Source organism: Lepisosteus platostomus, chromosome 1 (assembly GCF_059453375.1).
Source record: "Lepisosteus platostomus isolate fLepPlt1 chromosome 1, fLepPlt1.hap1, whole genome shotgun sequence".
Taxonomy (NCBI): domain Eukaryota; kingdom Metazoa; phylum Chordata; class Actinopteri; order Semionotiformes; family Lepisosteidae; genus Lepisosteus; species Lepisosteus platostomus.
In genome coordinates, this window is record NC_142611.1 from 36,250,146 (window position 1) to 36,322,234 (window position 72,089).

A 72,089-nucleotide genomic window follows, 5' to 3' on the forward strand; every position below is an offset into this window, starting at 1 on the left:
AATCAGCGTGCATGAATAGCTTCTCTGTGGCTGCACCACAGAGATGAACAGAGAGATGGGGCCTCATTTGGGAAAGCTCAGAACACTTAATTCTTTCTTATTAATAAGCCTCGCCGCTACACACCATCTGACACCCCTCTGATTGGAGAAAAAAAACAACTTGCTGATCTGTTCAACATAGCAGGAAGAAAACAGCATATGCTGCTTCTATTAGAAACACGTATTTTAAAAGTTTAATTAGGAAGTAAAAACCTTACAGCGTACACAGATTTCTAAACTGATCAGGAGGAAGAAAAATCACCCATGTTTTGCGCATAAAAAGTGGTTATTAACTATCGAAACCTGTTTTATTTTGCCTGGAAATCTACCTGAATGCCGAACTACAGTAACTAAAGAGACACAATTGAACTAGTGTTGATAATAAGACAGAGACAGTCCCCGTTACCCCCATTTTGATTTAAATCGCAAACGCGTGTTTAATTAAATTGGAGTTTAGTTGATACTGTTTAAACTTTTAATTATTTTAAATTGTATTACAGCATTGTACACATGCTTAAAAGAGAAGAGAGAAAACGCAAGCCTTCTTCAGGTGTTTATGTCCATATCTTTGCAAGGGAATCAGTGCGAATTGTAATATTAATTAAATGACAGCGGGCACTTTCCACCCCCTCTGACAGCAGGAACTCCTATTCTTAGCTCAGCAGCTCATTACAATATAGGGTGTTCAAACCGTTTTTTTTTACACAGTGACATAGCGTCGTTTTGTGAATCTGTTTTTCCGTGTTTACAAAGAAAGTGGAATACAGTGATACTATCTGCTATATAGATACATATTTTTTAGATATTTAGACCCTTAAATTAATATCATTATTAATAATAATGATAATAATGATAATCGGCCAGTGAAAGCTCTGTTGCCCTTCACATGAATGCCTGAAACAGATCCCAGGATTTTACACTATATTCCCCATTATAAAACGGATAATTCCGGTCCTGAAGTCTGATTGCCCGACATACATTTGAAGTTTTAAGTGTGAAAAGGCAGTTTTTAAAACATAGATTTGTTTAACAGTTTTATCCTTTCTATGTTGTTTTTAGAAACAACCACACATATTTCCTTAAGTATGTATAGTTACATACACAAATATACATACAGTACATACAATAAGCCCTCCTGTTTTTAAAACTTTGCTTTAACTGATTTCAGATTTAACAGACTTTGTATTTAACAGACAAAATCTGCTACAAGGGAATGTGTAAAATCAGAAATACCGGACTTCCACTATATTAATGGACAAGTAAAGTGCAAAAATAATAAAACAATAAAACATTTAAACATTGTTAAACATTTTTTATACAAAATACCTTTAAATAAGTCTAAAAAGCATGAATAACAAAGATGCTCTGTAGTGAAGGCCAAAAGGTAAAGGGTTATCATGGGTGTTGTTTCTGTTTTGTATGCTTTAGAGCTCTTTAAAAACAATGATTATAAAAAATACACTAAAATGCTAACAATATGTAAAAACATAGCTCTGTAAAATGCATAAATAATAAAACAGGGTAAAAATAAATATTACATAGGATTAAAATTCAACAATATCAATAATGCCAAATAGGGGTAGGTTAACCAGCGGTACAACTACGGGGCATTGGCGTCAGCCCTCCAGAGGCATTTTGGCAGGAGAGGGGCAAGGTTATCTCACCGTCCTGGGAGTCAGCTCTGGCATGCTCGCCCCGACACCCGCGTCTCCGACAGGCCCAGGCTACGCCCACCGCTGCCACCTCCGCATCCCGCTCCGGTCAACCCACACACCCCAGACACCTCCCGCCCCGCCCACCGCGAGACTGATTCATTCTCCCTGCCCCACCAACTCTCGCCAGTCCAAGTCAAGGCAACCACCCACCTGCTGCAACCAGTCCAACCCCAGGATGCAGTCCTCACGGACTGGGGTAAGGTAGTAAGGGTTTTTCACCCTCGCAGCCCCAAAGTGCACGGTGAGCCCCCTGGGGGCCCGGCAGGACACCAGGCCGCAGCAGGGTGATGGTCGAACCGGTGTCAACGAGGGCCTGGCAGAGCTGTCCTTGGTGAGGCAGGGAAGGAATAAGCCAACTCTTCCCACAGCAGGTGGAGTGAAGCGCTCCTTCTGGCTTTCCGGAGCTCTACTTATTATTTTACAGAGAATGCACCTGACAAGCTGGACAGTATGCTTCTCAAAGCGTTTTACAGGATAACAACAACAATAACAACAACAATTTACAAGTTCTGGGAGGAAAAATATGATCAATAATAATAATCAACTTTATTTTATATAGCGCCTTTAAAGGTGGCTTCTCAAACTGCTTTACAGGATAACAACTGATGAAACAACAGTGGCTGGGGGTTGAAAATACCTGTGAAACCGGTTTGTTCACAAACAATGTACTGTAGACACAGAGACTCAGTAGCAATAGAAATTACTGTAACAATAGCAAAATAGCAATAATATGGACACACAATTGACTTTAAAAAAAAAAAACTTTTTTTTGACAGCTGTTTTTTGTTGACAGCTTGACACAAGTTTATCAGTGAAAAGACCATGGGCATTCTTCCTCCCCCTACATTCTAAGAGTAGAATAGAATGTATTATTAGCACAATTTATTACAGTGCTTAATTTAATATTATTGATTACTAATAGTTTATGCTAACACCTAGCTTTCTTAACGCAAGAAGTTCTACTGTACTGTACTTAAGTATTACTACTGTAAGCAAATAAAAGGGTTTTTTTGGGGGGGGGGGTCTTTCTCTGGAAGACTCACCCCCTTTTGCTTTGAAAATACCTGTGAAACCGGTTTAATTCGTCACAGCCAGCACTCCCGCAGAGAGTATACTGTAAATGAGTCGCTTAAGCCGTGATGCCACTGAGGCAAGTCATGTGACACACACTGAAACAGCAATACAGACATTACAGTAATATGGTCGGTAGGTCAACCACATGTAAGACTTTGGTGCTTAAAATGTTTAAGGAGAAATGTAGTATTGGTGTGTATTTTTTCTATAAAATACCAATACAAACATACAGTTTACATAATATGTTTATGTTCCTAAATTAATATCGTTTATGACCTTTATGACCTTCGTTATGCTCCTCTGCGTTTTATGCTTAGCTATTAAAATTTCCCTTTAGTGGTAAAATTCCATATAAATATTCAATACTAAGCAGATTAAAATGTGCACAGTAAAGAGATTAAATGATTAAATCTTTTCACTAACGACCAATACACCACATTATCTTCCGTGTCGCATTAACATTGGAATGTTTTTTTACAAGTGTCAAAAGAAGCGATACACAACCTGTCTCCTCTATAACTCTTCAGTTTACAGAGAAATTCCGCCAGAGCCTCACAACATTGTCCAATAATACTCTTCTTGTGTTTAATTTTTAGTTAAGCAGGATTTGAGCTACAGACCATAACAGACCAAAAAACAGAATCCACCTGCGATTTGGGTGTTAACAAAAGAAAGTGTTTACAAAGAAAGTGAAATACAGTAATACTACCAGCTATATAGATTCATAGATTTAGGTATTTAGATCCTTAAATTAATATCATTATTAATTTATTTAGATACATGATTACATATTATATTCTTTATCATAAAACACATAATTCCGGTCCTGGAATCTGACTGGCTGACACCCTTCTGAAACGTTACCATAATCTCTGGTATACGGACACCCCAGAAATTTCTGGGGTGTCATCCTGAAACCAGTGAAGCAGCAATACTTATTAATAAGGCAGAATTAAATGTTGCTGTGCTTTCCTAAATGAGGCCACATCTAACTAACTCATGCAGTTTCTGATTTAAAGCATTTTCTCTCCGATAAGGAGCAGCTCCCAAATGGGGATTCGCCCAGCCTTGCTTGGCTATCATGATCAATGGCCATTCCTGGGGCCTATCCGTCTATAAGATTCTTGGAAACATCTGGATTGCAGTCCTAGATGTCAGAGGTCATTGTAACTCATCTCTTAACCAACCTGATTGATTAACCAATCAGGAACCTGCAGGGCATTGTAAACCCACATGGGTCTCAAATGCCAGCTAAACTTTCGACCAGTCATCACCTGTCTGGTTTAAAAGACAGTTCAGTTCAGAATTTCGCTCCTCCAGCCATTTCCATGCACCCTCAGAGACAATCACGTAATGGTCAGTGTTGTCTGTATAGGGACTGGAACCTTGTTTCACCAAAGTGTTGGTCCGGGGAATGTCCATATGTAAAGCACTAGCCAACGCCAACGTGGACCTTTCGCTTGATCACCGAAGTATACGTTTGGACACTTGTCGACAATCTGAAAGGAAAGGAAGTTTTATATGGCCAGCAGCCATATCACCCTGCAACTCACAACTGGCAGCCCACTGAAGCTAAGCAGGTGTGAGCCTGGTCAGTACCTGGATGGGAGACCTCCTAGGACAAACTAAGGTTGCTGCTGGAAGAGGTGTTAGTGGGGCCAGCAGGGGGCACTCACCCTGTGGTCCATGTGGGTCCTAATGCCCCAGTATAGTGATGGGGACACTATACTGTAAATAAGCGCCGTCCTTCGGATGAGATGTAAAACCGAAGTCCTGACTCTCAGTGGTCATTAAAAATCCCAGGGCGTTTCTCGAAAAGAGTAGGGGTGTTACCCCGGCGTCCTGGCCAAATTTCCTATTGGCCCCTACCAATCATGGCCTCCTAATAATCCCCATCTATGAATTGGCTTAATTACTCTGCTCTCCTCCCCACTAATAGCTGATGTGTGGTGAGTGTTCTGGCGCATTATGGCTGCCGTCGCATCATCCAGGTGGATGCTGCACATTGGTGGTGGTGGAGGGGAGTCCCCATTACCTGTAAAGCGCTTTGAGTGGAATGTCCAGAAAAGCGCTATATAAGTGTAAGCAATTATTAATTATTATTATTATTATTATTCAGCGGTAGTGCTACATCGGAAGCAAACCAAGTTTTTTCCCCCTAAAGATTGACTTGCTCGGACAGAAATTTCTCCCACTTTTCCTTCGTTTGACACCGAGTTGCACTGTGATTGGAGCCAGAACCCACCGTAGGACAACTATCAATTGCTGCAGCGATTGGATGCAGCCTGCCAGCTGACCTTTGGTGTCCGTGCCGGGAAATACGAATCCATATCTGGATAAGTAAACCCAATGTTCTATATTGCATCTTGAGAATTCAATTGTTACCTCAACACAAGTTTATATCAATTTATTTCATGTGAGTAATGTATTTACTTTTGAGTAGCTAATGTAGAATTCATATTCATGAGACTGATTAACGATAGTTGAGCCGAATGGTATACTGAAGTATATTCTCTGTTTTGTGTCACTTTGTGTTTTGCATCTTTTTGTGATTATATACCTTGCATTTTGATAACCCTCACAGTAAGATCTGCCATATGTATCCAGGTAGACTGTTATATGTTTTATACAATTTATGTATTAATGAATGTATCTCATGTATTGAATCCATGTGTGTGCGTTGCTGATCGATTGATTTTCTAATAGCCATTAAAGAATCACCTTGTGGTTACTGTTACAATTAATAAATTGTCCCAGTAAATTCACAAAACACCTACACCAGAATCTGTCCAGGTAACAAGATTACAAGATTATACTTATTAAAATGTACAAGGTAACTTATTACACAAGTCAATCCATCCATTTTCTAGCCATTTTATCCAAGACAGGATCATGCCAGAGCTGGAGCCTATCCCAGCAAACATGTTACACACTGCACACAATACCTGGCAATCGCTGGACCCACACAAACACAATCATGCAAAACTTCAGGGCCCAGGGCCCAGGAGCCAATTAACTTAAAAGTATGTCTTTGGAGTTTAAGAGGAAACAGAGCACCAAATCCAAACACACCCAAAAACAGAGTGAACATGAAACTCCATACAGGTAGCAGCTCAGGAATTGAACCAAGGGGCCAAGTGCTGAAAGGCAACAAGATTAACCACTGAACCACTACATTCCATCTGCAAGTCCCTGTTTTAAGAAACATGGTTTTCCAATGTGGTATTTTGTGGTATTTAACCAAATAAGGGTAACAAAGAAATGACCATTAATCATTTTATTTTACAGAATTCTTGGCAGGATCCTTTTTTGCCTTTTAATTCAATTTTAATTTGATATAGTGCCTTCACAAGATGTAGTCATAGACCACGTTCACAATTATTTAAACAAATATATATTTTTACAGTAAAATAAATCAAATTGAAATATGCATAATTTAAACTGATTTGTCTTGATGTCAAGCAGAATGATATATCTTCCGTGTCTGCACAAGATAGGGCTCTGGTAGTCACATTTTTGTAAATAGTTGTATATAGTAGAACACAATTTATGTACAGATGCAGCCATTCAAAATGCGCGGGCGATACTGCATTATTTTCCAGTGCGCTCTACGCAGTCTACCACGAGTTACCATTAAATACCACTAGTTTTGGTAAATTCTCCTATAATACCGCAAGCAAAATAATAGTATACGGAATTTCCGCAAGGTGGAGCTAATAAAGCTCAACCTCTCATGTTTGAGCTGTCGCCATCAAAGTCTTTAACGAAGATATTACTAATAGTATTAATAATGAATGATCTTGGACAAGCTTTAAGTGTAAACTCAACATATTGCCCTGGTCCACATTCTTTTTTTCATTGACCGTCTTTGTAAGAGTAACACCACAGCATTTCGCAATCACGCATTTGTTTCCAATCATGCAAAGTACAGTAATTTTTGAGAATCGATTCACCATGCCTTTCACATGCTCATAAAAGAGATTGATTTAGGAACATAAACATATTACCGTATGCAAACTGTACTGTATACAGTATGTATATGTATATTTAATGTCTTAACTGTGCCCGTTTAAGTATTGAATATTTATATGGAATTTTACCACTGAAGGGAAATCTTAGTGCCTGAGCATAAAAAGAATAGGAGCATACTGTAACGCGTGTGAAGGCCATAAACAATATTAATTTTGGAACTTAAACATACAGTATATGGCTGGTCTCGGTAAGAAAACATACACACCAGTATTCCATTTATCCCTAAACATTTTAAGCATCGAAGTCTTTAACTAATGTGATACCGGAGTCAACAAGCATACTTTTAGAATTTGATTAAAAGGGAATATAATATGGAATCGCTTATCTAAAGAAATTAATGACGATATAATTATATTCATGTTGCAAAAAAACTGCAACGAACATAAAAACTCCCTTGCTTTTAACAGAGCGTTCCATAATTTCTAACTACGAAAATTATTTAAACTGCGACACTTATCATTCAACCAGAGCTCGAAATATCACAAGGATCCTCTAGAGCACAGCAAAAGAATTGCGTATCTAAAGAAATTAATAAGATATAATTATATTCGTGTACTGCGACAGGGCTGTGTAGGGCTGTTTCACCTCTCTCTTCATGTGACTCTATTCAATAGCCATTTAGGAAAGAAGGGATGAGAAGAGTGACAAACTAGTATACAGTACTTTAGATCTTTTTTTTCTGAACCGGGGAAAATCTGATCATGTTTCTCTATAACAATAATAAAAACATTATTTTACATATCACCTTCATGTGATATCACCTTAAGGACAGCACATACAAGGGTTAATTGCACAATGGGCCGCGCAAAGAATTTAACATAGTCTTCTTTAGGTGTGAGGGTAGGAGTGGATCGCAGCAGGCATAATCGGCAAATTAGGAAAACAAAGAACAGGACAGGCGAGACGTTTATCCAGAGAGCGAGTGATCAGAAAAAGGAACAGCTGTTATGCCCAGGTTTTACGCTCTCTCTCTGCTGAATGAATAAAAGCATTTTATTAAAAACGCGTTTACGTTTGTCTGGGTATTTACTTTGTAATCTGTGGTTTAATCTTTCCACTTGTATGTCATCGGAAAATACAAGAAGTTTCTGCTTTCTGTAAGAATGGTATCAAAAAGTAATCTAAGTGGTGAGAAAGCTGTGCTCCCCAAAGCACTTTACAGGATAAAAACGATAACAGCAATAGTGGCTGGGCAAACGATTTTTTTAAAGAAATACAAAATGAGATATAATGATGTGTTCCGGCTAAGACATTAATGAGTACAACCCTCCTCTCTGCGGGAGTGCTGGCTGTGATGAATTAAACCGGTTTCACAGGTATTTTCAAAGTAGAAGGGGGCGAGATTTCCAGCGAAAGACACCTCCCCCTCCAAAACCAAGGTAGTACAGTACTTACTAGTTAAGAAAGCTAGGCTCCTCAATGAAATCGCTTTTTACATTGTAGAGGTTTGATGGGTTTACTGAGACAATTATTAATTGTAGCAGTAATCACGAGGTTGTTCGTTGGGGCTTTTAGAAAATCAATAGTCAGAACAACTAACAACGCACACACACGGGTTCAATACACGAGATACATTTATTAATATAAACTGTGCACCAAACATATACTAGTCTGCCTGGATACGAGCGGCAGACCTTACTGTGAGGGTTATCAATATACAAGGTATATAATCTCTAAGAGATGCAAACACAAAGAGATACACAACAGAGAATATAAGTCAATATATACTGTTCGGTTACCAAATCGCTAATCAGTGTTATTACCCACTGTTACTCTAAACTCGGAAGTAAATACATTACTCATGAATTAAATTGATAACAACTTGTTTTGAGGAACAATTGAATTCTCGAGACGCAATGTAGAACATGGGGTTTACTTATCCACTGTGTATGGATTTGGAATTTCCCGGCACGAACACCAAACCAGCTGACAGGCTCTGTTGCAGCCTCTGTTCCAGCGGCTGTCCAATGGGCGTTGTCCCGGTGTCCTCTGGCTACCGGCCAACCAGTCGAGCTGCAGCTCGGAGTAGGACGGGCGGAAGAATCTGACTGCGGCGCGCAGGGCAGTCGATGCTCCGAGGGGATCTACCAGCAGTCCGGCTGGCTAGTAGAAAGTCTCTATGCACAGAGTGTGACCGTGAGTCCTCACAAGTCACTCTTTTGGCTGGGAAGAAGCTGGTTCGTTTCCGGTCCAGCGCTGCTTCTGAATAAGCTATTCAGGTTGTCGACGAGGGTCCAACTGTAGGCTGCCGTTGATCAAGCGAGGCATTCATGTTGGTAGAATTCTGAGTACGTATGGGATCCTCGGCCTCGCGCTTAGAACAAAGTCCAAGTCCCTTTGCAGACAACAGCAGTTGTCACGTGATTGTCTCTTAGGATGCGCGAAAATGGCCAAGGAGAGATATGAGTCACTTACTCTTGACACTTAGGAATGCAGTCCAGATGTCCATCTGGCACTCCCTAGACAGATAGGTGCCAATGGATGACCATTGATCATGATAGCCAGGCTTAGCTAAGTGCATCCCCGTCTGGGAGCTGTCCCTTATCGAGAGAAAACATCTTAAATCAGCCTGCATGAATACTTTCTCTGTGGCTGCACCACAGAGATGGAGGGTGAGATGGGGCCTCATTTAGGAAAGCATACCAACGCTTAATTCTGTCTTATTAACAAACATTGCCGCTACAACATGCTAATGCGTTGGTGTAACAGTCCGGGCATGATAAGCTTCTAATGTCAACTCGACTCGATTGGAAGACAATGAACATATTCTAGCCCTAAATGAATTCATAGCAAACATGGTTTACATAAAATACATTTTTCCGAGAAAATTTATAATAATACGATCTAAATTGAAATCTGAGCCTAAATAAAAAGAAAAAGCATTTTCAGAGAGCAATTTTGCTGTGTTTATGTAGAATAAGTGATTAGGTTTATGAGCAATCTAATTACTTATTCGTTTAAAATGCTATATAAAATAAAGTTTATTATTAATTTGCTGGACAGAGCGGTGAACATTATTATGCATAAGACAAAGATAACAATCCTGATCAGTTTAGAAATCTGTGTAAGCTGTAAGGTTTTTACTTCTTAAACTTTTAAAATACATGTTTCGAATAGAAAGAAATCCTCTTCCTGGTACAGTACTATATGTATAGCAAACCAGCACGTCTTATTTCTCCAATCAGAGGGATGTCAGATGGTGTCAGCCAATCACCATTCTGAAGCCCTACCATAATCTCTGGTATAGGGAGACCCCAGAATTCTGTCCCATAGTTTAAATAGATGATAGATACTTCTATTTATAAAGTAAATCATTTTCATTTTAGGAAATTCTTAAACGCTCGGTTAAAAGCAAAGGAGATTGTCTGTTATAGTGGAGATAAAAACAAGAGTTTGCTGTGGCGTTATTGGAAACCCAAATTTAACAAAAAATCGCTGGCATTATATCCTAGAAGACACAGACCGGCGCCAGACTGGGAGAATGCCCGTAGCGTAAAATAAAATGCATGATGAACTAGGGATTGGACAGTTTCCAACTGCTTGTACAATTGATGGAAATGTTCAAATAAATGTGCAAAAGAAATAAACAAAATAATAATTTATTTCTTTATCATATTGGCTAGCTAATGTCCTCTCTTTGCTAGTTAGTGGCTGTGTTTCTGCGTTGGGTAGCAACAGGTGACTGTTCTCAGGCGGAAGATGTAAACAGCTTAATTTTCGTGTTAAATAATTTTTTTTAATTAAAATTCATTCTATACAGCAATCGCATATTTGGGTACCGTTTCATACAACTTTCATGCTTAAAATGTTTAGGGAGAAATGGAAGACTGATAATGGAATGGAATGGAATGAGTGATAAGTGTCGCAGTTTAAATAATTTTCGTAGTTAGAAATTATGAAATGCTCTGTTAAAAGCAAGAGAGTTTTTATGTCCGTTGCAGTAAAAGAAAATGCCTGACAAAGTAGGGCTTGGACAGATTCCAAGTGCATTTTTGCAATTTACATTGCATTGTCCAATGTGCTGCTGTAATACAGTTTAAAATACAGTAAGTCTAAACTGTATCAGCTTTATTTATGGGTTGCAATTTAGAAAAAGTCAAAAACCACACTCAAAATGCAATTTAGAGCTTTCTGGCAAGAGGAGACACTCAAATTAATAATGTAACATGCCACTGTTTGTGCGTGAACAAAGTTATACTGCTATTTTCCTTAGATACGTGATTAAAAATAAATAAATTTTTTGAATCCCCGGCGGAACACATTCCATAAGAATCAACGCTTTTATATATGGCCTTTAAAGGTGGCTTCTCAAAACGCTTTACAGGATAAAAACAACAATAACAGCAACAACAACAATATTGTATTTCATTGCACTTTGAAAACCAAGTAATAACTTAACTATATGTGCAAACGTTTTATGATATGTCGCTGTTGTGAATGTCTGTGGAGTGTATCTTATTTGCATGTCTATCCCTCAATTCAATTCAATTCAAGGTGCTTTATTAGCATGACAGATGGGTACAATCGGTGTTGGGTATTTACTTTGCTTTGAGATTCCACTTTTAAAGGTGATATATAAAATCAAGGCTTTAACTTGCTTTAACTCCACAATGTATTTAAAAAATAAAAACGATTACAATCTAATCTTTCCACGTTTGATCCCAAGATCTCAAGAAAAATAAATCTAAACGGGGAGAAAGCTATGCTGAAAGTTTATTAAGATACTTAGAAGACAAAGATATCAATTTATGTTGCATTTGTCTGATTGTGAATAAAAAACATATATTTAAACACGTGTTTACAATTGAAATCAAAACGCGACTCAAATCAATATAAATGTTTATTTTGTAACGCATAGGTGACTATTCATTGTTATTAAAATGACTTAAATTCGATCATGTTGTGATATTTAGAAATATAAATTTGTTTGGTGCGAGTGAGGTTTTATTTAATCTCTGACCAAGGGAAATGTTTAATTTTTTCAAAGAAATGTTTGTTAAAAAAAAAGGTCATGGTTCCACAGTGGGATTCGATCACAGACCGTGTGACATGGTAGTCAGGAACCTAACCCACAGCGCCACCGGCAAGGTCACATGTAGAGTGCTGAAAAAGCACTACAGAAACATTATCAACAGACAATGTACAGCGTGTACTATTCTTGTGTTGCGGTACATGAATATAATTATATCGTTATTAATTTCTTTAGATACGCGATTCCATATTATATTCCCTTTTAATCAAATTCTAAAAGTATGCTTGTTGACTCCGGTATCACGTTAGTTCAAGACTTCGATGCTTAAAATGTTTAGGGAGAAATGGAATACTGGTGTGTATGTTTTCTTTAAAATACCGAGACCAGCCATATACTGTATGTTTAAGTTCCAAAATTAATATCATTTGTGGCCTTCACACGCGTTGCAGTATGCTCCCATTCTTTTTATGCTCAGGCACTAAGATTTCCCTTCAGTGGTAAAATTCCATATAAATATTCAATACTTAAACGGGCACAGTAAAGACGTTTACTGTAAATCTTTCTACGACAGACCAACAGACCACGAGTGCCCCTGTCAGTCAACCAAGCACGTACCGCGGTACTGTGCGTCATCGTGCGTCACAATGCGCGACGCCGTAGCCAATTACCTCCGGTACGTGTGTGTACCGCGCACTTTGAATGGCTGCATCTGTAGATTAGTATGTCTTATTAAGATGCCTGCTGGTTATTACTGATTTATCACGCTATGTAAAAGACACTAAGAACTAACACTTATTATTTCCTGACTACAGGCATTTATGAAGGGATGAGAAGTAGCTTTAAGAGAAAGACACATTTTAATGAGAAAAATCATGGTTAAAATGAGATACAACTGGGCTAATTGACTAATTGATATCCAGCAGCAGTGAGATTCTAAATGAGAAGAAAAGAAAGGATAGGCCTTGTGTGGAATTGGCCACTTGACTAACGGAAGGTGTATAATAACAGCGAGGAGGAAAGTGGTTTCAGTTTATTTCTAGGCATCAACATGGTAGGAAAAAAGAGTGACGGTTCCATAGGTAGGTCTCATTAGCATTGGACTGAGCTGGTATACAGGTCTGTGGGACTCAGTGAGCAATGGTTCTTGAGAAAATATATCTTAGGCTGTTCTAAGGGACATTGTAAGTGCTGAACAGATATGCTGCATGATAATTAGGAAGGGGAATGTTTCACCAACTGTCATGAGTGTCTAATGAAGGTGAGGGAAGGAGTGAATCAGGTAGAATACTCCAATGGCTAATTAGATTAGTGAATGATGATTAGTGATGGTATGGACTCAATGAAAGATATGAGTGAGTAAAACCCTGGGAAAACAAGAAATATAAGATGGTGTGAATTTTCCCAACAGATGAGCTCAACAAAAGAGTTAGGTAGCAGGAGTGGTTTTATCCACGAGAAAAAAAAAGAAATTAAGGTGGTGTGTTAGCATAGTTGTTTAACTTATTGAAAGTGCTGTTGTTGTCACAGATATTTAATTATTAATCTTTAAAATGTGTTTGCTAAATAAGCTGGTGTCAAGACTTGATAATTGATTGGTATCTCTTATTTTATGATTATACCCCCTTATCACAATAAGCATATTTAGAAGTTTCTTATAAAGCATGAATATTTACTACTTGTAAGTTGAAACTTCAAGAAAATATACAGTACTGTAGCGGCAATGCTTGTTAATAAGACAGAATTAAGTGTTATTGTGCTTTCCCAAATGAGGCCCCATCTCTCTCTTCATCTCTGTGGTGCAGCCACAGAGAAACTATTCATGCAGGCTGATTTAAAGATGTTTTCTTTTGATAAGGGGCAGCTCCCAAAGGGGGATGCACTTAGCTAAGCCTGGCTATCATGATCAATGGTCATCCATTGGCGCCTATCTGTCTAGGGAGTGCCAGATGGACATCTGGACTGCATTCCTAAGTGTCAGGAGTAAGTGACTCATATCTCACCTTGATCAACCAATCAGGGACTGGTAGGGCCGAGTAACCCACGTGGAACTCTGATGCCCAGGAAACTTTCAGCCAATGAACGAGCTGAACTTCCTCCAGGTAAAAACAGGCAACACAGGAGAACTATTCGAAGGACTATTCCAGTAGGATTTTTCTAAGGAGAATTCTAAAGGACAATTCCAGGGCAGGACGGCCCAGGAGCAGAAAGGCTCCCAAGGGCAGGACATTCTTGCAGCACGCCTCCTGACCATCCTGAGACTCAGCCCGGACAACCACAGAACGGCCAGTGTGTTCGAGTGCCAGAATTTTTCTCTGTTCTAAGAGTCTAGAGCGGAGATTGCCAGAGTGTAACCCAAGGATCCACCCGAGGTTAGCATCAGCAGCAAGCCTCGTGAACAGGTCGGAACTGTGGACAGCTGAATCAGTATTCAGAACTAGCGCTTCATCAGGAACGAACCGGTCTTCTTACTGACCTGCTGGGACCCACAGTTATCTTTTCTCCTCTGCACAAACTGTGCTAGTTAAAGCCAACACTAACTAGCCGGTCAGTGAGCATCAGCAGCCAGCAGAAGATCTGAATCCCCAGAGGTTGGATGAGTATTCAACTTCAATGCATTACAGCTCGAGAATTCAATTGTTATCCCAACCAGTTGATATTAATTTAATTCCTAAGAGTTATGTACTTGTTTTGAGTATCCAATGTAGAAGTTATAACCAAGTGCATTTACAAAACGGTCTAAATGAATGATATACTGAACGTATGTCCTCTTGATATATGTAACTCTTCGTAACTGACTGAATATATATCTTTTGTATTCTGATAGACCTCACGATAAGATCTGTTAGGTTTACATGCATATTCTATGTATTAATAAATGTATCCTCGTGTATTAGTACCTGTGTGTGTGCGTTTTTTGAGTTATATCGCATGGTTGGATTCTAAAGCCATTAAAAGAATAATTTTGTGATTTACTGCTACAATTAATAATTGTCCCAGTAAATGCCCAAACCCTACAGAACTGGTGCCTCGTGAGAGCACACTACAGTACTTCAACTGACAACTGGTTAATGGATACTAAACAGTATACAAAAAGTAAAAGCTCAAATTTGGGTGATTAATGGAGTACCAGATCTATATTCTGTCTAATCATCATTTTATCAATTTAAATGTTCACATTTAGTAAAAGTCAAAATATTACAGCTAATACCAAGTTGGGAAGTTTAAGACATTTTATTACTACAAAATGTATTTGATTATAATTTTGTCCTATTGAATTTCACCCGCAGTGCAAATACTTTTGCAAGACACTGTACCAGTAACAGCTATTTAATGTAGATAAATGCAGCAGATTTGTTTGTTTATTTGTTTGAGATGAGGAAATGCTCATCTTAAAGATTTTGGAGTAAAAGACAGTTATTTATGCAAAAATCTACTGAACATTTACATTGTTGACATCAACATCTTTTAGACAGAGGAAAACAATAAAACGAGTGCTAGGATTTATAGTTAACTTTTAATTTTAAGGAATACTCTACTAAAATTGTACAATGCAATTAGACTTCTCATTCAGAATACTGTGTACATCTGTGGTTGCCATGTTGCAAAAAATCTGTTTTGAGCTGCAATCAGTCCAGGTCACCAGGAGAAGTGTGATCAGATGCATTCTTGGGCTTAAAGAAATATCATACACTGACAGTGCAAAACAAGATATTTTTAGTCTCGAACTGAGGTGCCACAAGGGGACCCGATCCAAGTGTTTAAATTCTCAAAAGCTTTTACATATTTTCATATTTAATAATGAAATATGAACAAGTAGACATTATGGGGCAGTGCAATAAAAACTGAGTACCTTTTATCACAAGGGTTGTGTGAGTCTGAAACAAGCCAACTGACTATGTTTTTGAAGCTGGTATGCTGGCTGTTTTCAGTTAACAGCTGGATGAGACCTTTAAATACATAAATTCCAGCAACTAAACAGTAGATGGACTCTATCTGTGTGTAATGATTCTTATATTTTGTGGTTCAATTCATACAAAAGTTGTCATCCCATGAATTTACAGTTTGGATAAACTAAAATTTTAATGATCAATCAATATGTTGCACCAAAATGTTTTTAGCAATTAATCCATACACACTATCATAAAATATCTTATTCCTGGCAAAAGCAATGGCAACTTGGTACTTCTCCCAGAATTTTGAGCATAATGTGAAATATACCCAGAATGGACCATTAGCCCACCAGGGGCACACACAAGACATGGACAATTACAAGACTTAATCTTACCTTCAAAATCTTCATAAATTAAAATGTATTTTAAAAATCTTAATTTCCTATTCTGTATTCAATGACATGCTTCATAAAAGTAAAAGAAATGATGGCTAGAGAGAGGGGTTAGTTTGAGTTGAGTTTAGGTCAGGTTATGTTATATATTATTTCTGTTTTTACATTATATGTAAACATTCTCTCACTCCCTTTTTGTTTACAGTACATATTTAAAATGATTCACTGTTTCACTGTTTTTCTAATTCTATTCAAATAATTAATGCTTAAAAACAATTTAAAATTCACATAACATACATTTACATTTATACAGATGCAGCCATTCAAAATGGGTGAGGTATTTCGCGGCATACCGCGGTGGGCGTGTCAAACTATCACGCAGTATCACGCAGTATCACGTGTGTCACCTGTGTCACGTGACTAACTATCCGGCGTCGCCTTGTAAAACCGCCAGGGGGAGCTTAACCTCTCATGTACAGCATTTGAGCCTTTAATTTTGAACTGTGTATTACAGCATGTTAATCATCAGTCATTAAAATGTTGGTATATATTATGAAAGCAAGATTGCTCAGTTGGACAAAAGTACACAACCTACCTTCATCAGAAATATTTATGCATCAAAGCCTTTACTGAAGATATTACTAATAGTATTGATAATGGATGACTTTGGACAAGCTGTATACTCAAAGTATAATTTCTTTAGCACATTTGTACAAGCACTTGGAATCTGTCCAAGCCATACTTTGTCAGGCATTTTGTTTTACTTCAACAGGGCATTAAAACTTCCTTGCTTTTAACAGGGCGTTTCATAATTTCTAGCTACGAAAATGATTTAAAATGCGACACCTATCATTCAACTAGAGCTTAAAATATCACAAGGAAAAATACACACCGGTATTCCATTTCTCCCTAAACATTGTAAGCTTCGAAGTCTTTAACTAACGTGATACCGGAGTCAACCAGCATACTTTTAGAATTTGATTAAAAGGGAATATAATATGGAATCGCGTATCTAAAGAATTTAATAACGGTATGATTATATCCCTGTACTGCGGCAGGGCTGTGTAAGGCTGTTTCGCCTGCCTGATCATGCGAGCTGTCTTGTAGCCTACTGGTCTAGGTGCGTGACTACCAGCTGGCAGGTTGTGTGTTTGAATCCAGCTGGTGCTGGACTTTTCATTTTTATTTATTTATTTTTTAATCGCGTAACATAAACATATTACCGTATGCAAACTGTACTGTATACAGTATGTATATGTATATTTAATGTCTTAACTGTGCCCGTTTAATTGAATTTAAAAAAAATATTTAACACGAACATTAAGCTGTTTACATGTTCCGCCTGAGAACAGTCACCCGTTGCTACCCAACGCAGAATGGTGATTGGCTGACACCATCTGACACCCCTCTGATTGGAGAAAAAAGACGTGCTGGTGTGCTATACCAGGAAGAGGATTTCTTTCAATTCTAAACGTGTATTTTAAAAGTTTAAGAAGTAAAAACCTTACAGCGTACACAGATTTCTAAACTGATCAGGATCGTTATCTTTGTCTCATGCATAATAATGTTCACCGCTCTGTCCAGCAAATTAATAATAAACTTTATTTTATATAGCTTTTTAAACGAATAAGTAATTAGATTGCTCATAAACCTAATCACTTGCTTTTTCTTTTTATTTATGCTCAGATTTCAACTATAGATCGTATTATTAATAACCATAATAACAACCAACCAACAAAAACAACCATATAAACATAATGGTGGTGCTGGACCTTCCAGTTTTATTTATTTATTTTTTAATCGCGTAACATAAACATATTACCGTATGCAAACTGTACTGTATACAATATGTATATGTATATTTAATGTCTTAACTGTGCCCGTTTAAGTATTGAATATTCATATCTAATTTTACCACTGAAGGGAAATCTTAACATAAACATACAGTATATGGCTGGTCTCGGTACTTTAAAGAAAAAAATACGCACCAGTATTCCATTTCTCCCTAAACATTGTAAGCTTCGAATGAAACCACTAAATAAAGACATAAATATAGAAATCTTAAGATTTGTTTTATTTAATGTTGGTAGCAGGATGAACTGTCAGAGTGTATATTTTGTCGCAAAGTTGCTACAAGATGTTAACAGTGAAAAAGGTATTTAGAAATGAGTTATTTCAAGATGAAAAAGAAAACATACACGAAACATGGTTTCATTACGACCAGAATCGGTCTTGAGATATTTTTAACTTGATTTACAGTATTTGAGAGGTATGTCTTAACACCGATACTACAGTGCTTAAGTACTGCTCACGTATATGTGTCTAGGTTTATATTATGCATTTCATACGGTCAAATTACTTTTGAACAACTAATAAGAAGCGCCAAACGGTATGCGTTTTAGTTTCGTTTTGTGCTGGAACCCGTGGATTGATTAGAGATATCAAGTACATACAAGTCATTTTTTAAATGTTGTAGTTCGTCTTGAAAAAATGTTACGAGTACATCATCTATCAACAATTACACAGGTTCTGTTTCCATATTGCGGATTTTGGTTAGGTACAGTATTATCAAATCCAGTGGCGCTGTGTGTTACTTTACTGAGTCCCAATCTGTGATTGAAACCTGTAAAACCGGTTTAATTCGTCACAGCCAGCACTCTTCAGGTGTGAGGGTCTTCTGCTCAGAATGAAACGCTAAAATGTTTGTGTATATTCTAATGGTAGTGGGGGCAGGGTGTGTGGGAACAGGTTTGTTCTTCACACCTGAAACATTTTCTCTGAAAGGATTTTCTTCGAAGTTTAACCGATCTTGTTACAGCATGTTACAGTTTACTATTATTAACCATATTAATTTTAAGTGCTTAATGTAAAATCTTGTAAAAATATATTTTCATTGTTCAAATATATATTAATATACATTAAGTCTGACTATCATATAATAAGTTAAATACAAAACTAAAGAAAAAATAGGGTTAAATATAATTCAAAATATTTTGCTAACAATGTTAACTGTTTATGAATAATAAAATGTATTAACTAAGGAGTAGGTTGGCACAGTTGTTAGTATGTTTTTTGTTTTGTTTCTTTTTCATAAATACAACAGTAGTACCTGATGTCTCAGTGGCTTTCAAAATTAAATTATGCATGCAAACCTGTGAACTAGAAAGATAACTAAGATTTTAATACTAATTAAATGACCGCGGGCACTTCCCACCCCCCTACATTCTCAGAGTAGAACAGACTAACCTTCTAATGAAAGACGGTCCACCCCCCACGGACAGGAAAAGTGCCCACAGGCACTTAAACTTAATATGGTCAGTAACGGTAAACAGTAACATGGTAAGAAGGAGCACATACAAACGTTTTCGAAATAACCACATGTAAGACTCTGATCCTAAAAATGTTTAGGGAGAAAGTGGAATACTGGTGTGCTTCCAGAAGAATCAGTATGGCTCAGAGATTAAATAAAACTTCACAGACATTAACGAAGAGCATAACGCGTGTACTGTATACACTGCAAGTACAACCCAACTCTCTGCAGGAGTGCTGGCTGTGACGAATTGAACCGGTTTCACGGGTATTTTCAAAGTAGGAGGCGAGATTTCCAGCGAAAGACACCCCCCCTCAAAAACCCAGTAAATACAGTACTTACTAGTTAAAGGCTAGGCTCCCGACTACGGCGAAAGGAACCCTTCTTTCATTAGAAGACAATGAACATATTTTAGCCCTGAATGAATTAATAGCAAACATGGTTTACATAAAAGACATTTTTCCAAGAAAGTTTAGCCTTTGTCACTAATGAAACCACTAAATAAAGACATAAATAGAAAAATCTTAAGATTTTTAAAATACATGACTTTGCTAAAATTTATTTGAAAATAAAAACAATTACAACCGCCAGGGGAGAGAGAGAACAGGGGAGGGATGTTTGTTTTGCATAAGGGGCGGGGCTATGGAAAGTAGGTATGTTTGGGAATGTGTAGTTACATGTTCTGGCTGTTTGTGAATTATCGTTGTTGAGTATGGAGTGTTGAGGTATTGATTTTGTGTAATGCTTTATGTTGAAAATTGAGGTGGATTTTGTTTATGATAAACAGGATAAACTGGGATGGGAGGAAGGTTTGGTTTTGCATAAGGGGCGGGATTATGATAATTGGAGGACTTTGCGAGTGTAAAATGGTTTGATTATTTGATTTTGTATTGTGGTTGTTATCTATGTTTTTGGTTGGTATTATGTTGATATGGTTGTTTTTGTTGGTTGGTTGTTATTATGGTTATTAATAATACGATCTATAGTTGAAATCTGAGCATAAATAAAAAGAAAAAGCAAGTGATTAGGTTTATGAGCAATCTAATTACTTATTCGTTTAAAAAGCTATATAAAATAAAGTTTATTATTAATTTGCTGGACAGAGCGGTGAACATTATTATGCATGAGACAAAGATAACGATCCTGATCAGTTTAGAAATCTGTGTACTCTGTAAGGTTTTTACTTCTTAAACTTTTAAAATACACGTTTAGAATTGAAAGAAATCCTCTTCCTGGTATAGCACACCAGCACGTCTTTTTTCTCCAATCAGAGGGGTGTCAGATGGTGTCAGGCAATCACCATTCTGCGTTGGGTAGCAACGGGTGACTGTTCTCAGGCGGAACATGTAAACAGCTTAATGTTCGTGTTAAATATTTTTTTTAAATTCAATTAAACGGGCACAGTTAAGACATTAAATATACATATACATACTGTATACAGTACAGTTTGCATACGGTAATATGTTTATGTTACGCGATTAAAAAATAAATAAATAAAAATGAAAAGTCCAGCACCAGCTGGATTCGAACACACAACCTGCCAGCTGGTAGTCACGCACCTAGACCAGTAGGCTACAAGACAGCTCGCATGATCAGGCAGGCGAAACAGCCTTACACAGTCCTGCCACAGTACAGGGATATAATCATACCGTTATTAAATTCTTTAGATACGCGATTCCATATTATATTCCCTTTTAATCAAATTCTAAAAGTATGCTTGTTGACTCCGGTATCACGTTAGTTAAAGACTTCGAAGCTTACAATGTTTAGGGAGAAATGGAATACTGGTGCGTATTTTTTTCTTTAAAGTACCAAGACCAGCCATATACTGTATGTTTACGTTCCAAAATTAATATCGTTTATGGCCTTCACACGCGTTACAGTATGCTCCTATTCTTTTTATGCTCAGCTACTAAGATTTCCCTTCAGTGGTAAAATTCAATATCTACAACGGGCACAGTAAAGACGTTTACAGTACAGTAAGTCTTTCTACGACAGACCAACGGACCACGAGTGCCCCTGTCGGTCAACCAATCACGTACCGCGGTATCGCGTGTCATCTTACCTGCGGTATCTGTACTGCGGTGTCTTTACCGCGCACTTTGAATGGCTGCATCTGTATACATTTCCAAATTTGTGGAACACTTTCACCACTAGTTGTTAAAAAATATCTAGATTTTCACCTAGTTATGTAACAATCTTTTCTTTTTTCTATGTTTTTAAAATTTTTCTAAACATTCAAAAACTAGAACAAAACAACCTCCCTCCCCTCATCTCCAAACACAATAGTAACCTATACCTAAAAAGTAGGAAAAAAAAAATTAACAAATACAATTGCTGACTCCCATCATGCATCATGGCACCATGGATAAGAGCTTTGGAAAGTTCCAGAAATAAAAATGTCTAAAAACATACAAAAAATAAATCCAAGGGATAGCACCAGAAGATATAATGCCTTGTATTTTTGGAGTGTGATATCACCCAGCCCCACTACAGCAGTGCAGGTGAACTAAACTGGTCTCATTCATTAGTGCTCTGTTAGTGACAGTTTACGCCTTTGAAATAATCTTCTGAGCTGCTTTTCCTCCCTTGATATAGTGCCTTATTTTTTGTGTAATCATGTGACTGCTAAAAGGAACTTTACTATTAGTGACACATTGTATTTTATTAATAATAATTAATAATTGCTTACACTTATATAGCGCTTTTCTGGACACTCCACTCAAAGCGCTTTACAGGTAATGGGGACTCCCCTCCACCACCACCAATGTGCAGCATCCACCTGGATGATGCGATGGCAGCCATAGTGCGCCAGAACGCTCACCACACATCAGCTATCAGTGGGGAGGAGAGCAGAGTAATGTAGCCAATTCATAGAAGGGGATTATTAGGAGGCCATGATTGGTAAGGGCCAATTGGAAATTTGTCCAGGACACCGGGGTTACACCCCTACTCTTTTCGAGAAGCGCCCTGGGATTTTTAATGACCACAGAGAGTCAGGACCTCGGTTTTACGTCTCACCTCATACGTCTCATCCGAAGGACGGCGCCTGTTTACAGTATAGTGTCCCCATCACTATACTGGGGTATTAGGACCCACATGGACCACAGGGTGAGTGCCCCCTGCTGGCCCCACTAACACCTCTTCTAGCAGCAACCTTAGTTTTTCCCAGGAGGTCTCCCATCCAGGTACTGACCAGGCTCACACCTGCTTAGCTTCAGTGGGTTGCCAGTTGTGAGTTGCAGGGTGATATGGCTACTGTTTAGTTATTGTAACTAATTACTAAATGTGTGGATAACAATTTGCATATTCAGTGTCCAGGGGGTGGTTTGGGGTGGATTTTTTACATTTGAATAACATAAATGCTTTTCTTTCTTAGTATAATTAAATCCTCTTGTAACTTGTATCCTCTTATAAACTCGTATTTAATTTTAATGCTGTGCTTTTCATTACTAAAAATATTTTTAAATTGTTACTTAGAGTATCGCAAATGCAAGTGATCTCCATTATCCTCTAGACACAATCATTAAGTTTGTTAATAAATCAACAATTTAATGAACTACTGCTATTTGCAAGACTTCATACACATTCCATAGATTTTTTTAATGGAAACAACAACAAATTATTTTTATAAGACTAAATATCTAGCAAATCAGAACTTAGTTGCTCCAAAGTGCATCCATAATTTATCAATGCTCCAGCAATTCTTAAGCAGTGTAGTGTTTGAATTGTCATTATTAATAAACATATGTTTAACCAAGTGTGGCTGGATTTTTAACCTTTTCTTCAAAGCCCTGCCAAAGAACAAATAATTCACGTGCCCCTAACTATACCTACTGGTCTGGTATAATAAGGCAGAAATCACTTACATCCCAGAAAGTTGGTAGTTATGATTAATTATTTTAGTTATTGATTAAACCGCTTGCAATTCGTGATCTTTTGCCATTTTTGTAACCCCTCCCCCCTCCCTGTAACAATTTGTGTTATTACAGGATTTTCTGGTTTAAATAGTTTTGTGTAAGAAGAGTAATGATTTATAGAGATACATTTTATATTTGTGCAACATTTCCTCTACTTTTACAATGGAATTAACAGAGAATGATCAAACTATGATTATGCAGATGTTTAGAACCTTTCAGCAAGATCTAGTAAAACAAATGGATAACAGTGGGAATAACAGTGGGATAACTTTAACAACTGAAATAAAAAGTAGCATGTAAAAGCTAGAAACTGAAATAAAAGTAATCACGAAGAACTATGGAATAAATTATATAGTTGGTGTTTAAGTTTGGAAGAGGTAGATGTAAAGACTGTGAGATCAGTGGAAAGATTGGTAGCTTTAATGGAGGAAATAGGTGTTTTAGTGTCCTCTGAACCTACAGCAGAGGCAGTTAGTGAAATCATAGAGGTGTGTGAATTCAGAGTTGGTCAGATAAGCAGAGCAGATGCAGGGTAGAGTGAGAAGTTCACAAAACGGGAGATAACTGTTTTGTCTGTGGATAACACTGTAGAAACACAGTGCCTGGTCTGTGCTAGTGTTCAGAATGCAGGAATAGAACAGTCCTCAGTAAATACACACTGTATACCGTAAAAACAAACTGCATACAGTGACCCACTGGGACTGAGACTATCACGCAGCCACCAGTTGCAAAGCAACAGCATTCTGCCATTGAAGCAAAAACACCTGAGAGTGATTCTCAGCTTTCCTGCACCAACACCTGGTTTTCACGAAGTCCCAGAAGAGAAAGATTTCCTTTCTAGAGCTAGCAATACTGACAGTGCTGGTGTCAGTAACCTGAACTTGACTTGAAGCACTGTGAGAGGCCTGTGTTATCACCAGACCAGAGCTCATCTGACACCTAGGCTACACCAGAGGACTGGATGAATTGCGAAACACTTCAAGAGTAGGGCAGCAGCTCTGAAAACTGTGCTGGCAATTTAATGATCGTCTGTGACAGTGGCGCACAGTTTTCTTTGCCAAAGAGTGCTAATGTCATGCCTCTCCAAGAACTTTCATCTGCCTACACCATAAACTATTTGTTCACCCCATTCATCTGTCTGTACCAGCAACACAGAAAGCAGGGTCATTCAACCTCTCCAGACAAGGATTGCCAGGTTACAAGGTGCCAGGACTTCAACCCTAAATCATCACTTCAAAGCAGCAGGAGCACAAAGTCTGAATCTGTGTTGTCTTCAGACAACATCAATCACACTGACATTTCTTCCAATCCCAAAAGCAAGTTTCAACAGCAGCACTCTGAAGATCTTATTTCAATTAGGGAAATGTTTTATAATGAGTAATGGACACCTCTGTTTGTCTTTGTTGAGTCAAAAAAGCTGTTGTTTAGCAAACATTTTTGATCTATCATTGAACAGAGTTTTTGAGCAACAAACACTTGTTGGATTAATCAGCGCTCAGAAGCAGAGGCTGAAATCTGTGTGTAAATAGGCATGACTTTCACTGTTCCTTGCAGTTTTGTTGGGTCCACTTGGGGAACCTCTATGCAAAAGTTTTACATTTGTGTTTTGCAAAGACCATAGGACGTCAGACACAAAGTGATTGTCCTAATGTTGTCAATTGGACATCTTCTTGATGTTCTATAATTAAGGGTAATAAAGTTGAAAAAACACTTTAAGCTCTGTCAGTAAGTGTTTCTAAGGGTTTAGATAAAATGTACAGTGCCTTGCGAAAGTATTCGGCCCCCTTGAACTTTTCAACCTTTTGCCACATTTCAGGCTTCAAACATAAAGATATAAATTTTTTATTTTATGTGAAGAATCACCAACAAGTGGGACACAATTGTGAAGTGGAACGAAATCTATTGGATTTTTGAAACTTTTTTAACTAATAAAAAAATGAAAAGTGGGGCGTGCAAAATTATTCGGCCCCCTTGCGTTAATACTTTGTAGAGCCACCTTTTGCTGCGATTACAGCTGCAAGTCGCTTGGGGTATGTCTCTATCAGTTTTGCACATCGAGAGACTGAAATTCTTGCCCATTCTTCCTTGCAAAACAGCTCGAGCTCAGTGAGGTTGGATGGAGAGCGTTTGTGAACAGCAGTTTTCAGCTCTTTCCACAGATTCTCGATTGGATTCAGGTCTGGACTTTGACTTGGCCATTCAAACACCTGGATACGTTTATTTGTGAACCATTCCTTTGTAGATTTTGCTGTATGTTTGGGATCATTGTCTTGTTGGAAGATAAATCTCCGTCCCAGTTTCAGGTCTTTTACAGACTCCAACAGGTTTTCATCCAGAATGGTCCTGTATTTGGCTGCATCCATCTTCCCCTCAATTTTAACCATCTTCCCTGTCCCTGCTGAAGAAAAGCAGGCCCAAACCATGATGCTGCCACCACCATGTTTGACAGTGGGGATGGTGTGTTGAGGGTGATGAGCTGTGTTGCTTTTACGCCAAACATATCGTTTTGCATTGTGGCCAAAAAGTTCGATTTTGGTTTCATCTGACCAGAGCACCTTCTTCCACATGTTTGGGGTGTCTCCCAGGTGGCTTGTGGCAAACTTTAGACGAGACTTTTTATGGATATCTTTGAGAAATGGCTTTCTTCTTGCCACTCTTCCATAAAGGCCAGATTTGTGCAGTGTAAGACTGATTGTTGTCCTATGGACAGACTCTCCCACCTCAGCTGTAGTTCTCTGCAGTTCATCCAGAGTGATCATGGGCCTCTTGGCTGCATCTCTGATCAGTCTTCTCCTTGTCTGAGCTGAAAGTTTAGAGGGACGGCCAGGTCTTGGTAGATTTGCAGTGGTCTGATACTCCTTCCATTTCAAGATGATCGCTTGCACAGTGCTCCTTGGGATGTTTGAAGCTTGGGAAATCTTTTTGTATCCAAATCCGGCTTTAAACTTCTCCACAACAGTATTACGGACCTGCCTGGTGTGTTCCTTGGTCTTCATGATGCTCTCTGCGCTTTCAACAGAACCTTGAGACTATCACAGAGCAGGTGCATTTATACAGAGACTTGATTACACACAGGTGGATTCTATTTATCACCATCAGTCATTTAGGACAACATTGGATCATTCAGAGATCCTCGCTGAACTTCTGGAGTGAGTTTGCTGCACTGAAAGTAAAGGGGCCGAATAATTTTGCACGCCCCACTTTTCATTTTTTTATTAGTTAAAAAAGTTTCAAAAATCCAATAGATTTCGTTCCACTTCACAATTGTGTCCCACTTGTTGGTGATTCTTCACATAAAATAAAAAATTTATATCTTTATGTTTGAAGCCTGAAATGTGGCAAAAGGTTGAAAAGTTCAAGGGGGCCGAATACTTTCGCAAGGCACTGTATATCAACTGACTGTATAAACATTTCCAAAGCAGAGCAGATGTTTGCTGGGATGTAGGGGTTCTAGAGTCTGTGATCAAAGCACATCATAAAGTTTACCTTGATTTACTTTAGATAATTAAGTTGTGGGTAAATGATTAAATGTCAATCAGCAGTCAGGAAACACACTACATAATATCAGATCCAGAGGTAAGAAGGGGGAAGAAGTGGTAGAGAAGAGTAAGAAGGTAAGACCATAAGAGAGAGGAGTCAGGATGAGTTGGGGCTTGAAGACTGTGCCAGGTGAGAGCACCTACTTCCTGATCATCCGGTAGATTTAAAGAAGTAGTAATACATATTATATGAAGCTCTGTTTTACTAACATCAAACACACCACAGGTTGCACTTATCAGTCAATCAGTGAAGCACAAATTTTTACATGGCAAAACACACCACAATATTCTGTAGTTTGCTTACTACTAACAAGTTTTGATGGGGATTCTAGATGTCTGCATGTGTATATTATGGAAGTATTTTTATCATTAAAATAAAAATACTTCCATGGAGACCTTTATTTGTCCAAAGTAATGTAAAAAGGCCTTGGTGTAGCAAACATTTTTGTCCTGTTAGCAAGGCCTGGATAAAATGTAATATTTCTGAAAGAAAACAGAATGCTCATTTCTCTAAATTTTAAACATCTATTTAAAGGAAGCCCCACAGTAACACAAGTAAAAATTTAAATATGAGCAAGTGCCATTTTTTATTAAAAATTTGGTTTGTTTTAGACCATAACATAATAATATATTTTAATGGTAGATAATACTGTAGAAAAATATAAGATTCCATTTGGGATGTTTTTTTTTATTTTTGCCTTCTTACAGATTTACAGACTAAGACAGAATTTAAAACGTTAATAATGACTCTCTTTCACCTTTTTACAGCTGTCAGAGTTTCCATATTCCCACAGAAAAATGAAGCATTCTTTCAAAGGCATTAGAGTAACAATTGAGATTCAGTAGAAGGCTTAGGATCACTGCTAACATTGGAAAGAATATAAGAATTGTGACAGCCGGAAAGCAATTTTTCATACTAAAATTTCATGACTGAAATTGTAGCATAACCTGTTGACTTGAATCTATAAAAGCAGGTGTGAGCTGGTAGATTTTATGATATGTTTTTTTTTCTCCACTAATTTACAATCCATCAAGATACAATTCTATTACTTGGTATTGTTACAAATGGGGGGTTACAAAAGTGGTGAAAATCAGGAATTGACTGAGCGGTTTAGTCAATAAGAAACATAAATATTCTTAACCACTAACTTGTAAATGATTTCTCCAGAATACACCCAAACGGTTGGTATAATTAGAGGCATGTGTATTATTTATTCTCTGGCACAGCTTTGGTGAAAGGAGTAATAATCCAGGCACACTTGGTTAAAAAACATTTATTACATTTCACTACACACAACAAAACATACAATACCTAAGTTAGTCTATGTACACAGTTTACAAACATTTACAAACAAGGCGTTCCAGAGGCCTAATGCGCTAATCATTCAGAAAACCCCCCAGACTTCTACTTAGTATTACACTCATAAATAATGTCTACAGAGGCCAAATAAGAGATAAGCTGCCTTCTAAATAAATGTAATACAACCTTCAGTTAAATCTTTCTCTTACTGCAAACCGAGGTGCCAAACAAATGGTAGCCTATCTTCCTATCCTAAAAATGAAAGAGCAGGAAAAAAACGCCTCTAACTGGGATATCTTTTACCCAGGAAACTAAGGTTTGAGAAAAACACAGAATAACATGTTCTCTCTGGCAAGGTTCAAATACCTAGCTCCCGTCAGCAATCCTGCACTCTTCTCTGAAGATCTCCAGGCATCAGATTTGAAAATGTTCCTCAATTTGGATGATCACAAAGTAGGTGCTCTCACCTGGCGTAAGCCAGTTCCAACTCTTCTGGGCTCCACTCTCTTCTGTCTCCCTTTTCTCTTCTTATGTGTGTACAGATTGTGTTGTTGTACTGCTCATCAACAATTAACCCACAACTTAATTAGCTAGGTATACCATGGTACATTTTACAATTGTTTCTGATCAGGGGACCCCCCACATCTCAGCAAACATCCCCCCGACTTTGAAGCTAGAATTGTTTACTCTGCCAGGTGTTACAAACTTTATCTAAACTCTAAGAGACATTTCCTAGTCACCTGCAGTATACCATGCATAGATAGGTCACATCAGGTCCAGCCTCAACATTTTGATGGGGTTTAGATCTGGAATATGACTAGTCCATTGTAATACAGATTTTCTTCTTAAGCAGCCATTTTTATAGACCTGCTTGTATGTTTTGGATCATTGCCTTGTTATAAGACTCACTTTTGGTTCAGTTTCAAGTTATGAACATTTGGGCTGCTATTCTCCTTCTTAGAATCTTCTGACTCAATGCAGAATTCATGTTTGTGTCAATGATGGTAAGCTGTCCAGTTCTTGATGCAGCAAAGCATCCACAAATATTCAGGCTCTCACCACCATACATGATGGTTGGAGTACTGTAAAATTGGAAAAAATGGAAATGTTTTCAGAAAGAAATGTTTTTTTTTTCCTTGCTATCCTTCCATGAACATCATCTTATTCAGTCATTTTCTGATAGTTGCATCATGAACAGTCATGGTAAAAATGAACCAAGATGACTGTGGCCTGCAGTTTCTCAGAACTCTGGGGTTCTTTGTAAATTCCTTGTTGTTTTTTTCTCAGTTTGTCCTTGGATACATCATTTTGGTAGGACAACAATTCCTGCATAGTGTGTCTGTGATCTTGAACTTTCTAGATATGTGACAGTGGATAGGTGGAGCCTCAAATCCTTAGAAATGGTTCTGTAACACTTACCCAACTCATAAACATCCTCCTTTTCAGCATCTTTTTCTGAGTCCCTAAGAAATTTCTTTAGATAGTGGCATGTATAGTGGTTAAATTTGGTGACAACCACATTTCCACTCTTTATACAGGAAGGGGCTTTCTAAACTCATCCTGATCATCCTAGTTATAAAATTATTTTAATTATTCCCTTAACTGAGCTAATCAAATGAGGGGTTACCTTACTTCTTCACATCCTCTGTGCTTCACTCATTGTCAATTCATACTTGTTCATTTCATGTTCAATTGGTCATTTTGTTTCAAGAAACATGATATTGGCTGCAATAAATGCTGTTGTATATTTACATAAAATCTGGTTTAGATTTAAGAAGACTATCATATTAAAACTGTGAACAGCACTGTATACATATTTTAAACGTTAGAATGTTTTGAAGTTTGGGACCCGTTGTATTTCTTTTCTTCTCACTTCCGTATTGTATATACGTCATTCGGGGGGGAGTAAAAAGCAGTTCTACTGGTTAGTCCAACAATCTCCAGGATGCTTGGAGTAAGGGAATTTAAAGATGCTCTTAAACAGAATTGCAAGTAAGGCTTTTATGTAAATATATACTTTTAAGAACTAATCATTAAAAGCACTATGTATATGTATTTAATAATTCAAATCTAAAATAACAAAGCAACATTAAAAAGACAACTACAAACATTTCTGATTAGTGATGTTATGAAACAATATATTCTTATCTCCCTTTGATCCCCCTACTTCCCCTTCCCCCCTTTGAGGATGAGGAGGCTGGGACCACAGAGTGAGAAGTGACAAAGGTGTGGTGATGAAATGTGTAAAAAGAGTAATATAGTGAGAAAGTCAGTGACACAGCAAATGCTGAAGGATGTTTTATACTTAGTCTGACCATGAAGTTCATAAGCATGAATTTACATTGTTGTTACAGAAAGAATAAGGTTCTGGATCCCAAGATGAAGTAAAACAGATGAGTTTATTGCATGCAAGGAACAATAAAGCCGAAGTCTTGTTTCCCGCAAGAAACAACAAAACCGAAGTATTGTTCGATGTGCCGGTACAAACTTTTAGGTTATATAGTCCTTCCTTGCTGCTTCGGACGTCATTCGGTGTTATGGTAAGGGAGGGGGGGGGGCTCATGGTATTTGGCCAGTTAAGAGGCCCTGGCCAAATGGTCAGTTTAAGGTTATAATAATAATAATAATAAACTTTATTTTATATAGCGCCTTTAAAGGTGGCTTCTCAAAGCGCTTTACAGGATGACAATAACAATAAATAAGAAGACTACAACAATAAATAAGAAAATTTCAGACAGGACACAATTATAATTACAACAATACAACAATAACAATAGAGGAGACCGTGGAAGATGGTATTAAGAAGAGCAGAGGGGTGAAGAATGGAACCAGTTAAGTAAAGGCTTTTCTGAAAAGGAGGGTTTTGAGTCTGGATTTGAAGGAGTTTAGAGAAGGTGACTCTCTAATATCCTTGGGCAAAGAGTTCCAGAGCTTGGGGGCATAGCAGGAGAAGGCCCTGTCGTCCATACAATGTAGACGGGCTTGGGGGACAGTAAGGAGGGCAGAATTTGAAGAGCGGAGGTTGCGAGGTGGGGAGTAGGGCGATAAAAGTTCAGACAGGTATTGAGGTGCCAAGCCATGTAAAGCCTTGTAGGTGAGCATGAGGATTTTAAAGTCTACGCGGAATTTGACCGGAAGCCAGTGCAAGGACTCCAGGATAGGAGTAATGTGAACACTTGCACTAGACCTGGTCAGGATTCTGGCTGCTGAATTTTGGACATACTGCAGCTTGTTCAGAGTATATTTAGATACCCCAGGGAGCAGAGCATTGCAGTAGTCAATTCGAGAGAATACAAATATGTTGATCAGCTTTTCAGCCATAGTTAATGATAGCATAGGGCGTAGTCTTGCGATATTTCTAAGGTGAAAAAAAAGATGTTTTGACAGTATGCTGTACATGTGGGTCGAATGTTAAGCCAGAATCGAATATAACCCCAAGGTTTTTCAATTTTGATTGGAGCTCAAGTACAGAGCCATCTACAGACAGGGTTACAGGACTGGCTTTACGAAGTTGATGGGGGGTACCAATAAGCATGACTTCAGTCTTGTCACAGTTAAGATGAAGGAAGTTTTGAGTCATCCAAATTTTTATGTCAGAGATGCAATTAGATAGAATAGAGACAGCCACATCAGTGTCGGGTTTGGTATGGATGTATATTTGAGTATCGTCAGCGTAAAAATGAAAGCTGAGGCCATGTGATCTTAAAAGCTGACCAAGTGGGAACATGTAAATGCTGAAGAGCAAGGGGCCCAGTATTGAGCCCTGAGGGACACCAGACTTGACAAGACCAATTTCAGACCTGTACCCATTGAGAGAGACAAAGTGACAGCGATCAGTGAGGTAAGACTTAAGCCATTTGAGGGCAGTCTCGAGACGAGAAAGCAAGATGTTATGGTCAACAGTGTCAAAGGCAGCACTGAGATCAAGAAGGATGAGTATGGAAAGAGAACCAGAATCAGAAGCTATTAGGAGATCGTTGGTGACTTTGACTAGGGCGGTTTCTGTGCTGTGAAGTTGACGGAAGCCAAATTGGAGGGGTTCGAAAAGGTTGTTTGTCATGAGGTGGTTATGTAACTGAAGTGTGACAGCACGTTCTAGAATTTTAGAGAGAAAGGGTAAGTTGGAGATGGGGCGAAAGTTGTTAAGATTGTCGAGAGCCATGTTAGGCTTCTTTGGCACTGGGGTAATAGCAGCAGTTTTGAGGACCGTTGGTACAATGCCGGTGCTCAAGGATTCATGTATTATATTGAGGACAATGGGACAGAGAGAAGAGAAACAGGACTGGAATAAAGTGGTGGGAATGGGATCTAAAATAGATGTGGTGGGTTTCATGCGCGTAACTAGTTTGTTTAGGGATGCTGAGTCAAGAAGAGAGAAGCTGGAGAGACGGGAACCAGAGAAGTTGGATGAGGAGGGAGGAGGTGTGGAAATTATATCCGTAGTGGAGAGAATGTGATGCCGGATGTTGTCAATCTTAGAACTAAAGTAATCTAAGAATGTGTTGCAAAGTTGTGATGAGGCAGGTAATGTGGTGGGGCAGTTTGGCTTGAGCAGTCTGTTGATGGTGGAGAAAAGATGTCTGGGATTGTTTTGGTGATTTTCAATGATGTGAGAGAAGTAGGTGGATCTAGCAGACTCTATAGTAACCTTATAATCAGATAAGTAATCTCTCCAGGCCTGATAATGTACATTTAGGCCGGAAAGACGCCACCTACGCTCAAGTTTGCGAGAGGCTGCCTTCATGAAACGCAGATGGTCATTGTACCAGGGGGCAGGGCGAGAGAAGGAGATGGTTCGAGTTTTTAAAGGAGCAAAGGTGTCGAGGGTAGATAAAAGAGCATTGTCAAGTAACTGTATTTTGTCCTCTAGAGGGTCAGAGGAAGAGAAACAGGATAAGGAGGACAGAACAGAATTTGCAAACCTTGGGTGATCAATTGATCGCCAGTTGCGGAAATTTACAGAGCGTGAGGGGGAAGTGTTAGAAACAGGTAATTCCAGATTGAAGAGAATGGCTAAGTGGTCAGAGAGGCCTAGATCAAGGGGGGAGCAGTGGGAGACAAAGGAGTCATTTGCAATAATTAGATCTAAGGTGTGTCCTTTGTTATGTGTAGGGGTACAAACAAACTGAGCAAGGTCAAAGCATCCCAAAAGAGAAAGGAAGTCTTTAGCCAGACTGGAAGAGGTTGAATCAATGTGTATATTAAAGTCCCCTAGAATAAGGATCCTTTTAAATTTAAGGGATAAGAATGAGAGAAAATCACCAAACTCACCTAAGAAGACTCCACTGGGTTTGGGTGGTCTGTAAACTGTGGCAATAATAGTAGATTGGAGGATAGAAACATTTAAAACAAGACACTCAAAAGAAGAGGGAGGAGGTATAGCTATAGGACTTAGACTGTAAAAAAGGTTGTAAATAACAATGATGCCCCCGCCTCTGCCTGAAAGACGCAGAAGGTCAAAGAAACCATATCCAGGAGGAACTAGTTGGTTGAACAAGAGTCCATCGTTTTGTTTGTGCCATGTTTCGGTTAAGCACAGAAGGTCCAGTTGTTTTTCTTTGATAATGTCACATAAAAGACGAGCCTTGCTGTTAATGGAGCGGGTGTTGAGTAGCGCTGATCTGGCCAGTCTCGGGGATGCGGGGGGAAGCGGAGTGCGGTCCAGGTGCGGTAGTGAGAGGAGATTTTTTAGATCGGCGCCGGTACGTGATGGACTTACAGACGTGCGCCGAAAGGCAGGGATAGAGACTCCGCAGGCAGACGAATGAAAAGAACGGCTTCCTGTGCTGCGATGGATGTAGCGAGTCGGTCGTAAAATCCCAGTAAAACGGTAGTAATCGAATGTGTCTTTGACCAGGAAGTAGCTTTGTTTTAGTTGAAGAAGTTGCAGTGCAGTGTACCTCAGAGACATGATTGATGAAACGAGACGGGAAGGAAATCCAGAGAAGGCGGTAGCAAGAGGTGAAGGTCTTCAGTTGAGTAAGTTCACAATGCAGTGGAAGTCGCATTTGTGAATTTGTAACGTGAAGCGGATGAAAATAGATAAATTAGAAATCAGTGTAATCGAGGAGAAAAAGGGAAAAAAAAACATAAATAAGTAGATAGAAATGAAAAACTGGTGAGAGGAGCGGCAGCCAAATGCGCCAGCGTTCCCTCTCGACCGGAACCGGTCATGTTATGCCCCCAGGGGGTTCCTTGCTCGCATCTAGAATCCTTATCAGTTAACCCCCTTTCCTGCCATAAACCCCTGTTGCTTAGAAGTCTAATTTTCAGGCAGAACTGACTTAAGTTATTAACCCTTTTTACATCTTGTCTCTTACTTCATTCCCCCCTAATAAAATATGGCATACGTCAGGACTGCCTATTTTTACACATACAATGTCAGGGCAGATCTTTCCTTTTTAGATGTACAGATGCAGCCATTCAAAGTGTGCGGTACAGACACGTACCGCAGGTAAGATGACATGGGGTAACGCGGTGCGTGATTGGTTGACCGACAGGGGCACTCGTGGTCAGTTGGTCTGTCGTAGAAAGACTTACTGTAAAAGTCTTTACTGTGCCCGTTGTAGATATTGAATTTTACCACTGAAGGGAAATCTTAGTAGCTGAGCATAAAAAGAATAGGAGCATACTGTAACGCGTGTGAAGGCCATAAACGATATTAATTTTGGAACGTAAACATACAGTATATAGCTGGTCTTGGTACTTTAAAGAAAAAAATACACACCAGTATTCCATTTCTCCCTAAACATTGTAAGCTTCGAAGTCTTTAACTAACGTGATACCGGAGTCAACAAGCATACTTTTAGAATTTGATTAAAAGGGAATATAATATGGAATCGCGTATCTCAAGAATTTAATAACGGTATGATTATATCCATGTACTGTGGCAGGGCTGTGTAGGGCTGTTTCGCCTGCCTGTTCATGCGAGCTGTCTTGTAGCCTACTGGTCTAGGTGCGTGACTACCAGCTGGCAGGTTGTGTGTTCAAATCCAGCTGGTGCTGGACTTTTCATTTTTATTTATTTATTTTTTAATCGCGTAACATAAACATATTACCGTATGCAAACTGTACTGTATACAGTATGTATATGTATATTTAATGTCTTAACTGTGCCCGTTTAATTGAATTTAAAAAAATTATTTAACACGAACATTAAGCTGTTTACATCTTCCGCTTGAGAACAGTCACCCGTTGCTACCCAACGCAGAATGGTGATTGGCTGACACTATCTGACACCCCTCTGATTGGAGAAAAAAGACGTGCTGGTTTGCTATACATACTGTACCAGGAAGAGGATTTCTTTCTATTCAAAACGTGTATTTTAAAAGTTTAAGAAGTAAAAACCTTACAGCGTACACAGATTTCTAAACTGATCAGGATCGTTATCTTTGTCTTATGCATAATAATGTTCACCGCTCTGTCCAGCAAATTAATAATAAACTTTATTTTATATAGCGTTTTAAACGAATAAGTAATTAGATTGCTCATAAACCTAATCACTTGGTTTTTCTTTTTATTTAGGCTCAGATTTCAACTATAGATCGTATTATTAATAACCGTAATAACAACCAACCAACAAAAACAACCATATAAACATAATGGTGGTGCTGGACCTTCCAGTTTTATTTATTTATTTTTTAATCGCGTAACATAAACATATTACCGTATGCAAACTGTACTGTATACAATATGTATATGTATATTTAATGTCTTAACTGTGCCCGTTTAAGTATTGAATATTCATATCTAATTTTACCACTGAAGGGAAATCTTAACATAAACATACAGTATATGGCTGGTCTCGGTACTTTAAAGAAAAAAATACACACCGGTATTCCATTTCTCCCTAAACATTGTAAGCTTCGAAGTCTTTAACTAACGTGATACCGGAGTCAACAAGCATACTTTTAGAATTTGATTAAAAGGGAATATAATATGGAATCGCGTATCTCAAGAAATTAATAACGATATAATTATATTCATGTTGCAAAAGAACTGCAACGGACATAAAAACTCCCTTGCATGGTTTCATTACGACCAGAATCGGTCTTGAGATATTTTTAACTTGATTTACAGTATTTGAGAGGTATGTCTTAACACCGATACTACAGTGCTTAAGTACTGCTCACGTATATGTTTCTAGGTTTATATTATGCATTTCATATGGTCAAATTACTTTTGAGCAACTAATAAGAAGCGCGAAACGGTATGCGTTTTACTTTCGTTTTGTGCTGGGACCCGTGGATTGATTAGAGATATCAAGTACATACAAGTCATTTTTTTAATGTTGTAGTTCGTCTTGAAAAAATGTTACGAGTACATCATCTATCAACAATTACACAGGTTCTGTTTCCATATTGCGGATTTTTGTTACGTAATATTATTTTCTAGATTTCACGTTGTGAATATGATGGGATGTCTGATGGGATGTTTCTAAAAATCCATCCTCTGTAAAACGTCTTCTCTAGTTGTCCTGCATATGTATTCGCTAATGAAGCTGTGTGTTCTGAGCCTGGATCTCTACATTTCTGTATGAACCAGCTTAGAGGGCTAAAGACAGCTTGTGTTTAAATTGAGTGTAAGGCAATTTATGCTTTTAAAGTCATGGTCAGCTTTTATTTTTGTACTGTGCTGTAAACTTGTTCTGTGCCAAGTCACATTATTTTATAGCGTTTTTATAGCGTTATCAAATACGGTGTTACTGTAGTTTACTGAGTCCCATGTCACATGGTCTGTGATTGAAACCTGTAAAACCGGTTTAATTCGTCACAGCCAGCACTCTTCAGGTGTGAGGGTCTTCTGCTCAGAATGAAACGCTAAAATGTTTGTGTATATTCTAATGGTAGTGGGGGCGGGGTGTGTGGGAACAGGCTTGGTTGAAATTGCATTGGAGATCTATGTTCTTCACACCTGAAACATTTTCTCTGAAAGCATTTTCTTCGCAGTTTAACCGATCTTGTTACAGCATGTTACAGTTTACTATTATTAACCATATTAATTTTAAGTGCTTAATGTAAAATCTTGGAAAAATATATTTTCATTGTTCAAATATACATTAAGTCTGACTATCATATAATAAGTTAAATACAAAACTAAAGAAAAAATAGGGTTAAATATAATTCAAAATATTTTGCTAACAATGTTAACTGTTTATGAATAATAAAATGTATTAACTAAGGAGTAGGATGGCACAGTTGTTAGTATGTTTTTTGTTTTGTTTCTTTTTCATAAATACAACAGTAGTACCTGATGTCTCAGTGGCTTTCAAAATTAAATTATGCATGCAAACCTGTGAACTAGAAAGATAACTAAGATATCCATCCATTATATTCCATAATATCCATGAAATATATGGCGCTGAAATACAGTATGTGTGACGCATAAAAGACACCAAGGGATTGGGTGAGCTCCCATCACAAAAAAAAAAACTGCGAACCTGCACTACAGCGACCATAGTACAGTATGGAGACCAAGGCCTTTTACGGGAAGGGACGGGGTGCTTCTGCCGCCCCAGCTTCCAAAGAGCGAAGGGTAAGCAAATACAGCAGACTTCACCTGAAATACGCGATTACAGCGCATATTACAAGGTATTATTGCCGTTTTGAATTTTAAATTCAATTATAATTATTTCTTCGTAGCCTGTTCTTCAAGAAAACACAGCACGGGCGAAACGATCTACCACCAGGACAGTAAAAAAGAAAGCGGTAAGACGGAAAAAAAGAAAAGTTTATTTTGACTTCTGTTCCGCGACTGATGAATACTACTGTGTGACTTTATTTCTTACATGAATTATGTTATTTTGCCACAGGCTGTGGGTCTCTGCTCTCGGCCACTGGCCAGGGTGCCAACCTGTAGAAGCAGCACCTGTATGGAGACATTTTGGCAGCAGCGGGAGCATTACGATGCATTACTGGGGAGGATTGGGAGGCTAGAGTTCCAGCAGTCAAACAGTTGAGCAGCTGTCTCCCGAAAAGTGCCTCTCCCCGCCGCGCAGGCTGCAATGCCTGGCGGAAGCTCTGCCCCCCGCAGAGCACACACCGCCTCAGGACACTCCATCCCGGCCTCTCAGTTCACCACCGCGCAGGAATCTGTTGATGCTGTCCCCGCCGGCTATCTCCCCCCAGGAAGCACAGCGGAATTCACAGATGCCAGTGGGACGAATAATTCTCCCAGATGTCCAACTGCTACCCATCACCCAGGAGATGGAGGGGGGGTTGTACTTGCAGTGCATCGGCATAGACAGGAAAGCAAGAGCCGACCGCTACGCCGCCCTCGTGTTTCGAAATCTTGTGACTTTTGAAATTTACTGGGGGTGGACCACGTCTGTAAATTTCGATGGGTCCAGAGGCAAAAGTGCCTTGCCTTGCAATCTCCGGGAAACCATTAGTACGATGGTGAATCGGAGATTCTCAACCCTTGCTGCGTACGACTGGAAAAGAATTCGTGATCGGATCAACAAAATGCTTCGTAGGAGGAGGCAGTCTTTTCCTCTTGTCTAACAGTCTGTCCACAAACAAAACATTCCTGTTAGACAAGAGGAATTGAAAAAAAACAATTTTGTCAATGAAAACCGGTGTGTGTGTCTCTCCCTGCTGGATGTCCCTCTCACAAACTCCTGAATGAATAAAATAATTTCATTGAAAACGAGTTTGCGATTGTCTGGTCTTTAAATTCTTGAGATACGTGATTCCATATTATATTCCCTTTTAATCAAATTCTAAAAGTATGCTTGTTGACTCCGGTATCGCGTTAGTTAAAGACTTCGATGCTTAAAATGTTTAGGGAGAAATGGAATACTGGTGTGTATGTTTTCTTTAAAGTACCGAGACCAGCCATATACTGTATGTTTAAGTTCCAAAATTAATATCGTTTATGGGCTTCACACGCGTTGCAGTATGCTCAGGCACTAAGTAAAAGGAGTTGCTTCGTATTGCTTGACTAATTTTAAAAACTAAGTTATAAATGCAGACGCTCCCTCGATGCGCTGCTCTGGTGCGTCGGCTCCTACACAGTGCCTGTCTGCCGTAAGCGTTACAATATACTAAATACTAAATACTAAAGCTAATACTGGCTCAATGGGCTTTGACGTGCTAATGCGTTGGTTTAACAGTCCGGGTGTGGCAGGCTTCCAATGTCAACTCGACTCGATTGGAAGACAATGAACGTATTTTAGCCCTAAATGTATTAATAGCAAACATGGTTTACATAAAATACATTTTTCCAAGAAAGTTTATAATAATACGATCTATAGTTGAAATCTGAGCCTACTTTAAAAATAAAGGAAAAGCATTTTCAGAGAGCAATCACGCTGTGTTTATGTAGAAAAAGTGATTAGGTTTATGAGCAATCTAATTACCTATTCGCTTAAAACGCTATATAAAATAAAGTTTATTAAGAGATGAATGATCAGTGTCGCAGTTTAAATAATGTGAGTCAGGAAACTAACACAGCGCCACCGGATTTAATAACGCAATAAAAACGCTATAAAATAATGTGACACAGTACAGCACAGTACAATAATACTGACCATGACTTTAGAAGTATAAATTACCTTACACTCAATTTAAACACAAGCTGTCTTTCTGTATGAACCTCTAAGCTGGTTCATACAGAAAATGTAGAAATGCATTAGCCTGATTATGATTAAAAAACACATAATTAAACACGCGTTTGCGATTTAAATCAGAACACAATTTAAATCAATATAAATGTTTATATTGTAACGCATACTGTCCAGCCTCCATTTCTCTATAAAAATTTACTGTTGCACACACACACACAATAGAAGCAGGAACCGCTGTCAGAAGGGAAGATATGTTCAAAATATCGCAAATATCGATCATGTTGTGATATTTTGAAATATAAAAGTCAATTGATTGTCCATAATATCGCTTACCTATTTTTTCGAAGAAATGTTTGTTAAAATAAAAGTCCAGCACCAGCTGGATTCGATCACACAACCTGCCAGTTGGTAGTCACGCACCTAGACCAGTAGGCTACAAGACAGCTCGCATGATCAGGCAGGCGAAACAGCCCTACACAGCCCTGTCGCAGTACACGGATATAATCATACCGTTATTAAATTCTTTAGATACGCGATTCCATATTATATTCCCTTTTAATCAAATTCTAAAAGTATGCTTGTTGACTCCGGTATCACGTTAGTTAAAGACTTCGAAGCTTACAATGTTTAGGGAGAAATGGAATACCGGTGTGTATTTTTCCTTGTGATATTTTAAGCTCTAGTTGAATGATAGGTGTCGCATTTTAAATCATTTTCGTAGCTAGAAATTATGAAACGCCCTGTTAAAAGCAAGGAAGTTTTTATGCCCGTTGAAGTAAAACAAAATGCCTGACAAAGTATGGCTTGGACAGATTCCAAGTGCTTGTACAAATGTGCTAAAGAAATTATACTTTGAGTATACAGCTTGTCCAAAGTCATCCATTATTAATACTATTAGTAATATCTTCAGTAAAGGCTTTGATGCATAAATATTTCTGATAAAGGTAGGTTGTGTACTTCTGTCCAACTGAGCAATTTTGCTTTCATAAAATATACCAACATTTTAATGACTGATGATTAACATGCTGTAATACACAGTTCAAAATTAAAGGCTCAAATGCTGTACATGAGAGGTTAAGCTCCCCCTGGCGGTTTTACAAGGCGACGCCGGATAGTTAGTCACGTGACACACGTGACACACGTGAACTGCGTGATACCGCGTGATACCGCGACACGCCCACCGGGGTATGCCGCGAAATACCTCACCCATTTTGAATGGCTGCATCTGTACAGGCATGCATTACCATGACATTGTGCGTTCCACGGTTACAACAAGATGTTATTGATGTTTTTGTACAAGTGATAGTTACAATTATACACATCCTTAACAATCCTAATCCTACAAATACATAAAGTCCTACCCCAGGACCCAAACGCAGACCTCAGCCATGTGGAGATCTATCGTCAGGATCTTGGAATTGCAATATTGACCCAACTCCGATTATAATTTTTTGGCTGATAGATATGCCAACACCCGGAATGTATTGATACCATATCCCCAGTAATGCTCCTCAGGCCTAACAAGCACACTGTTGGTTTTAGGAAGCATCAGACACAGAAACGGTAACAACATCCTACTTTCTGTACACTCAGTCTCTGGTGCCGTGGGTCAGTGAAAGTGCGATGCGCGGATCCAGCGATCTCATCCTGTCACTCAGATGGCACAATCAGTAGTTAGTGGCACTTGATATGGTCCCTCCCAGCAGGATTGCAACGTCTGGCAGGGTATCTCTTCTTCACCTACACCCACTCGCCAGGTATCCGGTCGTGTCTCCCCTCTACTGGAGGTCCCCAAGCGTCCGGCACCTGTTCACGAGCCCTGTGCACCGCTTCAGTTAACAAACCTACAATACTTAAATAGAGAGTTAGTAAATTCATCAGTGCGTTAGCCAAACTTGGCCTCCAGGGAGTTTCTTTGGCTGCCCGTGATGATCTCAAATGGGCTCAGTCTCACAGTTCCGTTTGCTCCAGCCCGCAAACCGCACAGGACTGCAGGTAGAGCATCTACCCACGGTGTTCCTTCAGTTGATATTTCCTTAGTTGGTCTTTCAGACTGTGGGTGATGGGGTCAATGTGACTTCCAACTTACCCCTAGTGAGGCAATTACAGCCTGGCACACCTTCCCAGTGTAGTATGCCCCTAGATCAGTATCCAAGGGGCAGGGCAGTCCGTACCACGGGATCATCTTTGTCATACACTTGGGTATGTGCCAGCCCACATCCCATCATCATACAACCCCACATTCTTTACACATTTGTTTTAACCACTATTAAACATCTCTTAAAGGCCTCAACCTGAATTCTCCCTTTTCCCCAATAGAGGTTTCACAGGGGTCTCAGACTCCCGCTCTCCCAGTGCCGCTCATCTGGCATCTGCATCTGCATGGTTGTTACCTTGAGTTACTGGAATTCTTTATTTATTGTGTTATTTACACCTTACTCAAGCTGTTTCTTCGGCAGCTGTAAAACTACAAATCAGTTCAGAGACCAGCCCAGTATTCTTAACTGGAGTCCTATTTCTCCATAGCCATCCAGAATTGTGGCCTACATGCAACAAATACATACATTATATACATATACAGTAACCCTTTAACATCTTTCTTTTTACAATCTTCCATCAGTGCTCTTAACTGGCTTGCTGCGCTGAGGCAGTGGAGGGGCATTTTTCCGATTGTTAACACCTTGAATTCTGTTGTAACAGCTCAGCCTGTTCTCTGTTCTCCCTCATGCATCAGAGAGGACCCATCAGTAAACAGTATTACATTTTCTTAAATTTTCACGGTCCCCCACCTTTTGGCTACAGCATCTAATGGTATAATAGTGCCAACCTCCATGCTCCTGCGTCAGCACAGCTGCCCAGAACCCTTTTTCCACACTTACATACAAAGAATGGTTGATCCATCTGAGGAAACCCCAGTCTTAGCACCTGTAAGAGAGCTTGTTTCAAACTATTACAGGCGGCTTTTGCTGCTGGAACCAAGGCAATCTTGTCCTTGTACTGCACTGCCCCCTTAAGCAGATCTGTTAAGAGTTGTGCTCACCCCATAAAAAACATTGCACCCAGGCCCTGTTAAAATTTCACAATGCTAGACACAAAAGGGCCTTATCATAACTGCTTCTATTAGACACTCTAAAGCTGAAGCAACTCAGACTTGTGGGTTTCCTCGTCAGGGGAAGCACTCAGAATACCATCTACATATTGAGTGATCACAGTCAGTTGAAGCCACGTGATACCCTGTTCTGTATAGTCATTCCTTGTAATGCATAATATTCCAACCCAATAGATCTGGGATAAAACCACCCACATTCGCGTGATAAGTGCACGTGAATGTTAAAATCTGGTACTCGGCAAGTAAAACTTGTTGCCCCAATACTCCTGTGGCCTCCTGCCGTCTCCCCATATACATTACTCTATAGCACACTGTTGAACAGAGGAGTGAAACAAGCATGACAGTAGTGCTCCAGTATCCCCTAACAGAGAAACCAACACCCCATTAACAGTACATTTTTATCCACTGGACTGGGACAGACTTAGGGAGGCTACAAGGGATTTACAGGATCTAATCGTTAGGTAAACAGATCTTCTCACAAGACTGTTTATTCTCCCCAGTCTCGATTCTAAACCTACAGATGCAGCCATTCAAAATGGGTGGGGTATTTCGCGGCATACCCCGGTGGGCGTGTCGCGGTATCACGCAGTATCATGCAGTATCACGCGGTTAATCGCGTCATTTGACGTCATGCCGGAAAGTATCCGGCATCACCTTGTAAAACCGCCAGGGGGAGCTTAACCTCTCATGTACAGCATTTGAGCTTTTAAATTTGAACTGTGTATTACAGCATGTTAATCATCAGTCATTAAAATGTTGGTATATTTTATGAAAGCAAGATTGCTCAGTTGGACAAAAGTACACAACCTACCTTTATCAGAAATATTTATGCATCAAAGCCTTTACCGAAGATATTACTAATAGTATTAATAATTAATGACTTTGGAGAAGCTGTATACTCAAAGTATAATTTCTTTAGCACATTTGTACAAGCACTTGGAATCTGTCCAAGCCATACTTTGTCAGGCATTTTGTTTTACTTCAACGGGCATAAAAACTTCCTTGCTTTTAACAGGGCGTTTCATCATTTCTAACTACGAAAATGATTTAAAATGCGACACTTATCATTCAACTAGAGCTCAAAATATCACAAGGATCCTCAAGAGCACAGCAAAGACTGTATTAAAAGATACTTGTATGAGATACATGAGAATCCAGGCTTTTTTACCAATGCTTTCTTTTCCGTATACCAGATATTATGGAACCACTTCAGAAGGGTGTCAGCCAGTCAGATTCCAGAAATCGGTACTTTAAAGGAAAAATACACACCGGTATTCCATTTCTCCCTAAACATTTTAAGCATCGAAGTATTTAACTAACATGTGAAATAGCGTGTGAAAAAGTGGTAGTTTTAACCCTTTCTGCTAATATAATATGGAATCGCGCATCTAAAGAAATTAATAACGATATGATTATATTCGTGTACTGCGACAATGCTGTGTAGCGCTGTTTCGCCTCTCTCTTCATGCGACTTCCCTTGTAGCCCACTGGTCTACGTGCCGATTACCAACTCACGGGTTGTGTGTTCAAATCCAGCTGGTGCTGGACTTTTCTTTTAACAAACATTTCTTCGAAAAAATATAATAGCAATATTATGGACAATCAATTGACTTTTATATTTCAAAATATCACAACATGATCGAATTTAAGTCATTTTTGATAACAATGAATAGTCACCTTCTTCCCTTCTGACAACGGTCCCTGCTTCTGCTTCCTGCTTCTATTCTGTGTGTGTGTTTGGGGGGGGGATCCCTTCAGATCTCCCTTCAGATTTAAAAGGTTATTAATCATATCTTCGGTGTCGCATCTTACCAGTGCAGCTGATCTTTTGCTGCCTGGGTGGGTCAGCTATCACAAAGCTTTAGAGAACCTAACATTTCTATTATCAACAAATTGTAAATTTGTAATAGAGTAAATTTTTATAGAGAAATTGAGGCTGGACAGTATGCATTACAATATAAACATTTATATTGATTTAAATCGTGTTTTGATTTAAATCACAAGCGCGTGTTTAATTATATGTGTTTTTTTAATCATAATCAAACTAATGCAACATAAATTGATACAGTATCTTTGTCTTCTAAGTATCTTAATAAACTTTCAGCATAGCTTTCTACCCGTTTAGATTTATTTTTCTTGGGATTTTGGGATCAAAAGTGGAAGGATTAGATTGTAATCGTTTTTATTTTTCAAATACATTTTAGAAAAGTGTAATCTATACCTGCCCAGACTGTACGCCTTCCTAAACCCCGCCCTGACCACTTTCACTCCTGTCCTGCTCTTCCCCGTGCACCCCAGCCAGGCGCTCTTCGGCTTCTGCCCGGGACGAATGTATATTTTGATATTTACACCCGGCGCGGCACCGAGGGAGCGTCTGCATTTATAACTTAGTTTTTAAAATTAGTCAAGGAATATGAAGCATCTCCTTTTACTTTTAAGTCCCTTAAATACATTGAGCACAGCTTTCTCACCACTTAAGATTACTTTTTGATACCATCCTTTCACAAAGCAGAAACTTCCTGTATTTTCCGGTGACACAGGTGAAAGATTACAGATTTTAATCATCTTTAATTTTGATACGTTATACGTTTTAGGAACAGTACGTTTTGTTACGTTATACGTTTCATCTAAACAAACACCACAAAATTATTCTCGATTGTATTTCTGAATGTTATGTTACACCTACAGTAGTTCACTGCTTTAAATACATCGAATTAAGAAAGTTAGGTGTAGCACTTTAGATCTTTAGATCTGAACCAGGGAAAATCTGATCATGTTTCTCTATAACAATAATAAAAAACTTTATTTTACATATCACCTTTAAAAGTGTAATCTCAAAGCAATACAGTAGATGGAAAGACAGTTAAAAGGGACCAAAGTAAATACCAGACAAACGCAGACGCGTTTTTAATAAAATGCTTTTATTCATTCAGCAGAGAGAGAGGGAGACATCCAGCAGAGAGAGACACACACACCGGTTTTCATTGACAAAAAGTAATTGTTTTTTTTACATTTTTTTTTACATGTTTTGTTTGTGGACAGACTGTCCACAAACGTGAGACTGTCTTTCTCAGACTCACATTCCCGAATGTCCCCCGCCCTGGTCAACAATCCTAGGAAGAACACGAAACAGCCTGTTAATAAAATTGTTACAATTTTGTTCGGTCAGTTCTTCCTCCCAGAATTTATAGATCGCATCGATCAGTTCCTGCTTTGTGACGGGCTTAGCAGTTTTCCGAACGTAGTCTTTCAACGAATGCCAAACCATCTCTATCGGATTTAGATCTGGGGATTCGGCTGGAGTTTTCACCCAGTTCACTCCTTCTGCTATAAGCCTCGCCCTTGCTGCTGTGTGTTTCGGATCGTTGTCTTGAAAGAGACAGTGTCTTGATCCAAACTGCTCCCTGATATATGGGGCGGCATGCTCTGTGACCACGACTTCCTGGAAGAATTCCCGGTCCATAATTCCTTCGAAAATAAGAAGTGGTCCCGGGCCTCTTCTAGATATACCCCCCCAGACGTGAAACTTCAGTGGATGTTTGGGCTTTGGCTTGTCCACATATCTCCCCTTTTTGCAAAATGCCATTGTTGAAAACTGTTCCAGAGCCACTGTTGTTTCGTCGGTGAAAAGTACATCCTAGAATGCCTCCCCCTGTTCAATCCATTGGAGCGCTTGTTTGAGTCTTTCCTCTTTGTTTTTTAGCCTTATCATGGGGCATGTGTTGGTTTTTCTGTATCTGCATCCAAGCCTCCTGCGTACTCTTCTTATCGATGTCGGGCTAACGGTCGCACCGAGGTCAGCCCATAGCCGTCTTTGGACTTGCATCGCCGGTAGCTCATCATTTTCATCAGTCAGTTTGTCAATAGCTCGCACAATAGGACTTGAAAAAAAAGAGATCAACAATTAGTTTTAAAAATAATGTGCGTAAATGTATTTACATGCAGGAAAGGTATTTTTAGAAATTTATTTCCCTTTGAATCGTCCTCGGTTTAGATTCTCATTGCCTCCTCTCCCCTTTATAATGCCGTCTCACTGTGATTTCAGAAACGAAGATGTCCATCGAAGCCAACTGCTGTACAATGTCCCGTGTTGACTTCCCGTTTCTTTTCATCTTCATTATTTGATGTGAGAGAGTCTTCGTGATTTTGGCCATTGTCCGTCTCCTTACCAAAGCGATACAGTGGTGCAGCTTGAATTCTGTACCTATATACTGTATGGTATTGTAGCGAAATGCTTGTTAATAAGACAGAATTAAGTGTTTCTGTGCTTTCCCAAATGAGGCCTCATCTCTCTGTTCATCTCTGTGGTGCAGCCACAGAGAAACTATTCATGCAGGCTGATTTAAAGATGTTTTCTTTTGATAAGGGACAGCTCCCAAAGGGGGATGCACTGAGCTAAGCCTGGCTATCGTGATCAATGGTCATCCATTGGCGCCTATCTGTCTAGGGAGTGCCAGATGGACATCTGGACTGCATTCCTAAGTGTCAGGAGTAAGTGACTCATATCTCACCTTGATCAACCAATCAGGGACTGGTAGGGCCGAGTAACCCACGTGGGACTCTGATGCCCATGGAACTTTCAGCCAATGAATGAGCTGAAGTTCCTCCAGGTAAAAACAGGCAACACAGAGAGCCTGTAGTAGGATTCTGTGGACTTTTCTAAAGTGAATTCAAAGGAGAATTCCAGGGCAGGACGGCCCAGGAGCAGAAGGCTCCCAAGGGCAGGACATTCTCGCAGCACGCCTTCTGACCATCCTGAGACTCAGCCCGGACAACCACGGAACGGCCAGTGTGTCCGAGTGCCAGAACTTTCCTTTGTTCTAAGAGTCTAGAGCGGAGGTTGCCAGAGAGTAACCAGAGGATCCACCCGAGGTTAGCATCAGCAGCAGGCCTCGTGAACAGGTCAGAACTGTGGACAGCTGAATCACTATTCAGAACTAGCTCTTCATCAGGAACGAACCGGTCCTCTTCCTGACTTGCTGGGACCCACAGTCATCTTTTCTCCTGTGCATAAACTTTGCTAGTTAAAGCCAACACTAACTAGCCGGTCAGTGAGCATCAGCAGCGCACCGTCGCAAGCCGCACAGCACAGCCTGGCACTGAGCCAGAGAGCGCGGATTGGACAGCAACAGCCTGCAACTCTTTCTTTGTGCCCGCAGGAGATCTGAATCCCCAAAGATTGGATGAGTATTCAACTTCAATGCATTACAGCTCGAGAATTCAATTGTTATCCCAACCAGTTGATATCAATTTAATTCCTGAGAGTTATGTACTTGTTTTGAGTATCTAATGTAGACGTTATAACCAAGTTCATTTACGAAACGGTCTAAATGAATTATATACTGAACGTATGTCCTCTTGATATATGTAACTCTTTGTAACTGACTGAATATATACCTTTTGTATTCTGATAACCCTCTCGATAAGATCTGTTAGGTTTACATGCATATTCTATGTATTAATACTGTAAATGTATCCTCGTGTATTAGTACCTGTGTGTGTGCGTTGTTTGAGTTATATCGCATGGCTGGATTCTAAAGCCATCAAAAGAATCATTTTTTTTATTTACTGCTACAATTAATAATTGTCCCAGTAAATGCCCAAACCCTACAGAACTGGTGCCTTCAGAGAGCACACTACAGTATGGTACAGATAAAACTTACACCATACCGATGAGCTAATACCAGGGAAAGACACTCCTATTTTATTTAAAACACAATACGCCAGGAAATGTGTCTGATGCATTAGCAAGTTAAAACAATTGGGTCGAAAACCTGGGCGTAACACCATTTCCTTTTTCTGATCACTCGCTTTCTGGATATACGTCTCACCTGTCCTGTTCTTTGTTTTCCTGGTTTGCTGATTATGCCTGCTGCGGTCCACTCCTTCCCTCACACCTAAAGAAGACTATTTTAAATTTCTTGGCGCAGTTTATTGTGCAATTAACCCTTGTATGTGCTGTCCGCGCTCAAAATGCAATTTTAAAAAAGTCAAAAACCGCGCTCAAAATGCAATTTAGAGCTTTCTGGCAAGAGGAGACACCCAAATCAATAATGTAACATGCCACTGTTTGTGCATGAACAGGGTTATACTGCTATTCCCTTTGATACCCGATTAAAAAAAATAAAAAATGTTTTGAATCCCTGGCGGAACCGGGCATCCATATGAATCAAGTAACAGGTTTATTCCATGCTGAAAAAAAGAAGAAAGAAAACACATTCCATAAGAATTGACTGAGCTCCACTCTGTACCACACAATGATCCCCCCAGAGTCTCTGCCCCGGGTTATTTGGGTTTTTAGACAGAGGGTAAAAAACTCTCTCTCTCGCTTGACCTCCCCCTCCCTGTGTATTGTCTGTTTTTTTGTTAACAAGGCTCGCCAGCTAATGTGAATCGAAACCTGTCTTTCTAGGTTTTAAAGTCGTGCGATGTGTAAGCCACAATTCAAATAGAGAAAAAAGAGCTGACTGACAAGATTTAAGATGTGGCTGTCAATGTTGGATTAAAAAAAACACATTGCCCGACGTTTGTTGCATTGCTTGAAAAATAACTTTATTTCAAGAGACTGGATAAGTAATTCAAGTGTTTTTTGTAACTTCCTGAAAAACAACTAATAATTTAACTATATGTGCAAACGTTTTATGATATGTCGCTGTTGTGAATGTCTGTGGACATGTGCTGGCTGGACAGGAGGCTCTACTGTACACAGAGAGGGGCGGGAGGAGGGGGCAAGCCGATACATACTCTTAGAGTTTGATTAATAGGGAATATAATACAAAAATATAGTACTAAAAATAAGATACACTCTACAGACATTAACAACAGTGACTGTCAGAAGATAGAACACAGCGGCTCAGGCACCCGCTGAATGGAAAAGGGGCACTTTAATGTTCTGTATGGCTAATACTAAAGCCAATACTTCAATACTTTAATATTCTTTTCTGTATGTTTAACAATAGTGGGTACTGGCCTAATTCGTCCCTGCTCCCGTTGTTAGGTGTTAATGTGTTGTTAAGTGTGAATTTGTACCTGTTTCCCTGAGGTCTGGCTTTTTTTCTGGAAAACCATAACTCTGGTCTTGTCCAGATTGACTGTCGGCGCCCAGGTCTGACAGTGCTGCTCCAGCAGTGCCAGGTTCTAGCGCAGCCTCTGTTCTGTGGGTGACAGCAGGACCAGGTCGTCTGCAAAGAGCAGGAACTCGATTTCCATAATTAATGCAGATCAGTAAATCAAGGGACAAAACTATTGCGCCCGGGTCCTCAATGGGCTTTGACGTGCTAATGCGTTGGTTTAACAGTCCGGGTGTGGCAAGCCTCTAATGTCTCCCGACTTCGGAAAAAGGCACCCGCCTTTCATTGGAAGACAATGAACACATTCTAGCCGTACATGTGAATATAGCATAAATACACCAAGGGATTGGGTGAGCTCGAACCTGCACTACAGCGACCACTGTACAGTATGGAGACCAAGACCTTTTACGGGAAGAGACGGGGTGCTTCTGCTGCCCCAGCTTCCAAAGAGCGAAGGGTAAGCAAATACAGCAGACTTCATCTGAAATACGCGATTACAGCGCATATTATAAGGTATTATTGCCATTTTGAATTTTAAATTCAATTATAATTATTTCTTCGTAGCCTGTTCTTCAAGAAAACACCACACGGGCGAAACGATCTTCGAAATCTACCACCAGGACAGTAAAAAAGAAAGCGGTAAGACGGAAAAAAAGAAAAGTTTATTTTGACGTCTGTTCCGCGACTGATGAATACTACTGTGTGACTTTATTTCTTACATGAATTATGTTATTTTGCCACAGGTCGTGGGTCTCTGCTCTCGGCCACTGGCCAGGGTGCCAACCTGTAGAAGCAGCACCTGTGTGGAGACTTTTCGGCAGCAGCGGGAGCAGTACGACGTATTACTGGGAAGGATTGGGAGGCTAGAGACACTCCTGAAAATGCAGAGGAAGGAGACAGTATGTTCCAGCAGTCAAACAGTTGAGCAGCTGTCTCCCGAAAAGTGCCTCTCCCCGCCGCGCAGGTTGCAATGCCTGGCGGAAGCACACACCCGCAGAGGACACTCCATCCTGGCCTCTCCTCTCACCACCGTGCAGGAATTTGTTGATGCTGTCCCCGCCGTCTATCTCCCCCCAGGAAGCACCGTTTACAGAGCGGAATTCACAGACGCCAGTGGGACGAATAATTCTCCCAGATATCCAACTGTTACCCATCACTCAGGAGATGGAGGGGGGGTTGTACTTGCTGTGCATCGGCATAGACGGGAAAGCAAGAACCGACCACTACGCCGCCCTCGTGTTTCGAAATCTTGTGACTTTTGAAATTTACTGGGGGTGGACCACGTCTGTAAATTTCGATGGGTCCAGAGGCAAAAGTGCCTTGCCTTGCAATCTCCGGGAAACCATTAGTAGCATGGTGAAAAGGAGATTCTCAACTCTTACTTTGTGCGACTGGAAAATAATTCGTGATCAGATCAACGAAATGCTTCGTAGAAGGAGGCGCTCTTTTCTTCTAGTCTAACAGTCTGTCCACAAACAAAACATTCCTGTTAGACAAGAGGAATTAAAAAAAACAATTACTTTTGTCAATGGAAACCGGTGTGTGTGTCTCTCTCTGCTGGATATCCCTCTCACTCTCTGCTGAATGAATAAAAGCATTTTATTAAAAATGCGTTTGCGTTTGTCTGGTATTTACTTTGGTCCCTTTTAACTGTTTTTCCATCTACTGTATTGCTTTGAGATGCCACTCCGGCACTCCGGTTGAGATGCCAACCGGGGAAAATCTGATCATGTTTCTCTATAACAATAATAAAAAAACATTATTTTACATATCACCTTTATGTGATATCACCTTAAGGATGCGCAAAGAAATTTAAAATAGTCTTCTTTAGGTGTGAGGGTAGGAGTGGATCGCAGCAGGCATAATCGGCAAATTAGGAAAACAAAGAACAGGACAGGCGAGAGGTTTATCCAGAGAGCGAGTGATCAGAAAAAGGAACAGCTGTTACACCCAGGTTTTACGCTCTCTCTCTGTTGAATGAATGAAAGCATTTTATTAAAAACGCGTTTGCGTTTGTCTGGGTATTTACTTTGTAATCTGTGGTTTACATCTACTGTATTGTTTTGAGATGCCACTTTTAAAGGTGATATGTAAAATAAAGTTTTTTATTATTGTTATAGAGAAACATGATCAGATTTTCCCTGGTTCAGAAAAAAGACGATTAAAATCTGTAATCTTTCCACTTGAATGTCATCGGAAAATACAAGAAGTTTATGCTTTGTGTAAGGATGGTATCGAAAAGTAATCTAAGTGGTGAGAAAGCTGTGCTCCTCAAAGCTTTTTACAGGATAAAAACAATAACAACAATAGTGGCTGGGCAAACAATTTTTTTTTATAGAAATACAAAATGAGATACTGTATAATGATGTGCATGAACAAAGTTATACTGGTATTTTCCTTAGATACGCGATTAAAAAAAAAATTTTTTTGAATCCCCAGCAGAACACATTCCATAAGAATCAGCGCTTTTATATATCGCCTTTAAACACATATATTTAAACACGCGTTTACGATTTAAATCAAAACGCGATTCAAATCAATATAAATGTTTATTTTGTAATGCATAGGTGACTATTCATTGTTATTAAAAAGACTAAAATCCGATCATGTTGTGATATTTAGAAATATAAATTTGTTTGGTGCGAGTGAGGTTTTATTTAATCTCTGACCAAGGGAAACGTTTCATTTTTTCAAAGAAATGTTTGTTAAATAAAGAAGTCATAGTTCCAGTGGGATTCGATCACAGACCATGTGACATGGGAGTCAGGAACCTAACCCACAGTGCCACCGGCGTGGTCACATGCAGAGGGCTGAAAAAGCACCACAGAAACATTATCGACAGACAATGTACAGCGTGTACTATTCTTGTGTTGCGGTACATGAATATAATTATATCGTTATTCATTTCTTTAGATACGCGATTCCATATTATATTCCCTTTTAATCAAATTCTAAAAGTATGCTTGTTGACTCCGGTATCTCTTTAGTTAAAGACTTCGATGCTTAAAATGTTTAGGGAGAAATGGAATACTGGTGTGTATTTTTTCTTTAAAGTACCAAGACCAGCCATATACTGTATGTTTATGTTCCAAAATTAATATCATTTGTGGCCTTCACACGCGTTACAGTATGCTCCTATTTTTTTTAAGCTCAGCTACTAAGATTTCCCTTCAGTGGTAAAATTCAATATCTACAACGGGCACAGTAAAGACGTTTACTGTAAGGCTTTCTACGACAGACCAACGGACCATGAGTGCCCCTGTCGGTCAACCTATCACGTACCGCGGTACCACGAGTCATCTTGCGTCACAATGCGCGACGCCGTAGCCAATTACCTCCGGTACGTGTCTGTACCGCGCACTTTGAATGGCTGCATCTGTACAGCGTTTCAGCATGTCTGGTTTCGAGACATTTGCCTAAATCCAACTTGTTTCCACTATTACAACTAATTGTATATACATACAAAAACTGTTTATCTAACTCCTTTTACATCCACCTGTACTGTACTTATACGTTTCAGATGCTCTTATATTTTCCAATCTCCTTAAGCTGATTTTCATCGTCTCTTTAGTTACGTCTCTAGCCAGTCCCGCTGGCTAAACACACTGACACCGTCATTTAGTATACCAAAACTCACAGTTACACACATACATGCCGGCACACAAATTCATAAAACACACATACACATCGAGAATATATTTTTCTCTTCGTACTACAATGTGCTGTATTCTTGTTTCACTTCTACATGAATCCTTTTAATTCCTGAAGCGCACTCCAGGTTCGCTGCATTCCTAATTTCGGGTGCGGTACTTTAGCCCACAGGTCAATATCTTCCGGTTTTTGATTTTATCGTATGGGGGAATCAGGGAAGGTAGGTGCGAGTGCGGACCCTCTCGATGGGGTGCGAGACACTTAGAATGACGCTGTCATCAACAGCGCCAGCCCCCGCTACATCAAGTCCTTTCCCACTTCGGGTGAGAGTACAGTACAGATCTGCGGGCGCCCTCCCTTTAAGAAGGGAGTCCCTGTTCCGTCTCTATTACACTCGTACCAGGTGTCATCCCACTCGGACCCCCCATCTCCATATGGTCACTGTGGGAATTGATCCCAATTATTTTCACTTCCTGCCTGTCTGTTCCCCTATGGGAGAGCAGGATATAACACATTAACTAGTGCAGTGCGACCAGGAACTAATTCTTTTAGTTTCTGATTCTCCTGCACTGCCTCTTTCCGCTTTTGTTCATACTCTTTCGTAGCAAGTAAAGTATCTTTTCTTCCGGGTTTTTATTATCCCTGTAAACACACTTTTAAGAAGTCACATCCCAATTTCTTTTTTTTTTCCTCTCATGTATCTGCCACCACTGGTGCTGGCCGTGCACCAGGGTGGGAGCTACATGCTTGTGCTTTTGCCAATCAATACGCATATGCTTTCTTTACAGGTGTCTTCGCCTCAAACTCCCTCTGACAAACTCAGCGTTTCCCATATTTTTCTCCTTCTTTTCCGTCAACTTACACTTTTCCGATATATAAACGGACCCTTCCACCACTTTCTCAAACCATCAGTTAGTACACATGTTCGGTCTCTTTTACTTTTGTCGTGTGTGAGGTAACAGCTCATACAGTAGGGGGATGCTTTGACTTTAAAAACCTGTGCATTCCTGCACTTATTCAGCTAAGGGCGTCTGTTACCTCCAGATCTAAATGCCTCTCAGAGACTTTAGAGAGGACTTACACTGCACTGTTCACAAGTAAGGAACGAGACCTGGAAAACCCCCTTTCTTGATCAGTAATTTACCATCCACAGAACGCCAGTATTGCTGCTTTTGCCCCGGGGTGGACTTACACACTGAGCTCAATCAGGGCGATTCTCGGGTCTCAACGTCCTTTAAATCCTGCTACTTAATGCTTTGCTCTTTTATTATGAGGTGTGTTTATGTTAGTGTCTTGCGTGTGTATATGTATTCACAAACAAGGAAAACACCATAAACATACATATATATATCTTCTACTTCTGTTTCCTTTAAAACGAAAAACCACGCCACGCCAATCCGTGCACGATCAAGGCGTAGCTAATCTCAGGACCCCGGGCGCAATTAAGGCCCACACCGATCCTGAGCCTCAGAACTCCGGGCGCAATTAAGGCCCACACCAGTCCTGAACTTCAGAACTCCGGGCGCAATTAAGGCCCACACCAGTCCTGAACTTCGCGGTAGAGGTCCAAAACCCGTTCAAAAACTCCACGCGCAATTAGGGCATACACCAGTTTCGAACGCCTGTACACAATACCGCGAATCACCGCCTGCCAGACCAAATTCTGGGCTTACAGCAAACTACCCATTCCATACACCAGTGTCTTCCCCGGGTCAGAGGAATTCAGGAACTCACGTTTACTCCGTCATCTTGGGCGATTCTCGCAGGGAGCAGAGACTTCCCAATCGGTCAGAGAGAGTCGGGACTTTTTTTTAAAAAAAGAGGAGTCCTTACCTCTTAGTAATGTGAGCGCGGACCGTCTCTCCTGCCGATGGGAAGTTCTGCGCCTTCTAGAGCATCCGCTGACTACGCCAAATTTGTTGTAACAGAAAGAATAAGGTTCTGGATCCCAAGATGAAGTAAAACAGATGAGTTTATTGCATGCAAGGAACAATAAAGCCTAAGTCTTGTTTCCCGCAAGAAACAACAAAACCGAAGTATTGTTCCATGTACAAACTTTAAGGTTATATAGTCCTTCCTTGCTGCTTCGGACGTCATTCGGTATTATGGTGGGGGGGGGGTCATGGTATTTGGCCAGTTAAGAGGCCCTGGCCAAATGGGCATTTTAACATTATGCCCCCAGGGGGTTCCTTGCTCGCATCTAGAATCCTTATCAGTTAACCCCCTTTCCTGCCATAAACCCTTGTTGCTTAGAAGTCTAATTTTCAGGCAGAACTGACTTAAGTTATTAACCCTTTTTACATCTTGTCTCTTACTTCAACATAGACAGATTTCATACACTTGTAGAGCAGGATCAGCTACAAATAGGTCAACCAATTAACCAGTAAAAACATCAGGATCTGGCAGCAAATTAATGATTACTCTTTCATCCTTCTACGCGTGAGTTATCAAGAGTATAACTGAATGAGTATAATTCAATATTCACCCTCTTGAGAATAAAATTGTTATATATACACATATTAATATAATTTTAATTATTTTAAGTAGCCATAGTTACTTAAGTGTGCCTGAATATTAATTATTTTAATGAGACTGATGAGATTAATTATTTTTATGAGACGGCATAATAACGTAATCGTTTTAAGGATCTTCTTTATATCAGCTTGATATTTTGAAGATGAAGGTAAACTCACACAATGTACTGTTACAACTAAATATTGTGCTAGTAAATCCACAAAAAACCCTATAACTTGTATCCAGAAGGCTTAATCAAGGAAAATTTGCCAAGCCCAGTAAGTAGCATAAAGCTTAACTAAAACCTGCTGGCTTGTTAAACCCAGTCCATCCCACGCAATGCATTGTAGAAATCTGATGATTAAAATATATACTTCTTAGTGTAATACCTGATACAATACATCCTCAATACAAACTGTGATGAACAATGGTGCAGCAGTGTAAAATGCTCTCATGAGCTGACAAGTCACTAATCAATTGCAATATATTTTGTTTGGTTTTTCATAGCAGAGAGTGACAACATCATTTGTTTTCTGAATTTCAACAATAATTAAGTAATGTTTCACACAGACTTACTAATCTTCCTGTCAATCATGCTGTTCTGCAGGTCCCGCTAAGGCCTTATTTTATATTTTGACTCCCAAAAAAAATATTTACTTTTGGATTTTGTGGCATTTATTAATGTTACATTTCCAAAATACTGTATATTTTTTAAGGGAATAGGAAGTGTATGCCTCTCCAAGCACAAAATGTACTTTTTAATTAGGAGCATAATCAAAATATTTTCACACATAAACTACATTTTGACACCCCATACACACATATCATTACTATTTACAACATGACACCATTTTGTTCAGACTAAACTATGTAAAGTCAAAAAGAAAAAGGAAAGTTACAAAATTATTCAGTGAATTTCCATGGATATCTATACATCAAATATTGCAGCTCTTCTTACTACCTTAATTTAGAAACAATTATTTACACTACTGTTTTGCAAATGACCATAACAATTAAATTAAATGTTTTGAGCAATGCATACCTCAGAAACATAACAGCAAATTAAAATATTAAGAAATATGTTAATCTGGATATAATGCAGACTTCAACAAAGTTAGGATTTGTATTATCTAAAAAGTGTAACCCTGTCTTAATATTTCCCCATAGGGAGCAGTAGTTAATAGTTAACTTTCCCTGGTTAACATCAAATCGAGGGGAGTCAGGTATAGAAACATTATGTTACTCAAACACACTGCATTAGATTAGGAACTGGGAACTGAGAACAGTCCAGCACAGTTCATAAATCTCACCAAGTTACAGCACGTACAGTATGTAAAGAAGAACAGGCTTAAATAATTTAAATTAGATGCAGGATATGATAAGCAGCTATAGGAAATGTTTAGTTTAAGTAATTTCTGTTTAAAAACATGCCACCATTTAATAATGTTCTGATTCACATATTTTATAGATACCACTTTCCTTATTGCATTGATTCACTGAATTCACTAAAGTACTATGAATCAACTACACAGTAAAAGAAAAAAACAACTGCATCATTCACAAGAAATTACAATCCTACATATGGACAGAGTTAGAATTCTTTTTTGCAGAGTTATAGTATGACGAGCGGTATTAATGATGTTTGTGCTGATGTTTGTCTGTTTGTGCTGTAGAAAATAGATTTTGTGCTGCTTTTGTTCCTGAGATATAGCAGCTTTTGTGGAGGGGAGGGTGAGTGACCTCACAAAGCTACAGTGGTCCAAAGGAAACCAAACTCTGATGTGTTTTTTACTGTACGTTTATGTGCTTTTAGTTTTAAAGCCACTACAGAATGTGTATCATATATTTTTATAATCAAAAGTTTATATACAATTACCTTATTCATAATTACTTTTTTTTAAAATTAGCATTAAGACAACATATTTCAATGCATATGTAAACTTGCAAAAATCACATCACGTTCACAACAGGCTATATAATAAACTTTTTTTTTTATATATCCAGCTAACTGAATAAGTCCACTATCTGAAACAGTACCAGGGTGTCACATTTGCTACAGTAGCTTTACACTCTGTGGGTTCATACATGTTATTGCTCACTTCCATTTTTTATTATAATTATAATTATTTTATGATAAATTATATAATATAATAATTAAATATTTAACATACTACTATACACAAAATGAATAAAATTGCCAATAGAACAACAAATAATTATATAATATAACATATAATATATCATTATAATTCAGCAAAGAATATTCTCAAGAGATCAGGCATCAGACCCAGGCATTTCACATAACATACAAGAATTCTACCACTGAACCACCAGTGCCGCACACTAAAGTGGTCACAGTACGAAATTGTAAGTCATTCTTTGAGTCATTCAAGATTACTGACCTCTTTTTTCATAATTATTTGCTTTTAAATATTATATGTTTTAAAGCCACTATGTGTGATATACAGTATTTTAACTATTAAATCATAAAATAAAATTGTTTTCTTATTACTTGTATACACATGAATAATAATTCTGAATACTGTATGTAATTAAAAAAAGTAAAAAATCGATTATTGTTACTATATAATGCCAAGAGATGCTGAGTGCCAGTGCTTTCCCTTGAGAAGCTCGAGTATCGGAGTGACCAAAGCTGTAGGAAAAATGTGAGGTGCAAACTACAGCTGTGGGAGATATTATAGGATAGACACAGTGAAATTTTTCACTGCATTGAGAGGCAATCTCAATGATTGAGAGGCAATTGGTAGGCAATCTAGCTTCGGGACTGAAAGGAAGTTTCACATTTTAGTAACAGGTCTTTGTGTAGGACTTAATATAGCAGTGTTTCTGGAGAAGCTGCGGGGGAGCATACAGATCCAGCCATTCAAAACGAGCAAGGAACACTACGTTAAAACACGGTGGGAGTGGCACAATATACTGCGTCATACTGCATGTTAATTAAAATATGATAATAGTATCCCGAAACACCTTGTAAAACCACCAGGTAGAGCTACCAAAGTTTTAACATCTTATGCACAATATTTGAGCTGTTGGCAGAAAATGCCAGGTTTCAAATCCCTGTCGCTGCTGAGGGCCAATCTTTTTTCAAATTAAGAATTTAAGTTGTATACTCTTCAATTATTCTTTTAATAATTTTAAACTTTGTCTTACAGCTTATTAATCATTAAACATTAAAAACTCATTATATTTTATAAAAGCAAGATTGCTCAGTTGGACAAAAGTACACAACCTTCCACTTTCATCGTAAATATTTTAATTATACATAAATATTTTATGCATCAAAGTCTGAACTTGATAACTTACAGTGTGTCCTGGTTTTAACGTGCTCGTGCTAATATTATTAAGCTTATATTCTGTACTTCATAAAAAGTTATAACGTTTTATCTTTTTCTAAGAATACATAGTAACAACACCACTTGCTGTTATTGTAAAAAGTTAAGATAAGATCATTTTATTAGCCATATTCAATTTCTAGCATTAGGAATTTGTCTTTTTGACGTGCCCCAGCTTGCTCTCCAAGAGACACACAGAAGCTTGGGGTCAGAGCGAAGGGTCAGCCATTGTACAGCGCCCCTGGAGCAGTTGGGGTTAAGGGCCTTACTCAGGAGCCCAACGGAGTAAGATTCCTCTGCCAGCCACAGGACTTAAACTGGCAACCTTCCAGCCACAGGTGCAGATCCTTGTATGTTGTATGTTGTAGTGATTTAACATCACTTGATAGTTATATTAATATGGAATCGTGTAACTAAGCAGCTAAAGTATCACAAGTGGAGGTTTTATAAACATCTATTGTCCTATATAAAAAATCTATTGTCCTTGTAGTGGTAATGAGCACTGTAATGTAGCGAGCTGCACCTGGGCAATTCAAAGCGTGATCGGCGCTTTACTTTCAGTTTGTTTCTCATATACTGTAGCAGAATCTATAAAAATAGTCCACATGATTGTGAAAATGATGTGTCTCTTTCGGATTTACATCTGAATTGTAAAATTGAAAATTTTGTCTTTATCCAAATGTTAGCAGCCAGTAATCGGCCAACAATTTAACTTGGAAATTATATAAAAAAAACTGTACTATATAGTACACTGCCTGGAATTGAACCTGGTCTGTCAGTGTCATTCAACAGGGAACCAGCTGGATGAATTATTGTTATGGATACGGCCGACATTACAGGATATGCAAGCTGGTTGCCAGGGCAATGATGTCACTGTTCTTCCCTGTGAACAGGAGGGATCTCAGCGCCCAGGTTGAAGGGAGCTCAGCTGTCTGGTTCCCTGTTGAGTGATGTGGGAGACCCGGGTTCGAGCCCGAGCAATGGAGGTCACAAACCCCCGAGAACCTGAAAATGTTACATTATTATATGTGATGGTTTTATGTTTAAGGATTTATTCACAGAAATCTTTAAATTAAACAAGGGAGTGGTTTTTACAATTGCCAGTAATCAGGGAACAGCTTATCAACACGATGGGCAAACATTTTATTTTAATTTTCAAAATGAAATAAAAAATAAGATATATTGACGTGTCCCTGCCTAACTCAAGCATTGTGTGACTTTAAAACCTGTAAAAAATGGTTTAGATAGTTAAAAACCACCTTTTAATTTATCGTTTAAAATACTTGAATTTCATAAAAGTTGTACGGATTTAATACCTCTTGAAAGTAATATTAATATGGAGTCATGTAACTAAGCAGCTAAAATATCACAAGGGGACATTTTGGAAACATTTGACGTTCGTTTTTAAAAATATATATATATATTATTGTCCTTATAGTGATAATAGGCAATGAACTGTCATGTAGTGTGCTGCACCCAGGTGGTTCAAAGCCCGATCAGGGAATTACTTTGTTTCTTACATAGCGAATATATAAAAATAGTCGACTATTATAGCTTGTTGTTGGCTACGGTGTGAGTGTGTGTATCTGGATGAATTATTATAAGTGATGGTTTCATGATTTAGGATTTCTTCATGCAATTCTTAAAGTTAAAGGAGGGAATTTGTTCACAAAGTTATTGACATCTGAAACATTGTGTCTAATAAATGGGTATTTTAATAAGCGAAGCTTATGAAAACTGAATAAAAAAATGACTGAAAAAGATTCAAGAAGCTTGAAATTATTATTATTAAATTAATACTGTTAATAATGACCAGACACATTATAATAGTTTCAGTGGTATTTTTAATACCACTTTATTATTCTTGATTCTAATTACAAAATATACGATTTTGTTTTAAGACTTGAGGCATCTGTCAAATTGCCCCACTGTGTTTTGAATCAAACCGGTTGAACAGTTGACAGTATTCATGTTTGCTAATTCACGTCATTATTAATATAACTTAACATTCAATATGTTATAATATATAGGAAAGTAACAAAACATGTTAATATAGTGTACATAATACTTACTGTTTTATTTTAAAAAAAGCATTTTTTAAAAGAAAAACTTGTGCTGTAAGCAGGTATTGTCTTCTAGGTTGTCTTCTGTTGTAAAATCCCATTGCACCAACAGGCTGCCCAGAAACACAGCTGAGACGAACAACTTAAAAATGTTCCGAAAGTAATCATGCATGAATGAGTCAAATTAAAAATAAAACGTGTTTACAAAGAAAGTGGATTACATTTATACTTCCAGCTATATAAATATATACATTTTTAATCCTTAAATTAATATCATTATTAATTTCTTTAGATAAGTGATTCCATACTATATTCCTTATTAATCAAATTCTAAAAAGTATGTGTTTTTTACTGTGATAACAAGCACAAATATTAATAGAAAAGGTTAAAACATTATAACTTTTTATGAAGTATATTAACTTAATATAGTCAGAAGGAGCACGTAAAAGCTTTTCCAAAATAACCACAGTATGTAACTGAATGAAAGACATTAATGCTTAAAACATTTATGAAGAATGTGGAATACTTGTGTGTATTTTTTATTTAAACTACCAAGACCAGCCACATACAATTTACATAATGTACATAACCTCCAGCATGCAAGTCACATGCCAAAGCCATTACATCAACACGGCGCTTGACAACTTAAGCTATAACTGAAAAGGGCAGTTTTCAAGTAATCATGGGTTAATGAGTCAAATTGATGCAGATATTTACAAAGAAAGTGGACTATGGTAATACTTTGAGCTACATGAAAATACATAAATCCTTATGTATCGTTATTAATTACTTTAGATATGTGATTCCATATTATATTCCCTATTAATCAAATTTTTAAAATAATGCTTTTTTGCTGTGATAAGGAGTGCAAATATTCATAGAAAAGGTTAAAACAGTATTTTTTATTTAAACTACCAATACCAGCCACATACAGTTTACATAATGTTTATATTCCTAAAATAATATTGTTTATGACCTTCAGACAGCTGCTAAAATTTTCCTTTAGTTGTAAAATTCCATATTGATATTCAATATAAAGCTGATTTAAACATGCACAGTAAATAGATTAAATGAAGCAATCATTTAACTTACAACCGATGCACCACGAGTACCGCCTGTAGGTCATTTTGGCTAGCCAATCATGTACTGCGGTATAACCTGTAGATTATTTTGCACAGTACGGGGTTGTACTGTGCATTTTGAATGGCTGCATTTGCATACTGTTGTTGACATATTGTACAACATTACAGGTGAGAAAAATTCAATTTCTTAACATCATTGTAATGGCATTTTTTCAATCTGACATAATGAATTATCTGATGAAAAGCAGATGGAAAGCACTGCCAACAGCATTTACTCCTTAAAAGTTGACGTGGCCGTGTTTGCATTTTGATACAGTATTCTCAAACAAAGAAATGCACAAGAAAAATTAAAGAAATTAAGCAGAATTTACTTTTACTTTTTATTATATCAAATGAGGATATGAAATGTGTATAATTTTTATTGAATACAAGAAAAGTTCCTTACAAGGTATGTTAAATTATAAAGTATTCACATCAGTGATATAATTGCTCTGTCATTTATTGGAAACTGTTGGTGTTCCATTGAAGATCGTATGCATGTACAGTGAGTAGAGCAGAGCTTGGAGGATAAATTGTTTACAAAAGAAGTGAGGAATGATTAAAAAAGCTTTCAAGAAATAATGTGTAGTTGGGTCCAGTGTGTATTGTATATGATAGCAGGAGAAGGGTCTAATAGTGACAGTTCACGAGTTCAGTTCAGTAATCACGAGGTTGATCGTTGTGGCTTTTAGAAAATCAATCGTCAGAACAACTAACAACGCACACACACGGGTTCAATACACGAGATACATTTATTAATATAAATTGTGCACCAAACATATACTAGTCTGCCTGGATACAAGCGACAGACCTTACTGTGAGGGTTCTCAATATACAAGGTATATAAACTCGAAGAGATGCAAACACAAAAAGATACACAACAGAGAATATATGTCAATATATATCGTTCGGTTACCAAATCGCTAATCAGTGTTATTACCCACTGTTACTCTAAACTCGGAAGTAAATACATTACTCATGAATTAAATTGATAACAACTTGTGTTGAGGTACAATTGAATTCTCGAGACGCAATGTAGAACATGGGGTTTACTTATCCACTGTGTATGGATTTGGAATTTCCCGGCACGAACACCAAACCAACTGACATGCTCCAGCGGTTGTCCAATGGACGTTGTCCTGGCGTCCTCTGGCTACCGGCCAACCAGTCGAGGTGCAGCTCGGAGTAGGACGGGCGGAGGAATCTAACTGCGTCGCGCAGGGCAGTCGTTGCTCCGAGGGGATCTACCAGCAGTCCGGCTGGCTAGTAGAAAGTCTCTATGCACAGAGTCACTCTTTTGCCCGGGAAGAAGCTGGTTTGTTCCCGGTCCAGCGCTGCTTCTGAATAAGCTATTCAGGTTGTCGATGAGGGTCCAACTGTAGGCTGCCGTTCATCAAGCGGAGCATTCACGTTGGTAGAATTCTGAGTACGTACGGGATCCTCGGCCTCGCGCTTAGAACAAAGTCCAAGTCCCAGTGCAGACAACAGCAGTTGTCACGTGATTGTCTCTGAGGATGCGCGAAAATGGCCAAGGAGAGCCCCGATCTGAGCTTGCGCTCCCTTTTTGACCAAGACACAGATGTGTGCTGATTGGTTGAGAGTTTGGCGGGCATTGGAGACCCACGTGGTGTTACCACGCCCTGCCAATCCCTGATTGGTTGATCAAGGTGAGATATGAGTCACTTACTCTTGACACTTAGGAATGCAGTCCAGATGTCCATTCGGCACTCCCTTGACAGATAGGCGCCAATGGATGACCACTGATCATGATAGCCAGGCTTAGCTAAGTGCATCCCCGTTTGGGAGCTGTCCCTTATCAAAAGAAAACATCTTAAATCAGCTTGCATGAATTCTTTCTCTGTGGCTGCACCACAGAGATGGAGGGTGAGATGGGGCCTCTTTTAGGAGCATACCAACGCTTAATTCTGTCTTATTAACAAGCATTGCCGCTACATATCCCCCCTTTTTGAAGGTCACGAGGTCCTGAGGTGTTGTTGCCTTCAAAACAAAAACAGAGTTAAGTGATGTCTGTTGTACCACGGTGGATTCTACCACCCAATATTCACATTACCTCTCGAGAATTTGTACAGGAAATAGTGTTGGGAAGACATTGCGTATACCTGCTCTCAGTTATAAGGTACATATAAACGAGGCATCGGGCATCATCATTAGCCCTAGACCTTAAACTTCCGGCAGTTCGCTATCAGTATCGGATAGCTCTGCAGCAGGCAGATGTTTGGGAGTGGTCACCTGATTTCGGTGATAAACTATTGCTCCCTTTGTCTCATTCAAACTACCCCGCAAGGCTTTGATACAAGAGAACAGCATCCAACACATTACCCCAGCCATGATCCAGCTACCCAGCAGCAGTGTCAAGATGACCACGTTTACTGTTCCTAGCGCCCCAGAGGATCCACAACGACTGTGCTTGGGACCTACCAGTGTAGTTTTTAAGTTTGTATCATTGAGAACAAATTCGACTACCTGTACACCCTCAAGACTTACTGTCTCTTGGATTCTCTCATCCAAGTCAACGCTGTGTCCTCTGAAAGCGTCCACAATCTCGAGTTCCGTTTCATAAAGTTCTGACTCCAGGTGATATAGTGCTAAATCGTTGAGATGCACTATAGCTCCTTCAGGAACTTGTAGAAAAACTGTTTGGTTGGGTAGCTGCACTTCGGTAGCTGTATCTTGTCTGTCATAGGTTATTGTAACAGTTAACTGTGGTGTGCTGACCAGCCATTCTTTTCCACCTGCTCAACCTGGGATTCGGTAACCTCACGTTTGCTCATCACTGTGGCTTTACACTTTTCAGTGGCAGCCCCCTTTCTGATACCACACAACCTTTGAGTTGTGTCTCTAAGGAATGGCTTACTTGGGCATACCCAGTGGATATCCTTGGTTGATATACACAGTTCCAGGTTTGGAACAAGGTACAAATTTAGATCATCCTCCTGGTAAGCTACGAGCGGTGGGGTGGTCAACTTCACATGCATGTCCCCCCTCCAGAAGCCAACGTTCGATATAGACTTGAGTCTATATATATCCTTGCTACTCACGATGGGAAGGTTCAACAGGAAACCTATTTCCTTGGCTTCGGGGTTGACATGTATGGGAATGGCACTGCCTAGACTGTATGCAAGATGTACTTGCAATGGCTGCACCATCTCGGAAGTGGTTGTCTTCAGTACTTCTTCTACTAAGGACAATGGAACCAAGTAGGTTGGAATCTGTCCCATGGCTAGGCTAGTTACCGTGGCACTAAGCTCCCTAAGCAGATCCTGCATCAGCATTCTGACCTGTTGCACATAAGCATAGTCCCACTGTAACACGTCGACAATCCTGGCACGGTGTGGAGGGTGTTATTTAACACTGCTGCATGAAGGTTTACTGCTAAAATTGTGCCCTGTAAGGTTTTCCCTAGGCTTTCCAGCCGCTGCTGCTGTTGATACAGCTTGTCATAAATTTCTGGCATTTCCTTACGTAACCCAGACACCTGCCTTCTCAGGGTGGTCAGGGTGACAGTGTTAGCAGCAAACAGCCCCGCTGAAAATAGCGAACCCACGGCGGAGGCCGCAGCAATCAGACCCCCCAAGAACCTTTTGGGGCGGCTGAGGCCTGTCATCTCCTCCTGGGTGACTGTTGCCTTCCTCAGCTGGTGGAGCATGTGTATAGTGTCTAGCTGGGCATGCCATACAGTATCCCCAGCCCACTGCCTACCATGATAGGACACCCTACTGTTCATGTTGATGTGCTTCCGAAACACATCATGTGGGTCCAGCCGTACATACACTCGCTGAGTATATGTTCTGCAATTTGTTAACAACAATCCGGGAGCGTCCTGCAGGACTATGCCGGTAGGAGGACCGGGTTCCACAACTTCAAGGGGCTGTGTCGAGGCGATCCACAGTTCTGTCAGAACCAGCTGTGGCAGTTTTAGGATTCCCATTCTGGAACACAGATGAGGCACATGGTACAGTTCCACTATATTTTTGAATATATTTTCCTAGCAGGACCTACACTACAGTACCTAACTACCTGCAACTACAAAGGGGCACCCCCCCTCTTTGATCGGGTTTAGACTTTTAACCCTATTCTGTGTCATCCGGCGCCATTTGAGGTGGACGATACAACCGAAGGTGGTTGCGATGCACCCACTTGTAGACCAGAGATTGCCTTCCCTTCTAAATCCGAATTCGATAAGCTACCGGTGATACCTTATCGACAATCTCATGGGGTCCTGTCCAACTGGGTAAGAACTTCCGGGCCACCCCTGTGGGTTTGGCAAATTGGAAGTACAGAACCTTGTCTCCTACTTGGAGTTCCTGGTTAACTGCCTTTCGGTCATAGTATGCCTTCCTACCCTCTGCACTCCTTCCCAGATTGTTCTGGGCAAAAGCAAAGGTTGCCTATAGATGTGCTCGCAGGTCTGACACATACTGATGGGCCGTAGCAGCCCCCGTCGTGCTCAGGTCCTCCACCCCATAAAGACAGTGTAGGGGAAGAGTCATCTTCCGACCTGTCATCATCTCAAAAGGTGGGACCCCCGTAGAGCAATGGGGCGTGGCTCGGATGGCCATCAGAACCATGTCCCAGTCCCTACTGCTGGTGGAGACAAACTTTTTGAGCATACTAACCACCATTTGGTTTGCCCTTTCTGCCTGGCCCGAGGATTGAGGGTGGTAGGAGATATGCAACTGGGCCTTGACCCCAAGCATATTCCACAGGGTTGCCATTACTGTAGCTGTGAAATGGGTTTCCCGATCCGAGTCCACGATCAGGGGGAGTCCCCATCGACTGAACACATGGTTCACCAACAGCACTGCAGTTGTCTCTGCCGTGTCGTTGGGTGCTGGGAGGCACTCAATCCATTTTGTGAATGCACACGTAACAGTGAGGAAATATTTGTTCCCTCTGGATGACCTCACCAGTGGCCCCACCCAATCCATTTGTAGATTGGACCAGGGGAGTGTCATGTCCTTTTTCTGGAGTGGTGCACGGTGCAAGGGCCGTGATGGTTGGAACTGGCTACGTGTCAGACACCCCTTTACATACGCGGCGATGTCTCGCCCCATTTGATGCCAGAATGCCACCTGCGGGACAGTGTCATACGTGGCCTTGATTCCCCGGTGACCCCCACAGGGTTCGTCATGAGCGTGTTGGATCATGACCCCCTGATGACAGTGGAGAACTACCCACTTTGGGACACCTTGTGCAACTGGTACACAAACCAACAACCGCTTTATAATTTTTAGGTTGTCTTTCAACTCTGCCAGCTCCTTCAGCTCCGGAGACCTGCTCAGAAAGAGGTTGACGCACTGGGTCAGCGATATGCCGATACATTTGCCCAATTGCTGGGTCCTGTTTCTGCATTTCCGCAAGATCGGTGTTAAAACCCTGTGACCCAAGCACTACAGATTGAGGGTCAGCTCCGACATCCTGTCTAGCCCTGCATCGGGTGACCGCCTTGACCTCAGCCACGGTTTCTGGGGGTAGCCATTCCTGCTGGAACTGCCAGGGTTCACCCTCCAAGGCGCCAGATTTGGCCAGCCGGTCGGCCTCATCATTCCCGTCTTTGTCAGGTCCCTTCACCTGGGAGTGTCCCTTCACCTTCCTCCAGTAAACCATCATTCCAGCCTCGGTCGTGAGCTTGTTACTGGCCAGGAACAACTCTTTGTTCTTTACTTCCTTGCCCCGGGCATTTTTCATGCTGTTACCCTTCCAATACGGAAGATGGGACACGAAGCTGTGTCGGGTGTAGTTCGAGTCACTACAGATAACTAACTGTTTAAGCCCATGTGTCAGGGCCTGCTGGAGGGTGATCAGCACCCCAGCTACTTCCGCATACTGACTAGTCTTTGGTCCTAGCTTATAGCGGGTCGGCCAATAGGGAGTATTGCCTTGCCAGACTACTCCTACCCCTGCTAGCACCTGCTGTTCGTGGCGAAAAGAGCAACCGTCAACATAGGCCATGGGTAAGCCCTGGCCCACGTTCTCATCGTAGTGCCGATGATTGTTCGGTAGCTCAGCAGCGGGAATAGTTTCTGGAGCTTCCATGTCAGTGTCACAGTTGTGACACACTTGGCCCAAAGCCAGGCCCTGTCCCAGGTACATTTTCTTGCTCTGTGCATAATGTACCTCTATCTCGTAGCCTTGTAGGGCCATCATCCATGCCACAATCCTGCTTTTTGACATCCTGCCCGCCTTCAGTTTCTGGCTGTGCAGGAATGTCACAGGTTGGTGGCAGGTTTCAATAATGATCTTTTGTCCCCCAACATAACTACGGAAGTGTTCTACCGACCAGACCGTAGACAACAGGGCCTTCTCGCAGTCCAAGAACTTTTGCTCCACTGGGCTCAGGGCTTGACTGGCATACGCCACAACCCTTCGCTCTTGGTCATATTGCTGACTCAGAGCAGCCCCAAGGCAGTGCTCTGAGAACCCTGCTTCAAGGTAGAAGACCTTATTTTTGTCAGGGTAGGCCAAGAACGGTGCACTACCGAGTCTGCGCTTCAACTCCACTACAGCCTGTTCTTGGGAAGGCCCCCGCTCAAAGGGCACGTCTTTCTGCAACAGCTTGTGGAGGGGCCTTGCTATTTCAGCGTAATCCTCAATGAACTGCCGGGAATAATTACATACTCCCAGAAAGCTGCGCAGTTCAGACAGGTTAGTGGGCGACTTCATATTCTGGATAGCTTGGACTCTGCTGGACTGTGACTGTATGCCTTGGGCTCCAACCAATAGTCCCACGTACTCCACTTGGGTACTACACCACTGTCCCTTAGCCAGGGACAGTTTGGCCCCTGCATGGGAGAGCTGGGTCAACACATGCCTGACCTCGGCCATGTGTTCTTCCCAGGTCTGACTCCGCATCAGAATATCGTCCACATAGACCAGGTTGCCCCTGGCGGCTGCATCACTCATGGCTTTGTACAGAATTATGTTGAACTCCGCTGGGGAGTTGGAATACCCAAAGGGGCATCGATTCCAGGTGAACTGCCTGTTTCCAAAGGAAAAGGCCAGTTTGTACTGGTCTGTCGGTTCTACCTTAAGGGTCCAGAACCCATTGGCCACATCCACTGTGGTCAAATATTTTGCTCATGTCACTTTGGCTAACTCCTGATCTAGGTAGATCATTGGCCATCGTGACAAAGGAACCTGTTTATTCAGCTGCCGGTAGTCAATGGTCAGACGCCACTTCCCATTGGGTTTCAGCACCGGCCACAGCGGGGAGTTATAAGTGGAGTTACACTCCCTTATAATCTGACGCTCTAGTAGAGCATCCAACGTCTGCTTTATGGACTCGTATGCCGTGAGGGGAATGCGATACTGCCTGACATAGGTTGGGCAGGTGCCAGGGGCCGTGGGATTGCGCACTATGTGCAAATCCGTCACCCCGCAGTCATAGGTGTCCCGTGCAAACACTTCCTGGAAATCCTGGAAGATCTGACGCAGCTGCTGACGCTGGCTTTCCCTTTCCAGGGCATCTGCCTTACCAACCTGTTCCTGTACCTGCTCTAGGAACCCCGCTTTTGACGGCATGGCGGTATCCCGGGTTGCACTCTCGGCTGAATGGTCCGTCGGAACACCTGCGTGTACTGTGTACACAACCATCTCATCCTTATCGCTAAGGTCCACTCTGCACACCTCCTGGTTGCAGAATGCCTCTATTGGCATAATTGCAATCATCAGCCGGGGGTAGGTGTAGTACACCTGCTTGGTTCCCCCCTCCCTGGCCAAGGGACCAGGGAGCTGCCCCAGTACTGGGATGGCCAGTTTGAAATCATAGAAACCATTGCCAATTACCAGTCTCATGTCAGTGCGAGCAGGTATTTTGACATCTTGTTTTGCTATGTTCTGCACCAACAGGCAGGTGGCTCGGCCATTCCGTTCCAGTCTGGGGGTACCACAGACTGCTAGGTTCAGTCTGATAAACTGAGCTGATGGTTGGAAGAAAACCATCTCAGCGTCCATTCTCTGTCCCTTCTTTAGGACTAGGCGTACCGGAAACTCTGCTGTTGACGCAGGAACGATCAGGTCCGATTCGTTTACTACCTGGCAGGCCTGAGGAATCGTCTGACCTGACCGAATGTTCTCGGGGTCGCCGCTTAGAGAGTGGGCATCTGGGTTCACCCGCGTCCACAGCACACTGTTTACTGTGTCCAGCTGGGCACCCAGTCGAACCAACAGGTCTGCACCAATACAGACCGAGTGGGTCAGCTGAGGTGCTACCTGGAAGTAGTGAGAAAACTTCCTTTTTCCGATGGAGATGGAAGCTTCACAGCTTCCTTTGCTTCACATGGACCTATGAGGTGGGGGTGCCCACCACAGAACCTGTGACTGCGTCACAAGGGTCACCTGACGGCTTCGCGACAGATCCTCGAACAGACCTTCACTGATTATGGACTTCTCAGAGCTGAGGCTAAGAATTACATAATCAACCTGCACTTCTGCCACCTGGACCCCTCCCACCACCATGGGGTGGTAGTCCTGGTCCCCCTGAGGAGCCAGGATGCACAGAAAGGACTCCCATTCATTACCGACAGGGAGATCCACTCTTCTTCAGGGATGAAAAAGGGGTGTGCTTTACCTGGCGGGTCAAGCAGCTGCTCGGAGCACTGCTCCTGTAGTTGGGAGACCGTGGGAGTGCTGGCCTGGGCAGGACTTCCCTGTAGTTTTGCAAAGCAAGAAGAGACATTTATTTCTCATCCAGAGGAACCAGGAGGAACCTCCAACTCAGCTATAGTGTTCAGTGGGCACTGCGTGAGCACAGCATAACCACTGAACCCCCCTTTTCGCTGTATGACAGGCTTAGGGTCTTTGACCTGAGCCCACAATTTTCCACGCTGGCAATCTACCAGAGGCTCCAGCCTGTCAAGCAGGTCTTGGCCAATGAGTAGTGGCTCTGTTTTAATCCTAGAGTAAACAGGATGCACTACATTCATTGGCCCGAACCTAAGTGCCACCCACACTCGGTGTGTGATCCTGGCATGATCCTGGGTATAGCTGGAAATATCTATCTTACACGGTTCTACTTTAAGTCTGATGCCTTTTCCTTTCGCTACTCGTTTGAGCTCGCTGAGTAGATCGGCTGACATCAAACTAATTTCAGCCCCAGTGTCAATCAGTGCTTCTCTATCTAAGACTGTATCTAAGAAACCTTGATATAAATACGCCTTGCTTTGCCTTTCTGGCTGAGATTCCCTAAGAATTGTTTGAAGCCTGCCTTTTCTTTGACTTCAGGGGCGGGGTCAGCGCCCAACTCAGAGTCACAGCCTTCCTCCAGACAGGAACCCTACCACCCAATCAGATAGACTGAGGGAGGGGCTTGGGGCGGATCCCCTCCTCCTCCAGTGAGGACGGGCGTGGTCCCCCTCAGCTCAATCACGCTTCCGGCAGTTGGTGCGGAAGGTTTACCCTGTCCTGATCTCTCAAGCAGGGCTTGTTCAAACCTGGCCA

At 40.2% G+C, this 72,089-nt stretch overlaps 1 pseudogene; it reads left to right on the plus strand.

Moving 5' to 3' along the window:
• Positions 1–1,605: 1,605 nt before the first annotated feature.
• LOC148677904 (uncharacterized) lies at positions 1,606–51,389 on the plus strand (annotated as a pseudogene).
• The last annotated feature ends 20,700 nt before the right edge of the window (positions 51,390–72,089 follow it).